The 68,553-nt window shown below is 50.9% G+C and overlaps 5 protein-coding genes and 1 long non-coding RNA gene across 9 annotated transcripts in view; 2 read left to right on the forward strand and 4 right to left on the reverse strand.

Moving 5' to 3' along the window:
• The window catches only part of LOC131926716 (class II histocompatibility antigen, M alpha chain), a 5,770-nt gene extending 4,475 nt beyond the window's left edge, over positions 1-1,295 (reverse strand). Inside the window, exon 1 of the mRNA XM_059282276.1 lies at positions 1-1,295. This exon is cut by the window's left edge and continues 468 nt beyond it. The gene's annotated coding sequence lies outside the window, so the exon portion shown is untranslated.
• Positions 1,296-4,111: 2,816 nt separating this feature from the next.
• LOC131926411 (uncharacterized) lies at positions 4,112-7,792 on the reverse strand. The gene is made up of 2 exons (XR_009383488.1): positions 7,688-7,792; positions 4,112-7,524 (listed from the first exon to the last, which is right to left on the reverse strand). It is a non-coding gene; the product is annotated as an uncharacterized LOC131926411 (long non-coding RNA).
• Positions 7,793-21,758: 13,966 nt separating this feature from the next.
• Positions 21,759-28,370, forward strand: Brd2 (bromodomain containing 2). 3 transcript variants are annotated; one of them, XM_059282388.1, is made up of 12 exons: positions 21,759-21,896; positions 23,116-23,419; positions 24,009-24,146; positions 24,608-24,746; positions 24,851-25,068; positions 25,158-25,532; positions 25,935-26,063; positions 26,231-26,476; positions 26,580-26,839; positions 26,924-27,228; positions 27,409-27,531; positions 27,677-28,370. In XM_059282388.1, the coding sequence occupies exons 1-12, from the start codon at positions 21,871-21,873 to the stop codon at positions 27,808-27,810; spliced, it is 2,397 nt and encodes a 798-aa protein (XP_059138371.1). In that variant the 5' UTR covers positions 21,759-21,870; the 3' UTR covers positions 27,811-28,370. The 3 variants fall into 3 exon arrangements, with proteins under 3 accessions (XP_059138371.1, XP_059138372.1, XP_059138373.1); XM_059282389.1 differs by lacking the exon at positions 21,759-21,896 and adding an exon at positions 21,921-22,040; XM_059282390.1 differs by lacking the exon at positions 21,759-21,896 and adding an exon at positions 23,657-23,748 and having other exon boundaries at positions 23,305-23,419.
• Positions 28,371-45,838: 17,468 nt separating this feature from the next.
• On the reverse strand, positions 45,839-49,068 carry LOC131926801 (HLA class II histocompatibility antigen, DO alpha chain). 2 transcript variants are annotated; one of them, XM_059282429.1, is made up of 5 exons: positions 47,689-47,853; positions 47,202-47,450; positions 46,707-46,988; positions 46,506-46,616; positions 45,839-46,098 (listed from the first exon to the last, which is right to left on the reverse strand). In XM_059282429.1, exons 2-5 carry the CDS (start codon positions 47,440-47,442, stop codon positions 46,070-46,072), a joined length of 663 nt encoding a protein of 220 aa, XP_059138412.1. In that variant the 5' UTR covers positions 47,443-47,450; positions 47,689-47,853; the 3' UTR covers positions 45,839-46,069. The 2 variants fall into 2 exon arrangements, with proteins under 2 accessions (XP_059138412.1, XP_059138411.1); XM_059282428.1 differs by lacking the exon at positions 47,689-47,853 and adding an exon at positions 48,954-49,068 and having other exon boundaries at positions 45,840-46,098.
• Positions 49,069-57,903: 8,835 nt separating this feature from the next.
• On the reverse strand, positions 57,904-65,378 carry LOC131926802 (HLA class II histocompatibility antigen, DP alpha 1 chain). Its single transcript, XM_059282430.1, has 4 exons — positions 65,242-65,378; positions 58,758-59,003; positions 58,150-58,431; positions 57,904-58,058 (listed from the first exon to the last, which is right to left on the reverse strand). The coding sequence occupies exons 1-4, from the start codon at positions 65,321-65,323 to the stop codon at positions 57,904-57,906; spliced, it is 765 nt and encodes a 254-aa protein (XP_059138413.1). The 5' UTR covers positions 65,324-65,378.
• Positions 65,379-68,265: 2,887 nt separating this feature from the next.
• LOC131893781 (HLA class II histocompatibility antigen, DP beta 1 chain-like) overlaps positions 68,266-68,553 on the forward strand; it is an 8,984-nt gene continuing 8,696 nt past the window's right edge. Inside the window, exon 1 of the mRNA XM_059243874.1 lies at positions 68,266-68,410. Within this exon, the coding sequence (XP_059099857.1) occupies positions 68,323-68,410 (88 nt within the window). The 5' untranslated portion in view covers positions 68,266-68,322. The remainder of the gene's footprint in view (positions 68,411-68,553) is intronic.

Below are 68,553 nucleotides of genomic sequence, written 5' to 3' on the forward strand. Positions count from 1 at the left end.
CCCTTAGGTTTCATCTTCCAGAGGTCAGTACTAGGAATCAACTTCAGCCCGCAAATACCCAGTAGAAAATTACAGAAATAAACAATATTGGGGGGGACATATTTTGTCGTGTTGTTTGGGATGGGGCAGAGACAGAGTCTCATGCACCCCAGGCTGGCCTAGAACTCACTATGCATCTGAAGATGACCTTGAACTTCTGATCAGTGCTGGGATTACAGGCAAGCACCATCATACCTGGTTTACCCCGTGCTGGGGACTGAACCCAAGACTTTGCAAGAGGGGTTGAAACAGGGTCTCACTCTGTAGCGCAGGCTGGCCTGGAAATCACCTCAAGCCTCCACAAAGAGTACTGAGATTACAGTGCTGAGGCTCCATTGTGCCTGATTCATTTGGTGCGGGGAATTGAACCCAAGGCTTAGGGAGGGCAGACCTGGTCTCACTATGTAGCCCAGGCTGGCCTCGAATTCTGTGGTCCTCCTGCCTCACTCCTGAGTGCTGGGGCTACAGGTGTGGGCCACCACACCAGCATAACAAGCCTCCTGTGAGGCTTACCTCACTCCATCCTGCCGGAGATGTAAAACGAATTGGTAAACCGTCTTATTAATAGAAAACCTGGAGCCAGATACTGGGGTGAAAGCTGAAAGATCAGAGAAACAGAACAAGCCAGCCACAAAGTTCTTACCTCTACAAAATCCTCAGCTTTAAGAGAGAGACTTCCTGTTTACTCGACTTCCTGTTTACTCACGCTTGTATACCTTTCTGTGCCCTGCCATCCTCCTTCCTTCCTAGTGCTGGGATTAAAGGTGTGTTACTCCATGCCTGGCTATGTTCCCAGTGTGGCCTTGAACTCACAGAGATCCGCCTGCCTCTGCCTCCCGAATGCTAGGATTAAAGGCGTGCGCCACCACTGCCTGACTTCCACGTTTAATGCAGTGGCTGGCTTTGTCCTCTGATCCCCAGGCAAGCTTTATTGGGGTGCACAATGTATCACCACACCGAGGTGTGAATTATGTTTGCCCAGTGTCTCACGCCATACTGGCCAGCTGCCCATGTGGTCACTGAGGTATTTGGGTTAGACTGTCGCTGCAGTGAGTGCCTGTGTTCTAATGACCCTTGTTTTAACTACGAATGGCCCCAAAGGGCAAGAGGAGGGGAGGAGACTTGGAAACAACAAAAGGTCAAGCTTTAAAAGGCTTCCCGTAAGTGAAAAGGTGAGACCTGTAGCTTAGGAAAGAAAGGGAAAGCGGTCGACTCTCACATAAGATACCGTGTGTGCATGTGTGTGCACCCGTGTGTGTGTGTGTGTGTGTGTGTGTGTGTGTGTGTGTGTGCACCCGTGTGTGCGTGTGTGTGCACCTGTGTGTGTGAGAGAACACGCATGCACCCGTGTGTGTGGCTGAACACACGCTAGGACATATATGTGGAGATCAAAGAACCACTTTCAAGAGTTTGTTCCCGGGGGCTGGAGAGATGGCTCAGAGGTTAAGAGCACTGGCTGCTCTTCCAGAGGTCCTGAGTTCAATTCCCAGCAACCACATGATGGCTCACAACCATCTGTAATGAGATCTAGCGCCCTCTTCTGTATACATAATAAATAAATCTTTAAAAAAAAAGAGAGTTTGTTCCCTCCTTTCTGTGGGCTCCAGGAATCAAACAGGCTGCAAGCTTTACCCAGCACACACTTCGACCTGCTGAGCCATCTTGCTGCCCCCCCCCACTTTTTTTTTTTTTGTTTTTTGAGACAGGGTTTCTCTGTGTAGCTTTGCGCCTTTCCTGGGACTCACTTGGTAGCCCAGGCTGGCCTCAAACTCACAGAGATCCGCCTGGCTCTGCCTCCCGAGTGCTGGGATTAAAGGCGTGTGCCACCACGCCGGGCGGCTGGCTCCTCTCTTAACTTTTACAATAACGTGCTGTCGCTGGTGGTCTGTCTTATTACTATAACTGAATACGCTTTACTACGTATGTGAAAATGCACTGCTTATGTGCACATATACACGTGTGTATTAGTTCCTTGCACTGTGCATGTGCACACAGAGTGTGTGTTCGTTCCTTTTCTTGTTGCTGTGGTCACACAGCGGGTGTGCAGCGGCTTAAGGAGGAAGGGTGTGTGTTGGTTTAGGGTTTGTGGGCAGACAGTCCGTCATGGTGGGGAAGGCATGGTGACAGGGCACAAGGCCACTGGCCACATCGCATCGGGTCAGGAAACAGAGCTGCCTGCTGGCAGAACACCGTGATGGGCTGAATTTCCTATTGGCTCTCAGACCCCACTTCTTCCTCCGAGACCCCAGGAAGGTCTTTCTCCCTTTTAGTCAATCTGGGACCCCAGCCCACAGGCCAACACAGCTCATCTTTAGAGAAGGTTGTCTCTCTTGCCTTAAACCTTTCTGGAAACATGGTCATAGATACACCCAGCAGTGTTTCCATGGTGGCCTTTCCAGAACACCCTCATAGATACACCCAGCAGTGTTCCCATGGTGATTCTAGACCCAGTTGTGCTGACAACTAAGATTAAACTACCAACAGCAGCAGCATGTGCCGATGCGCTCAGGTCTGCTCCAGTCCACACAGGTCTTCAGACATATGAAGACAGCACACCCATGGCACAATGCAAACGAGGAAACAGTTTCATCAAGATGACCAGGCGTCCCCTCATGGTGATGGAGCCACATGCTGAAATACAAGCTACTGGAGCCAGTGTGTTCCTGGACAAAGAACAGTTTGCTGTGTGGACATCCAGGTCATGTGAAGGGTGGTGGTCATGTGGTCCAGTTCTATGCTATAGAACAGTCTGTCTCCAAGGTGGCCTAGTACCAGGAATATATGGATGAGGCTTCCAAGGAGATCAAGGACATCCTTGGGGTAGAGAGTAGGCTCAGGCAGTAATAGCACTGGCCGTTCTTCTAAAAGACCTGAGTTCAATTCCCAGAACCCACATAGTGGCTCACAATCATCTGTAACTCCAGTTCCAGGGGATCTGACACCCTCTTCTGGCCTCCATAGGCACCAAGCACACGCATGGTGCACACACATGGTGTACAGACATACGTGCAGGAAAAACACCCACACATAAAGGAAAAAAAATTTTAAAAAGACATCCTCCTCACCAGGATGGCAGGACCCTGTTAGTAGCCAAACTGTCACTACCAAGAGTCTGGAGGTCCTGGTGCCCACACTTGCTACCAGAAATCCTACTGATGGGCCCATCCTGCACACCAGGATTTACCTGTGTGATAGACACTGTAGGATTTTAAAGTTCCTAGGGTGATTAACCACCACAATAAACATATATAAATATGTGTGTGTGTGTGTGTGTGTGTGTGTGTGTGTGTGTGTGTGTGTACTGTCTGTTGCTTTTGCAGAGGTCTTGAAATGGGTCCCTCATGAATAAGGGGTACCACCATCTTGAAATGTCCCCGGAAGGCTCACGTGTGGAAGGCTTGGCCTAGCTGACGGCGCTCTTGGGAGGCAGCAGGGACATTAGAAGGTAAGGGCTAGCTGGAAGACTTGATGACATGACAGACTCACTGCCACCCTCCCTCCCTCTCCCTCTCGGCCACTCTGCGGCTCCACTCACCCCCTGCCGTGCTCTGCCTTGCCACAGACTCAGATGATGACGCCGAGTGACCATGAACTGAAACCAGGGGCCGAAGTAAATCTTCCTTTTAAGTGATCTCATTTTGTCATGACGATGGCAACACAAGAATGTGTTGAGACTTTAAGAGGTTGTATGGGGTTGGGAGGATAAAGGGGACACAGGACAACTTTTAGCGCTGTGAGAGTTTGTCTGTCAACTTGAAATTTAGAATCACCATGGAAACAGCCTCTAGATGGGTCTGTGAGGAAATGTCCAGGTTGAAATGAGAAGGCACCCTAAGTAAGGCTGGCATCACACATGATGCTGGGGTCCTGCCCTGATGTGGCGCACGCCTTTAATCCCAGCACTCGGGAGGCAGAGCCAGGCGGATCTCTGTGAGTTCGAGGCCAGCCTGGACTACCAAGTGAGTGCCAGGAAAGGCGCAAAGCTACACAGAGAAACCCTGTCTCGAAAAAAAAAAAAAAAAAAAAAAAAAAAAAAAAAAAAAAAAAAAAAAAAGAAAGAAAAAGCTGAACCTCAGTGTTCCTGTCTGCTTCTTGACTCCATGTACACCACAGCCAGCCACCCTCACTCGAGGCTATAACTTTCCCACCATCATGGGCTGTCCCCTCAGGCGGAGCCACAGCCAGCCCTTCCTCCTTACGTTGCTTTGTTAAGTATTTTTCACAGCAATAGCAAGAGGACCTGACATAAGAGACGTGAAGGAAAATCAATTTGACCAGATTGTGAGAGAAGAGAAAAGCATTCCAGGGAGGGGTGAGGCAGGTACATGAGGGTCAAAGGCATCGCAACTCCTCTGCAGCCTCGGTGACGTTGACAGGAAAGGCTGTACAGGGTGCCCACAAGTTCCCATGGTGATGAGGCACATTGTGATACACTAGAAATCCAGGCAAGAGCTGCCACACAGGCTTTGACACAGCACAAAGGGGCCTGCCTGACACAGTCGGTAACACTGACGTCAACACTAGGGAACATGCTGGGGATGGATGTAACTCAGTGGAAAGTCCTTGCTTAGTACGTGCAGGCACTGAGCTCAATGCCCAGTGTGGCAAGACAGATAGATGGATGGATGGATGGATGGATGATTGGATGGGCAAAAAACCAGGGCATGATACAAAATAACATCATCATCATCATCATCATCATCATCATTATTATTATTATTATTTTGAGAGAAAGTCTCACTGTGTAGCCTTAGCTGGCCTGGAATTCACTCTGTAGACCAGGCTGGCTTTGAACCCATAGAAACCCAGAGTGCTGGGACTAAAGGAGTGTGCCACCACAACCAGCCAACTCTATCATTTCTGAGTGACTATTCTGATATCTCAAACAACTGGAGCTTGAGGAAAACTAAAACCACGGCCAAGGGTCTAGAGCACAGATGTCAGTGCAGCCTTGTACCCCAGCAGCTGGGGACAAGGAGGTCCCAGAACCAAGGGAAATGTGCTAGGACACTGAGATGGGGAGGCGGTAGGAGCCGAAGGGTCGGGCTACTGAGCACTCAGGGCCTGGTGGGGCACACCTGCAACCCCAGCTCCTCGGGAGCCTGCAGTACGAGACCGCAAGTTCAAGGTGAGGCTACAGAGTGAGTTCAAGGCCAGCTTGAGTAACTCATTGAGAACCTGCCTCAGAAAAATGTACGTGTGCTGGGAAGGCTGTAGTTCAGTGGCAAAGCACTTGTCTAGGATGTGTGAGGCCCTGGGTTGGAGGAGGCAAGGGGGAAGGGAGGGGGAGGAAGACAGAGAGGAAGAGGAGGGGGACAAAGAGAATAAATATGGTCTTAAATGTGTTAAATTTAGGGTGCTGTGGAACAGCCCACAGAGGCGGTGAGGTGGATGGAGGTGGATCCCCGGTGTGGATGGTGAGTCTGATTTGGGGAGCTGTGAGCACACAGGATGAAGCAGAGGGTTAAATCACCAAGTAGACTATGCCAAAGGTGAAAGAGGTCAGACAAAAAAAGACACAGGCCTGCAGGGGTCCAACCTCATCAGCCAACACCCAGGGCCCAGGCAGGAAACTGAGCCACGCCTGGAGTTCAGGCTGGCCTCAAACTCCCAGCAGAGCAGCCTTAGCCTCCCAGAGCTGGGATTCAAGCATGCTAGGCTGAGAGTACCCGTCTATAAAGTCAGTTTCAAAGATGTTAAGGTGTCACAAGGGGGAGGCTGCCGGCAGGTGCAGCTAGAGGAGATGGGTGTGTGGGATCGGACACTGCCCCAGCCTGAGCCAGAGCTCTGTCCACACCTGCAGTCGCCCTGTGGAGACATGTGCTGAGAAGCTGCCACCAGGCACAGGATCCTGAAGAAGGAGCTTCTCCCAGGAGGCTGTTGTCCAGATTCCTGGCGTGGCTACCACCACCACCAAGGGCCACAACGGTCAATCACCAGGTTGGAGACTGAAGCAGGAAGTTTCTAGGTTTTCCTTCCATCTTTTGCCAGTGCCTCCTGCTGGCAGAATCTGCAGGGAAGACAGCCAGGAAAGCCAGGGGGGACCTAGTCCTGGAGGGTGGGTGCAGCAGAGAGAGAGAGAGAGAGAACTCCCACTGCCAATCCCCGAGAATCTGGCAGTGCCGGGAGCACCTGGGGAGAGGAACAGGGCAGCAGCAGGTGAGAGAAGCTTGTGGGGGTGAAGCCGGCATTACCCAGCGCCACCCTGAATGCAGGAGGGCTGAGGAGGGTCAGATCTGGCAATTACAAGTTGGAGGATACATGACTGAGAACACCCTCTGGATTGTAGTAGGAGTCAACTCCAGATTGTGGTGGGCTGAGGAGTGGGAGGTGAGGATGAAACTGTTGCTGTGTATGCTTCAAGTTTGATAGAGAAAAGAAAGGGGGGAGGGGGGAGGCAGTGAGGAAGATCTAATGCAGCAATTAAGTAACCCAAGCAATTCGTCTTTGTTCACATGGTCCGGTCAGTGTTTCTGAGACATGCCAAACTGCGCCCTATTTCAATGCCTCCCAGTAGTGACTGAAGCCAAATGCAGAACAAAACAACACTAAGAGCTTCTGAGTGTGGAACAGCAATGTGTGGTGTGCCTGTTTATAGGCCTCTGTCTGAGGAGACAGTTTCAGGGCAGGGGTACAGTCTGGAGATGGCTTGCCCTCTACAGGAGGGACCCACAGCACACAGCTCATCTGCTGCTCTACACAGCCTCCTCCTACTTACAGTTCTGGAGGTGGAACCCAGCGCTCACACACCCTAGACAAGCATTCTATCTGGGAGCCACAACCCCAGCCACCCACCTGGAATTCTAAACCAGAGTCTGCAAACTTTCTGTGAAGAACAGATAGAAAGCCTCTCTGGCTGCCAGGAAAACATCGTGAACAAGGCTCGGCTCTGCCCTGCCTCCGCCCCCCACGCTTCTCAGGCCTCTCCTGCTGCTCTCCCTCAAGGACTGGACCCCTTTCAGCTGATCTCTACTGATGTTCCCTGAAGTTCTGTCCTTAATTCTTTATATTTATGGGTACTAAAATGTGAATTTCACATCATTTCCATGTGTCATGAAACATTCTTGCTTTTTTAAAATAATCATTTTTTAAAAATGTGAAACCATTCTTAGCACCCAGGCTATATGAAAACAGGCAGTGGGCTGGCTTTTGCTCACAGGCCCATACTTTGGTGAAGGCTGTTCTGTGTGTGGTCAGAATTAGGATGGAAACTCCAAATAAAGTCACCTTTTGGCACAGCCTTCTCCCCCTGCACCTAGGAACTGTGGTCAGGTCATACGCAGTGTGTCCGGGACAGCAGAGAATTCCGAGATCTTCTGGACAGCAGAAGAGAGTGAGCTCTTCGGGAGGGCTCAGGAGCAGCTGGGTCCGACTGCGGAGTTCCTCAGGCGGGAGGAACCAGACGGAGGGGGCCGAGTTCTCCACAACCAGCCTCGTCAGGAGCGGGCAGGGCTGGGTCACCTTCTTCCATAGGCTACAGTCCTACTATAAATAGAAACAAGCGCAGCCACTGTGACCACTCTACACTGTCACCAACAATCTCCACGGAGGCATTCCCTGAGAGCCAGCTCCCAAGCCCCAGCCTCCCCACCCGCGACAAGCCAATGCGCCTGAAAAGCCGTGGGCCACTGGGTCCCCACTTGTATACCTGTTAAAACCCTCACTCTCAACATGAGACGGTTCCCCAGTATTTCTGTTCTGCTCATCAGGTGGGCTGTGAGCAGACCGCACAGTTGACACAGTTGGCCCTGCCCTCTCTCCTACTCGGTCTGACGTCCCTAGAGGCCGCCCGCCCAAGCCCCTCCCCCTTCTCTGGCAATCCCTTTTCTGTCTGCCTCATGTATTCCGTGGCTTTTCTTCCAGCTGCTGCTTTGGTTTTTATTTTACTTTGTTTTGTTTCCTGAAGTAGAGTCTCACTGTAGCTCAGGCCGGCAGGAAACTCACTATGTAGCACATGCTTTGAACTCACATCAATTCTCCTGCCTCAGGCTCTCAAGTGCTGGGATTACTGGCGTGAGACACCACACCTGGCTTTAGGAACTCAGGTCCTCTGGTGCTTTCTCTTCAACCTTTGCCCTTCTTGCTGGATGCAATCACCCTGAACGGAATTTATGGCCTCACTTACTCACTCTCAGTTGCCACCCATTTGCTGGCGTCTTCCAAACTCACCTCTTCCGCTCTGGTTCTGCTCTGGAATTCACCCGGCCGTCCCACTGCTTGTAGACGCCGCCACTTGAAAGTTGAGCAGCTCCAGCTCACGGATGTTTTGTCCAGAGGGAACCGTGTTGCTTGTGGAGTAAAAATGCTGCCTGTTAAGTCAACCAGCAAAGCCGGGCGGTGGTGGCGCACGTCTTTAATCCCAGCACTCGGGGGGCAGAGGCAGGTGCATCTCTGTGAGTTCGAGGCCAGCCTGGTCTACAGAGAGAGTTCCAGGACAGCCAGGGCTGTTACACAGAGAAGCCCTGTCTCAAAAAACAAAAACAAAAGTTGACTTTAGCAGACACAATAAAACAAAAGACATTTCCAGCATGGAGCTGCCTGTTAAGGCTGTTACCTGCAAACAACAGAAACCAATTCTGGAGGCCAGGTATGGTGGTATATGCCAAAAATCCCAGTACTGGGGAAGCCAAGACAGGAAGATCATGAGTTTAAGGGCAGCCTGGGCTAACAGTGAGACACACCTCCTCAAAATTGGAACAGAATAGGATAGAGAGGAGCGGGAAAGAGGAGAGGAAGGGAGAGAGGGAGGGAGGGAGGGAGGGAGAGAGGGAGGGGGGCAACCCTGGCTGATGTTATTTAGAAGCGGTTACAGGATAGACACGGGCTCAGCTGTGGGATCTGAACAGTTGAGGAAGCTGCTACTGGAGAATGACCACATGGGCCTCGGCAGCCCTCCTGGAGCCGTCACTCCTGTTCCACAAAGGCCTGCAGCCTCTTAACTTTCTCACTCCTTCCGAGAGAAGATCCAGCGGGTTCGGCTTGAACTAGGTGTGTCCACCAGGCCATCTCTGCGGCCAAGTGCAAGGTCACCTCTCAGGACCCTAGGGTTGTCATCCGCCGGCCTCCTCAACGCTGCCTTCCACACAGCTGACAGCAGGAGCTCACTCCAGGCTCTCAGGGGAGGCTGACTCTGTGTCAGCCAGGCGTGGTGGGCCACACCGCTAGTCCCAGCACTTGGGAAGCAGAGGCAAAAGGACCACCATAATTAGGGGCAGCATAGTGTATGTACGAGGTACAGGGAGAGCCTGACCTGCAGGGTGAGACTCTGCTTCAAGAAATTAGGTGTAGCTGGGTGTGTTGGGTTTAAGCCAACAGAAAGTCATTGTTAGCCAGCTACCCTGGGTGTTCGGGATCCCAGTGTATCCCTGAACTTTTCTCAGGATGAACTCTTAAGCACAAAAAACAAAACAAAACAAAACAAAACAACCATGTTCTGGGTTGACATACTTCAGTTAACAAGAACAATTAGCCAGAAGCAGAACTACAGAAGCCAAAATGCAAGGCCAGTGCATTTACAGACTTTCCTAGAACTATGGGCTGTGATGGATTAGGTCTTTGTTTTCATTTTTTTTCCGCAGGTGGTGCTAAGTGCCGAGTTTTACGGCCTGAATGGCACTTCCATCATGGAGTCAGTTGTGCTAAGGTCTGGGGCTCTGTGACACACTAATCACCTCCCTTTTGATGAAATTACATCAGTTATTACCCCAAACAGCAAAATAAAGAGCAACTGCTTGACTTCATTAAGACCTCTGTGTTCCTATCCAACAGTTACCACAAAGGGGCCAGAGAAGGAAGTTTCAAATGCCTTAAAGTTTTTTAAATGCCCTCTGGGGAGGAGTGAAGCAGGTATTCTGTTTTACATTATATGTAACCCCAGCCGACGCTTCACTAACAAACACCAGGCCGACAGTTTAGAAGTTGAGCCTCTGTGTGCTCCCTTCCAGCATATTCCAATTCCTACAGTCCAGAGCTCAGGCAATGACACAGTAGGCCACACAGTCACCCATGTCACCAGTGTGGGAGACCCCAACAGATTCAACTTCCTCAACCAAGTCCTAGCAACCAACTTGTAACAGCTCTTGCATTTTCTTCCCACACGCCTAAGCGAGGGTGCTGGGACCAGACCCAGCCTTGTGAATGCTACCAAGCACCTTACCGATGAGGTGCATGCCCGCCCTCATTCTTTGCTGTTGTTCAAGATTTATAATTTTAAATTATGCATGTGGGTTGTGTGCGTGCATGTAAAGATGGGTACCTGTGGCCGTGACATCCAGTCCCCTGGAGCTGGAGTTACGGGCACTGTGAGTCACCCATATGGGTGCTGGGAGCCGAACTCAGGTCTTCTGCAAGAGCAGCAAGCAACTCCCAATGCTGAGCAGTCTCTCCAGCCCCTCCGCTTCTCATAAAGTCACCAGGATTCAGTGAGGGGCTCCACCTTAAAGACCAAAGCCAAGTCCAATCACTTCCTTCCCTTTTTTTTTTTTTTTTTTTTTTGGAGCTGAGGATCGAACCCAGGGCCTTTCACTTGCTAGGCAAGTGCTCTACGACTGAGCTAAATCCCCAACCCCCAATCACTTCCTAAATGGGGTGCTTCACAGTTAGATTAAGTTCCCATTCTGTTATGGCTTCAGAGAGTGAACTCTTGCATAAACCAAGAGAAGCACATTCGAAGTACAGTGTCCACCAGGCGACCAGCGACAGAAAAGGAACATATCTAATAAAGGTGACATGAGGCTGGGAGTGCTCAGGCACAGGATGGGGGTGGATCGACTTGATGGACATGGGTATTTCAGTAGTGTTCTGAGGCATGTCTCTGGCCCACCTTACAGACGTCTTCACCTACTGCATCCACTGACTGTTGCTATTCTTCCCATCCCATCCTAAGTCCTTCCCAAGATTGTCAACTACCATTTTCTTTTTCGTTTTGTTTTGTTTGTTTGGGACAGGGCCCCTGACTGGAACTCTCTATGTAGACCAGGCTGGCCTTGAACTCACGTAGATCTGCCTGCTTCTCCTGCCTAAGTGCTGGGATTCAAGGTGTGCCACATGCTAGGCCCTTTGCTAACTCTATTTCACAGGGCAAACACAGCCACAGTTCCCATATCGATACTCATCCATCTTCATCTACGTTATGATAATGTGGGGACCCACTATCTTACTGGGTGAATTCATTATCCTATATAAACAAGAGAATGGACTCAAAGTGCCTATTTTAAAGTCAGAGTCTCTAGTAGCTGCAGCTAGCCTCAAACTCAATAAGTAGCCCAGGCTGGCCTTGAACTCCTGATCTCCTGCCTCCACCTCCCAAGTACTGTGATTAAAGGCAAGTGCCACCATGCCTAGATTTGTTTACTCAGCAAATACTATGTACTTGGCTATATATCATCAGACAATTGTTATTATCAAATTAATCATCTAATGAAAATAGATGTTTAGCCGGGCGGTGGTGGCGCATGCCTTTAATCCCAGCACTTGGGAGGCAGAGCCAGGCGGATCTCTGTGAGTTCGAGGCCAGCCTGGTCTACAGAGCGAGATCCAGGACAGGCACCAAAACTACACAGAGAAACCCTGTCTCGAAAAAAAACAAAAAAACAAAATAAATAAATAAAAAGGAAAATAGATATTTAAGCCAGTGGTGGCAGCGCACACCTTTAATCCCAGCACTCGGGAGGCAGAGGCAGGCTGATCTCTGTGAGTTCAAGGCCAGCCTGGTCTACAGAGTGAGTTCCAGGAAAGGAGCAAAGGTATACAGAGAAACCCTGTCTCAAAAAACAAACAAAAAATAAAACATAAACATATAAATTTACTTAACTGTGAAAGGTGCTATAAAGAGGAGGAGCTGGGAGGAGGTATGGCAGTGCACGCCTGTTATCCCAGCACGCAGGTGGAAGCACAAGCATGCGGTCCAGGCCAGCGCTGGGGTCGACGGGCTCTTCTGTGGTCCAGGCCGGCACTGGGGACAATGGGCTCTTTTCTAAGTGTAGATAGCTTGACTTATGTTATTCTTCTGTCTTGTGTATCGAGAATTCTAATTGGCCTTAATAATAAAATCCCGGAGTCAGATATCGGGGTAAATGCTGAAAGATCAGAGACAAAGGAGCAGCCACAGCCACTGCCTACCGCGCCAACCCCTCAGCCTGAAAGGGGTGAGTGAGCTCCTGTCTCCTCCCGCCTTGTATTCCTCTCTACACCTCCCAAGTACTGGGACCAAAGGCATGAGATCCCAAGTGCTGGGATCCCACCTCCTGGCTCTATTTCTCTTTTAGATTGGATCAATCTCATGTAGCCCAGGGTGGTCTTGAACTCCTGATCTTCCTGCTTCCTCCTCCCAAGTGCTGGGATTAAAGGTGTGTGCCACCACTAACTGGCCTCTATGGTTAACTAGTGGCTAGCTCTGCACTCTGATCTCCAGACAAGCTTTGTTAGAGCACAAACAAAATATCACCACAGCCTTGTTTGTGCTAGGTTTCTTACTGACCTCCTGTCTCTAAATAAAATCCATGGTCACCAAGAAGTAAATGTTCCTGGAGACCTATCCACAACATAGCTCTCACTCCCTCCTCTGACAGCCGGTGTCTCCCTGTGCCTTCTCCTCCGTGTCCGAACTACCTACTTGCTCTGGGATCCCAGAGCCCCATCCTGATTCTTAGCCCGACCCTGGGAGCACTCAGTACCAGGAAGACTCCAATTTCTCAACTGTCTCAGTATTTCTTTTCTGTTGCTATAGCTAAATATCCAGGACTGGGTAGTTTATAAAGGCTAGTAGTTCTAGACACAGCATGGCATGGTGGAGGGCCCCACATGGAAAACAGGAGAGCGCTCACCTCTGTGACAATGTCATCCCATGTGTCGCCAAAATTCCTTCCCAGGGAGAGATGTAAGCAATGTCCACCTCTTCTCCTAAGGCCTCAACAACAAACTGAGGCACATTCCCACTGACGTGCCCTCTGGGGAGCAAATGAGTGTGTTGGGCTTTCTTATAGAGCCCAGGAGGTCACAGAGGGGTTCCTTACAGGGAAGCCTTTTCCCAGCAGGGACGAGGGCTGTAGCTGCACAGAGGAGCCCCTCCTGTTTCCCCTGGCTGGCTATATAACCAGATGCTCTCCCAAGACCACAAGCGCTTTCCGGCTGAGTTGTACGCAACAGGAGGTAGAGAGCCGCCGGCTGGTGTTCTCACGGCCCTCTTCACCCGTCCACAGTGGGCCACTCTAACAGGTCTTTTGTTGTTGTTTGTTTGTTTTGGTTTTTAAGTTTATTTGAGACAGGGTTTCTCTGTGTAGTTTCTCTGGCTGTCCTGGGACTCAATCTGTAGCCCAGGCTGGCCTCAAACTCACAGAGATCCGCCTGCCTCTGCCTCCCGAGTGCTGGGATTAAAGGTGTGCACACACCACCACCCAGGATCCTTCTTTGGACTGCCAGCTCCCGAAAAACGACATGGAGACTTGTTATTAATAACGAAAGCTTGGCCTTAGCTTAAGTTTGTTCCCAACTAACTCTTCAACTTAACCTGTTTGTACTAATCTATGTTCTGTCACGTGGCTTGTTACTTCTCCTCAGGATCACACATCCAACTTCTGTAGTATCTGGTTGGTGACCCCCTACCCCCAAGTCTCCCCCTTCCCACCCCAGATTCTTTCCCAGAGTTCCTATCTCTGCCTGGAAGGCCCACCAATCCTCTCCTGCCTAGCTACTGGCTGTTCAATCAGAAGGTGCCTTAGGCAGGTGAGGAAGGACAGAGACACGTCTCTACAGTGTACAAAAAGATCATCCCAATAGGTCACAGACAGTCTACAAGCCCAGCTGGGATAATCCTTTTGAGATGGGGTACAAGTGATCTCCTCAAGATGGTAGTTGCTTGGCTTGAAGAATAGTCACTCACAACACCATGATAAACCATGACCCATTAATGAATGAGTTAACCCATCCTGAGGGTAGCAGAGCCTTCCTGACATACCTCTAACACCTCACCATCCTTTAATCCCATTGAGATTAAACTCCAGTGCAGGAGGGGTTTTGCAGGGGCGGGGTGTCTTCAAACTAGCACTAGCCGGGTAAGTTCCACACACATCTGCAGGGTTTCATTTTGCATTTCATCACAACGGGGGGTTCTGTCTGTTTGTTTTGGAGGGTTTTTGACTCTTCCTGAGCACCCATGTCAAGTGGCTCACAATTCCCTATAACTCCAGCTCCAGACACCGACATCCTCTTCTGGTCTCTGAAGGCACCTGCACTCATGGGGATACACCTACACACAGACACATACATAAACACATGATTAAAATTAAGATGATAAATCTTAAAAAAAAAAATTCCATCTAGGCTGGTGGTACACACCTGTAATTCCAGCATGTGGAGTCAGAGGCAGAAGAATAAGCTGCACAGTAAGATTGAGGGCAGCCTGGGATACACTGTTTAAAATAAATAAATAATAATAATAATAATAATAGTAATAGGGGCTGGAGAGATGACAGATGGTCTTACAGTGGACAGGTGTTCGATTCCTAGCTTCCACATGGTGGTTCAACTACCCATAACTCCAGTTTCGGGGCATCTGACTTCCTCTTCTGACCTCTGAGAGCACCAAGCATGCATGTAATACACATAAAATGAATAAATATAATTTAAAAAATTTAAATAATAAAATTCAGCTGGGTAGCGGTGGCACACATGTTTAATTCCAGCACTCTGGATGCAGAGGCAAGTGGATCTCTGTGAGTTCAAGGCCAGCGTGGTCTACAGAGTGAGTTCCAGGGCAGCCAGGGCTACACAGAGAAACCCTGTCTTGAAAACCAAAAAATAAAGAGTAAAACTCTATTTACATTCCTGAACCTCTGAATTCCACAGCATGTAGCAGACTAAAGGTCAAAAACTGTTGTGGCTGGGTTTGGCGATGCACACACCTTTAATCCCGGCACTTGGAAGTCAGAGGCAGGAGGATCTCTCTGCATTCAAGGCCAGCCTAGTCTACATATCTCTAAGCTCCAAGACAACCAGGGCAAGATAGTGAGATTCTGTCTTAAAATAAAAAGTAAAAAGGGGGCTGGGGTATGACTCAGTGGCGAGTGTTTCCTTAGGATGCGGAAGGTGTTAGGTTTACTAACAATACTGCAAATAGTTATCAGAAACGGAAATCTGAGTTATGAGTCTGTAAATCTGTAGTGTTAGTGGCGCCTGTAGAAGTCAGTATTAGAACTCACTTTCACGTTACATCACGGTGAACAGGCATCACACATTCCTAGAAATTTGACCATTATATTTTATACTTTATTTGCTTACAAATACTGCCTTGTATAGTCAAGGGCTTCCCCAAACTGGCCCCCAAAAGTCCATGTTGCAAAGAGGCTTCAGGATGTCTGATTCAGGCAGGAATTGTAGTTACCCACCTGTATTCCCCACACCTGGGAGGTAGAAGCATGCTCAGTAATCCTGCTGCTCAGCCCCCCACTGGGCTTCTCCTTATTCTGATGTTCCATCACGGCTTCCAGCCCTGTCCCCTGTATGAAGCTCTCATCCGAAGCTTAATCCCTGAAGTACAGCTACTTTTCTCCTTCTTAGAAAGCTTATCTCCCTTCCTAGCTAATTCAAACATTACCTTAAAGATAACTCTCAAAAAAAAAAAAAAAAAAAAAAAAAAAAAAAAAAGATAACTCTCAACCATTCCTCTCTCAATCTTAGACCCAAAACTCTATGGATCTGGGTACACTGAATAACACACTATTCAGAAGTAGAATTTAGGGTTCAAATCCCAGCTCTGCAACTTAGCAACAGTTTCTCTGATCCTAGATAACTGATTTAACATCTTTTTTCAGTTGTTTCATCTGAAAAATGGAGGTAATGCCAGGTGTGGTGTCCCTCATCTTTGATCCCAGGACTCGGAGGCAGAGGCAGGTGGATCTCTGTGATTTCAAGGCCAGCCTGGTCTACAGAGTTCCAAGCCAGCCAGGGCTACATAGTGAGACCCTGTCTGAGAAACACACACACACACACACACACACACACACACACACACACATCACCACCACCACAACAGTCTCAACCTCAGGATGAAGGTGTGAGAAGCAAGGGATCACATGATTCACCATAAAAAGTGAATCCAAAGAAATCAGCTTAATTTAGCAGTCAAGAATAGGCACTATTCGGAGATGTTGACCTTTTGGGTTAAATTAAGGGAAAGCCAATCCCATGTAGAAGGAACATGGTAAAACACTGAGGCACAAAACAACATCCCCGAGTGCACACATCTAGGAGGCTGCTCCATGAGTGGAGTAGAGGGTTAGAGAGGAGGTGGCTGAGTGAGGCTGGCAGCAGGAAGCAGACCTTTTCCACAAACAGCACTTCAACTGTTACTGTGTAATGAGAAGCCCTGGGGACTACCAAGTAAGACCGGAGCAGAGCTCTGGTGAAGGAGGCTCACCCTTAGCACAGGCCAGGAGGGAGAGCCCAGAGCAGCACTCTCCAAAACACAATTCCAGGCTGGGACGAAGCCCAGTGCAGGACACTCGCCTGACACAGCAAGGCCTTCTACGAGAGAATCATTCTATAATCTGTAAATCGTGCTGCCTCGTGTGACATCCACTAACCGTATGTGGCTACTGAGAACTCAAATGTGGCTAGTGCCACTGTGAGAGTAAATTGTATTCAATACTGATCTAAATTCAAGTTGCTCCATGGCTACAGGCTACTTCACCGGAAAGAGACTTAGACCTTTAACAAGTCCAGGTGATGGAGTAGGACAGAGGCATGATTCCCTGGTTATGTAGGACACAGTAGTGTGCCTCAGTGGATAGTGAAGGGAGAAAACGCTAAGATTCTGGTGGATTTAAAGCTGTGAGAAGGGTGAGGACAGCGCTCCCCATTCCAGGCCTGTGACTTGGAAGCTGCTGTGTTTAACCCAGGAGCAGGTCTAGTGCACTGTGCGCCCACGTCATTCTGAGCATGCTGGGGTTATCCAAGCAGCAATTCTTAATGAGTTCTGCTCAAGAGAACTGTCTGAACTAACGGTGGAGTTGAAAGGCTTGTCATTAAAGATGACGGTATGGGTGGGAACGTGTCAAACACCGCAGGCACCAGCTACCCAAACGGCCTAAAGGCAGACTGGAGATGAACAGGGCACAGGCAATGGGGGGGTGGGGACGTGGTCAGAGGTCCAATGAGAACACTCAACTGGGTCCTGAGGTCGCCAGGCCCTGAGGTCGCCAGGCGGGAGGTCCTGGTAAGGTAGGTGGCCAGAATCCCACACACAGCAGCTGAAAGAACCAGGAAATGAGGAGAGAACTGGGAGGAGACAAGTCCAGATCCTGGCTGTTGAGAAAGACATTGTGTGAATGCTTACTGACAGGGTACAGTATTGAATGGGTGTTCTTTTTGGCTAAGAAACCAAAATAGACAGGCAAAATAACTTTAGGTTAACAGAGAAAGCTGACCAGGTCAAAAGCAATTTCCTTAAACTGAGAACCCCCTGGTAAAATGAGACACATGCTCCAGTATACACATGGAGAATGCAGGTGGTCTGTCGGTGGGGAGTGGAAATCCAGACCATACTTTAAAAGGCAAAAAACCCCCAAAATCCAAAAAGAAAACGACAGCACGCTAGAGATAAAGGCGAGCTTTACTTTTTAAGTCAACCACATTACATATTTAGTTACCATCCTAAATTTTAATAGGATAAACCTAAGAATGAGAAAAATTAAAGAAACTGGTAAGACTGGTCACAGAAATTGAGAGGGCAGCCAGTGTCGGGAAAGAATGATTACAACAGGCGGAACCTTCGCAGTGGGGGTCTTGTTAAATGGTCTACCTGTACGAGATCAGAGAAGTAAACCGGTGGTAAACTTCGTAGAAGGCAGAGCTCAGGTACTTGCAAGTCTCTCAGAGAGAAGCAGTTTAAGGACTCAAAACGTCCAACAGAGCTCATCCCAGCGGACCCCACCGCTGCAGGGCGGCGCGCCCCGCAGACCCGCAGCCGCGGCCAGGCCCCGCGTGCCCCCGGGACCACGGCGCGGACTCCGGCCAGAAGGCGCCGGGCACCGCCTCAGGCCGGAAGAACCGACTCCGGCGGCCGCGGCGGCGGGGGAAAGGCCGCGGAGGCGCAGGCCCGCGCGCTCCCGCCCCACCCAGCGCGCGCTCCCTGCGCGCCCCGGAGGCCCCGCGGCGGCCCGCGCCTGCGCACCACGGCCCTCCGCGCGGCCCGCGCCTCCCCTCCCCCAGGCCAGTCACACCCTTGCGCCTGCGCACTGTTGTGTTTCGGGGGCCGCGGAGGCCATGCTGAACCCGTACCGAGAGGCGAGTTGGGGGGGACGGGGTCGGCCACAGCCGCGCAGGAGGCCGAGAGCTGGGCGAGGCCGCGGCCTCGGCGAGGGCTGGGGTCTCGGGACACAGGCCTGGGCCGCGCCGCCCTGGTGACCCCCGCACACGGCCCTCGGGAACCTTCGCAAGCCTCGCCCTCGTGGCGGGGGGCGGGGGCGGGGGGCACGTGACCCGGCCCAGCCAATCGGAGCGCCGCTGACGTGGTGCGCGGCCCCGACGCTCCCCCCACCCCCGGCGGCCAGGGAAGGGAGGGGCCGGGGGCGACGCCCCCTCCCCCACGCCGCCGCGGCTTCCGGGGGGGTTGACACCCCGGATTCCGTGCTCCCCCCGGCCGGGCCGAGGGCGACTTTGGAGCCCCCCCTCCCCCCGTGGCTCCTGGACCCAGGTGAGCGGGGGCCCCTGGGGCGGGGACGCCGTCCGCCGTTTAAATGCCTAAGTAAAGGTGGGGAGTGGGGGGACTTGTTGGGGTGCCGGGGAGAATCCCGAGGGGGGAAGACTTGTCTTTCAAACACCTGACAGCCAATGGGAGTGTGGACCGGGGCCAGCCCGAGAGGGCCAGCGGGGGGAGGGGAATGGCCAACCTCGTGCCCGCGTACCCTTCGGAGGGCCAAGGGGCGAGGCTGGCGGTCCCCCCTCCCGGCCGCCCCCGGGGGTGCAGGGCCCGGGAGCCAGGTGAGAGGGGCCTCGGCGCCGGGCCGGGCTGGGAGCGCCGGGCCGGGGTGGGGTGGGGTGGGGTGCGAGCGCTGGCGGGCGGGCCGGCCGCCCGGCCGGGAACCGGTGGCGTTCCCTGGCGCCGACCCGCTCCCCGGGGGCCCCAAGGCGCGCCTCGCAGCGCCCTTTGTGTCCGGGCGAGCGGGCGAGCCCGTCACATGGCGCGCTGCAGGCTCCGCGGCCACCCTCCGCGCCTCGGCGTGCTTTCCACGAGGACGCGGCCCGTGGGGCCTGCGGGGCCCGTGCCCGGGGTGGGGGGAGGGCCGCGGCGTGCTGCCGCCGGGACCGGGCGCTGGGCCCGGCCGGTCTCACGGGCGAGCCTCGGGGTTTCCCGGGGCGGCGAGCCGTGGCCGCCCTGCCCTCCCCCCCGACGGCTGCCTCCCTGCGCGCCGCGGGGGAGGGGGCGGAAGGAGGAAAGAGTTACTTTTCCAAATCACCCTCCCCTGTGACTCATGTGGGGGCAGGGAGGCCGGGCCGTGACTTTCCGGGACGCAGGGCCCGGGGCCCGGTCCGCCCCGCCGCCGCTCCCCACCCCCCGGCCCCGCCCCCACCCCGGCGGGCCTGGGTCCCGACCCGCGACGCCCCGGGGCAGATGCTCGGGGTGGAGGCGGGCCGGCCCGGGGGAGGGGAGGGGAGGGGAGGGGAGGGGAGCGGCCGCAGAGTTGCTGTGTCATCGCCCCGCTGCAGCCGCCCGGGCGGGCGGGGCGCGCGCTCGGCGACCCGGGGTCTGCGCTCGGCGTGCGGCCCAGAGGACGGGAGCCCGGCCGCCATGTTCAGTGCAGCCGTGGAGGTGCGAGGTCGAGGGCTGCCGTGGAGGGCGGGGAGCCTGCCCCACGGCCCCTCGCCCACTCCTCCCCCAGGCGCGCACACGGGCCTTCCGGGGACGGCGGGGAGCGGGCCCGGGTGCCCCGCCGGGGCCACCCGAGTCGCTGCCGCCGTCTGACCTTGGGCTCGGCTTGTTTACCCTACACGGGGCCCTGGTTCCCGGTCCCAGGACGGGGAGGGGAGGGGAGGGGGCAGCGGCTCCCAAAATGGCTCCTGCCCCTCCTCGGAGGCGGCCGGCGGGGGGAGGGGAGGGGGAGGGCTGCGGAGCGCCGCCGCCGCCGCCTCCTCGGCTCGCCCTCCTCCCTGGCGCTGACCGGTGGGAGAGCCGCTCCGTGGGGAGGATGCCCGGCCGGTGGGGGCGGGGGGCGTCCGTGCGCCCACGCTGGGGCGAGGGGGCGGCTGCGGGGCTGCGAGAGGGGGCGAGGAGCCGCCCGCCCCCGCAGGGTCGCTGGTCTGCATGCTCGCGCAGCGCGACGCCGGGAGCTGGCGGAGGTAGGTTTTTGGGGCGGGCGGACGCCTGAGCGCGTGGGGCAGGAGGTGCGTGGGGAGTGGAGTGGGCAGAGACCGGGCTGCGAGCCGTGGGACCCGGGGCGGCCCGGTACTGCACGGTCGGTGAGGGCTGCGGTGCGGGTCACGGAGCCTAGCGACCTTAGATCGCGCGGGGAGACGGGGCGCGCCGAGGCTTCAACCCGAAAAGCAGGCCGCGGCCTCTAAGATGGCGTCTGTCTTCCTCCTTCCAGAGCCTCCCTGCGGCGGCCTCAGCCCAGAACGCCCTCCCGCCGGCCCCGCCCGCGACCCCCCTCCCTGCGCCCCGCCGGCGCCGCCGATGGAGGAGGAGGAGGTACGAATGGCGCGGCCAGCCCGCCGCGGGCGATCGGCGGCCGCCCGGTGCCTGCAAGCCCGGGAGGACTCCGTGGGACCCGGAGAAGGGGAGAGTGTCGCAGGCCCCGGGGAGATGGCGCCCGCACGCCTTTCGGCCGCCGCCTCCCGGGACTCGCCGAGCCACAGCGCGGCCAATTGGCTAGGAGACATGGCGGCCCCTTCGCCTGGGCTCTGCGGCACTCTGCCGGGCCATCGACGCCTTGGAAATGGAGCCTGTGACGTCACCCTCTGCGCGGACCAATAGGAAAAGCTCCCGCGAAGAGGCGGTCCTGCCTCCTAGGCTTTGCTTCTTCACGCGCGTGAGCGAGCGAGCACGCGCAGAGGGGGCGGGGGAAAGCGCGAGCAGGGTGGCGCGCATGAGCAGCAAAGCTCCGCCCCCCCGGCTATATATAAAGCGCTGGCGCGGGGCTCGGCGGCGCCATTTCGTGCTGGAGTGGAGCAGCCTCTAGGACGAGCTGGAGGAGCCTGCCTACCGATCGGAGCCTCCGGGGGCCGCCAGTCCAATCCACGTCCATCCGCTCGGAAATGGCCTCCGTCTCCGCCTACGGCCGGCCCCGGCGGACAGTGCAGACCCCATAGAAGCCCCTGCAGCTCCCCTTTTCCGGGCCCCGCCCAGTTGTCGGCGTCCGTCCACCCCTCTACTCCGCCCTCAAGAGGATTTCAAAGATGGAGGCGGCGGCCCTCTGAAACCCCTCCTGGTGTCCATCCGCCTCCATCGGAGATCTAGCGCGGGTTTCGTTGCCCCCGGCGGCCGGGGCAGGAAGCGGGGACCCCTGTAGACCGGCGGCGGGCGGAATTGTCGGCGGAGTCCAGGATCGGGCACGGCCGGGGTTTGCAGACGGCGTTCTCCGCGGCTCGCCGGCCGGCAGCGGCCGCCGCCATTTTCCTGCTGTCGCCGCCTGCGGAGCGCGCCAAGCTGCCGGAGGTGTGCGGAGGGCGGCGCAGGAGACCGCGTTCGCGCCGGCCCGCAGCGAGGCCGCCGTCTGGAGGGCCAAGGGCAGCGGCCTCACCCCCCCGCTTCCCGGGTTATGCTGGGCCCGGCGGAGAGGGGAGCCGAGGCCACCCGGACTTCACGCGGCTGAGCGGCGGCGGTTCCCCGAGGTCAAGATGCTGCAGAACGTGACTCCCCACAAGTACGTCTCCGCCGGGCGGGTGTGGGAGGGGGCCGCGGGGCGGCGTTCGGGGCAGCGGCGGGCGAGGCGCGCTTCCGCGCCGCAGCTGTTGACGCGAGCTCGCGGAGGGGCTGCGACGGTTTTGGAGCGGTGGCGGCGGCCCAGGTACTGCGTCTGAGCAGCCTGTCACTGTCCGCGCCGCCACGACGCGGAGGCCCGTTCGGCCGGGCGAGCCTGGACCGCAGGGTGGTGGGGTTTGCGCAGTAGTCCAGCCTGGATTTGTCATCGTGTTGGTGGGGGGTCTCGGCCACCTCAGTGTCGGTGGAGTTGCCATGGTGACAGGTTGAGGGTTTGATGGCGGAGATTCCCACGGAGTAGAGATCGTCCCTCCCAAGGCTGGGTTCTGTAGGGTTCGCCTTTGAACGTCTGTCTGCTCGCTTTCGGGGACGGTGGGTGTGTTTGGATAGCGTTGAGCTCGTTGAAGACCCGGGCTCCGTTCGCCTCTGCAGATGTAAACAATGAGGTCTGGAGTACCACCACAGGGAGCCTGGGTTGGAGCCACCGCTGGCCTTTGCTCTCTCCTACCGTGGCAGTTAGTTGCTAGCGACACTGTTTTGTAGCGGGACATAGTATCAAAATTTGGACTTGCTGACCTTGACTGGAGGGTGTGATTTGTGTGTTTTGAAGGGGACTTTTAGGGGATACTTTGGTAGGTCTGGGAGCTACTGTTGAAAGGAGTCTGACAGGTGTTTCCTTGTCTTACTTGGGGTTAGGGCTTTTTGTCCGATTCCTACTGTGGCTTTAACTCAAGATTTTGAAAGATGCCAAGATGAATTCTTAGGTTTTGTGAAGTTTATTCCCACCCCCTTTTTTTCTCTTCACTGGCTTCTCTGTCTCAACCACCATGGCAACCATTAAGTCCCTAGCGAGGGTGAAGCTTCGCTTTCTTAGCTCCACCCATTTTTGCTTTAGATTCCTCCCCATAAGACTGGAGTTGTCATGTGACATCTTGGGGTTTTTGTATTTATTTAACCAAGCAGCAGCTCATTGAACTCGAGGATGTAAGAGCTAGATGAAGATGGGCAACAAACAGCTAGTTGATTTCTGGTTGCGATTCATTTTCATATGTACCTTCATGACAGCCAAAGCCTGAGTTTATAGGGTTGCTTAGTGCAAGTTAGCAACTTTCTTTGATCTTTCACGTTATTACCACATCTAATTCGGCTTCCCCTTTTTGCAGGCTCCCTGGGGAAGGGAATGCAGGGTTACTGGGGCTGGGCCCAGAGGCAGCAGCACCAGGGAAAAGGATTCGAAAGCCTTCTCTGTTGTATGAGGGATTCGAGAGCCCCACAATGGCTTCTGTACCAGCTTTACAACTGACCCCGGCCAACCCACCACCCCCTGAGGTGTCCAATCCTAAAAAGCCGGGACGGGTGACGAACCAGCTGCAGTACCTGCACAAGGTGGTGATGAAGGCGCTCTGGAAGCACCAGTTTGCTTGGCCGTTCCGGCAGCCTGTGGATGCTGTGAAACTGGGTCTGCCGGTGAGTGAGAGCCTGGATTGGGGGCAGGTATGGGGGTGAGCAGGAACGTGTGAGTGGGGGTGTGGGCTCTAGTGTAGGTGCTGCGGCCCCTAGGGAGTTCCCATTCTCGTGAGGGCAAATAGCCACCAGAGTTATGGATTCTTGGTCCTTTGTGCTTGTTATCTCTATCTTGGCATCTCTCATTTTGCCCTCCATGTGTCCCCACCTTAACTTTTGTGCCCTGGCTCCATTTTACAGATTCCCACCCCTGGTTGGGAGAGGACCACGGTGGCCAAAATTCTTAGCTTCTTCCTTTCCCTCATGCAGCCCATGGATAGCCATCCCCAGAGGTAATGTCACAGGATGGGAAGCTTCCAGAGTGGGTGGGAGGTGGGTGGGAGCTAGAGAAAGGCTAGGGACCTCCTAGTGGGAGTTAAAATAACCTACTCTAATTTTTCTAACCCGTAGTTTAATTGGGGCCGCAGTGTGGGGAGTGCTCCCTTAGTGGCTAGGGTGTGCGTGCGGGTGTGTGTATATCTGTCTTTCCTATCAGTAGTTGGCCTAGAATAGGCATTTTCTTGTGGCTCTGACCTAGCATATCTCTCTGTAGGATTATCACAAAATTATAAAACAGCCTATGGACATGGGTACTATCAAGAGGAGACTTGAAAACAACTACTACTGGGCTGCCTCGGAATGTATGCAAGACTTTAATACAATGTTTACCAACTGTTATATTTATAACAAGGTAAGTTTTTTTGGCTGTTTAAAGTTTTTTTTAAAACTCACAGCAGCTAGTGAGAAGCAATGCTGTTTCTGGTAGTTCTTAGTTTTAGCACTACTGGAAATGCTATCCAGCTCGTCATGGTCTAAAGAGCCTGACCTCCAAATGTTGCTGTTAGACAGATGGGTGCTCCTCTGATGAAAGGTTATTTAAGTAGAACACGGTTCATACTTGGGGATGGTGGCCCTGTTTCTCAGAAAGCTCCAGAGGCCTGAGAAGAGCAGGATCTGTAACTCATCTGCTGTTGTGTTTTCTGGTGGTGGCGGCGGGTGGGTTAGTTAGTTAGTGACAGGAATTGAAGAGGAGGGATGCCCTGGGGCTGAGAATTGTTCAGAGAGAGGGCAATAACGTACCATGGAAACTGACCCTGTGTGTGTGTGTGTGTGTGTGTGTGTGTGTGTGTGTGTGTGTGTTCGTTCCTGCAGCCCACCGATGACATTGTCCTAATGGCACAGACACTGGAAAAGATCTTCTTGCAGAAAGTGGCGTCCATGCCACAAGAGGAACAAGAGCTTGTGGTGACCATCCCTAAAAACAGCCATAAGAAGGGGGCCAAGTTAGCAGGTAGGAAGAGGTGGAGCTGTACAGGTGGCTGAAGATGAGAAAGCTGCCCCGGGGACCTGCAGACAAGAAGGAATAAAACTTAGACAGCTGTTTTTTCTTCCCAGCACTCCAGGGCAGCATCACCAGTGCCCATCAGGTGCCTGCTGTTTCTTCTGTGTCTCATACAGCCCTGTATACACCACCGCCTGAAATACCCACCACTGTCCTCAACATTCCCCACCCATCCGTCATCTCTTCTCCGCTTCTTAAGTCCCTGCATTCTGCTGGACCCCCGCTCCTCGCTGTGTCGGCAGCTCCTCCAACAGCTCAGCCCCTTGCCAAGGTAGTAGTAGAGATGGTTTGGGGTGCCTGGGAGGAAAAGGTGTTGATTGAAATGGACCCAGAGTGACCCTTTCCCCTACCTTTCTGCAGAAAAAAGGCGTTAAACGGAAAGCAGACACCACCACCCCCACACCTACAGCCATCCTGGCTCCTGGCTCCCCAGCCAGTCCTCCTGGGAGTCTTGAGCCGAAGGCAGCACGGCTTCCTCCAATGCGCAGAGAGAGCGGCCGCCCAATCAAACCCCCACGGAAGGACTTGCCTGACTCGCAGCAGCAACACCAGAGCTCTAAGAAAGGGAAGCTGTCGGAGCAGCTGAAGCACTGCAACGGCATTCTGAAGGAGCTGCTCTCCAAGAAGCACGCTGCCTACGCCTGGCCCTTCTATAAACCAGTGGACGCCTCTGCTCTTGGCCTGCACGATTACCACGACATCATTAAGCACCCCATGGACCTCAGCACTGTCAAGGTACCCACTGCATGGGGCAGATGGGGTGCTCAGGCACTGATGGCACGTAGCAGGTTTTCATTCTGGGTATCTTGTTTTATAAAATTGTACAAGGTAGAAAAGGTCACACACTTTGAAGTCCTTGTTTTTTACGGTAAGGATAAGATTTCAGCAGTACCAAGAGTTGGGCTAGGGAGAGGTGATGTGGGAGAGGTGGCCTTGGTCACTTAGAAATGTTTTTTTCTAGACATAGATATCTCTTCAAACCTACCCCAAATACTTGGACTTCAAACTTGAACCCCAGGGCACACAGATCCTTAAGGTCATCCCCACTTGTTCCAAGAGAGGGCTGCTCTTGAGTCGGGTTGGCAGGGAAAGATGAGTCTCTGCCTGTGCAGCTTCTCATGCTGCCTCCTTCTGCAGCGGAAGATGGAGAACCGCGACTACCGGGACGCACAGGAGTTCGCTGCTGACGTGCGGCTTATGTTCTCCAACTGCTATAAGTACAATCCTCCTGACCACGATGTTGTGGCCATGGCACGAAAGTTACAGGTGAGCGTACAACTTGAAGTTTACGCAGTATCCGGTTGTAGGGAGAGGTTTAATTTGTGCTGTGCGTTCAGAACATGGAAGCCTTTCCCATTCGTTATCCTGAGTTGGAGCTAGTGTGCTGGGTGGCTGGGCGTCAAGCACGGTTCTGAGTCTACCTGTCTTCCTAGGATGTGTTTGAGTTCCGCTATGCCAAGATGCCAGATGAGCCGCTGGAACCAGGGCCTTTGCCGGTCTCTACCGCCTTGCCTCCTGGGTTGGCCAAATCATCTTCAGAGTCCTCGAGTGAGGGAAGTAGCAGTGAGAGTTCCTCTGAGGAGGAGGAGGATGAGGATGAGGAAGATGAAGAGGAGGAGAGTGAAAGCTCAGACTCTGAGGAGGAAAGGGCTCATCGCCTGGCAGAGCTGCAGGAACAGGTATCTCACTAGGCTTCGGCTTTGATTGGGTAAGAACCCTGTTGCTCCCAATTGTGTGGCTCTTGCTCTTCATTTCCTGTTTCGTCTTTTTCTTGGCGTGTAGCTTCGGGCAGTACACGAACAGCTGGCTGCCCTATCCCAGGGCCCAATATCTAAGCCCAAGCGGAAGAGAGAGAAAAAGGAAAAGAAGAAGAAACGGAAGGCAGAGAAACACCGGGGTCGAGTAGGGATCGACGAAGATGATAAGGGGCCTCGGGCACCTCGCACGCTTCAGCCCAAGAAATCTAAGAAAGCGGGTGGGGGTGCCAGTGCTGCTATGCTAGGCCACCCTGGCTTTGGAACTTCGGGAGGAAGTAGCAACAAGTAAGTTTGGACAGTCTGAGGGTATTGTCTAGTCAGCCACTGCGGCTAGTGAACTCACTGGCGATCGATTTCTATTGCCCATAGGCTGCCTAAAAAGGCCCAGAAGACAGCCCCACCTGTCCTGCCCGTTGGTTACGACTCCGAGGAGGAGGAAGAAAGCAGGCCCATGAGTTATGATGAAAAGAGGCAGTTAAGCCTGGATATCAATAAGTTACCTGGGGAGAAGCTGGGTCGAGTTGTACATATCATCCAGGCCAGGGAGCCCTCTTTACGTGATTCAAATCCAGAGGAAATTGAGATTGATTTTGAAACACTCAAGCCATCCACACTTAGAGAGCTTGAGCGATACGTTTTATCTTGCCTTCGAAAGAAACCACGGAAGCCCTATAGTGAGTATCATGAGGACCATCGTTAGCACGGCTCCACAGTAGTAGTTCTGAGGACAGCAGAGAAAGGGGGGGGGGCGGTGTTGATAATGGGCTCCTTCATATTTAGGAATGGAACTTGGCGGGTCTTGGATGGGTGAAGGCAGTATGGTATAGTGAATCCTCTGACATTTCCCTCTCTAGCTATTAAGAAACCTGTGGGAAAGACAAAGGAAGAGCTAGCTCTGGAGAAGAAGCGGGAACTAGAGAAGCGGTTGCAAGACGTCAGTGGACAGCTTAACTCCACCAAAAAACCTCCCAAGAAAGGTGAGTATTTCAGACTGCTGAAATTGTCCAGCCTTCTCCCTCCTTTACGTGGAACACTAGCTAGCCACCTCGTGACTGCTCATCCAGTGTTCTACTGACCAGTGAAAATAAACGTACCTTGTTAACCTTCAACTTCGTTGTATAGCGAGCGAGAAAACAGAGTCATCTGCACAGCAAGTCGCAGTGTCCCGGCTCAGCGCTTCCAGCTCCAGCTCCGATTCCAGCTCCTCATCCTCGTCTTCATCATCTTCAGACACCAGCGATTCAGACTCGGGCTAAGGGGCCAGGCCAGATGGGGCAGGAAGGCTCCGCAGGACCGGACCCCTGTACCACCCTTCCCCCACCTCTTTCCCCTTGCTGTGACACTTCTTCATCTCACCCTCCATAGGAGAGCTGGCTCTGCAGTGGGGAGGGATGCAGGGACATGGACAAATACGACTGACTTCCTAGCCCCGTTGGGAACGACTCTCGGGTGTAGTGTCCCTGTTCAGGATGATGGGGGTGGGGCAAGGGTATGGGTGGGAGTGGGCATAGGCCTGGCACAAGGCCACCTGAGGCCGTAGCTGTCCTGTTCACTTCTAAGGGCCCTGTTTTGAGGTTTTAATTTATTTAAGCTAGGTAAGGCTGTGAGGGGGTAGCACTGCGGTCCTCCCTCCAGCCTCCATGGGGAGGGAAGAAGAGGGAGCTCCTTTTTTTACGTTGACTTTTTTTTTCTACTCTTCCCTTTTCCTTCCACTCCATTTGGGGCCTGGGGATTTTAGTCACCTCTCCATTTGGCCTCCCGGACTGTCTTTTCTTTCTCTTGATTCTAACTTGTAAATAAAGAAAATATTATTGAAGTTTTGAGTTAGTTATCTTAGATTTGTTTCTGAATTCAAAGTGATTCAAAAGGAATAAGACTGTCTTGTACTACGTCTAATACTTGGTGCTGAGAGGATTGTTATGTTTGATACAGTGCTTAGAATCAGAGTTTGAGGTGTGCTGGGCATTACCATTAGCTGTAACTCCCCAATTGGCCCCTGTGTCTATGTTTGGAATGCTAGGAATTGAACCCAGTCTTGGACATGCTGGATAAGGACTAGCACTGAGCAGTCCCTGGCTGCAGTAAATGTCATTGAGCTAATCGGTTGGTGAGTTGCATTCTTACTTGGCATAGATGAGCAACAGCAAGCCTATGACTCATTCATACCTTGACAGTTTAAGACTAGATAGGGTAGGCCATGAAAGGCTTTGATACTTTGTCTTCTAAACACAACCAGCAGTGGGGGTAGTGTAGTTGAGCAGGCCAAGTTTTGACTAGGTTATAAGACAAATTATGTCTGCCTCATTGTATTTTGCTGAGCTGGCCTCAATTTATAATTTTGATGTGTTTCAAGTCTATAGTCCCAAGCTGAGGAACTGTTGTGTGACTTCTGGAAATGGGCTCTAGCAACAGTTTACAGATGCTCAGGGTGGAGGTGGTGGAGAAAAAAGCAGTGGTTGGTTAGAGCCTGTAGGAGGAAAACCAACTAGTAAAGTCAGCCAGTGAGAAAGCTCTTGGTGGCTTTTTTACTCCTGTTGAATCCTGGGAATGATGCTCAATTCGTAAGTCAGGAGTTCCCGTGTAGCGATGGGAATTTCAGTTGAATTTGTGAAGAGAGGGTAGAATTTAAGGCTTAAAAACAGTTTTGGGGAAGGCTAGAAATGGTCTGGTAGCTTCGTTCCCTACTCTGCTCATAGACTGGTAAGTTAAACTGAACCCCGGGCTGAAGAGATGGCTCAGCAGTTAAGAGCATTGACTACTCTCCAGAGGTCCTGAGCTCAATTCCCAACAACCACGTGGTGGCTCACAACCATCTGTAATGGGATCTGGTGCCATTCTGGCCTGCAGGGACGCATGCAGGCAGAATACTGTGCACATTTTTTTTTTTTTTTTTTTTTTTTTTTTAGACAGGGTTTCTCTTTGTAGCTTTGGATGGAGCCTTTCCTGGATCTTACTCTGTAGCCCAGGCTGGCCTCGAACTCAGAGATCCGCCTGCCTCTGCCTCCCGAGCACTGGGATTAAAGGCGTGCACCATCACTGCCCAGCAATAACTCTTATAAAAATGAGAAAAAAAAAAAAAAAAGGAACCCCAACCACCTTGAAGTGCTTAGAACAGAACTAGTAAAGGGCTCCAAACCTGTGCTGTAGTGTTGGAGTTTTGGGTCGGTTTATCTCCTGATAAACATTACCTTCCTGACTGGTCAAAGGTCCTGCTCTGCCTCAGATGTTTCGTGTGTCAGGACTTCATCTTGTTTCTAAAGCATCTTGGTTTCTAAAGCACTTGCCCTAGGTTGGGGGGGGGGTGGGTGCATATTTACTCCCTTCTGCTGCTGCTGCTCTGGGTTCAGTCTGGCACTGGGAGGGAGGGGTGGGTGCTTGCTGTCCCCTAGATCCCAGTCCTGCCTTCCTGGTCTGCATTGGAAAACCCCGTGACAAGGGCCAGAGATAGTTGGAATTGCTAGTACAGACTAAAGGGCAGGTTGGCCTGAAGGGGGAGGTGGGTGTGAGGGTGGCTGGGGTGGGGGAGGAGGAGCTGATGTCCAGAGCCTCACAAAGGCCCAGCATACTCACCTGCAGCACTATGAGCCTGTTCTCAGTGTGTACACAGGAAAGGGTAACATTAGACGGCTTTAAACAAGAGGTAAGGGGTGACGACTTTTCGTGACTGGAGGCAGAAGAGCAGCCATAGTCTAGCTAAAGCGGCGGTAGTAGAAAGTGATTGCCCACATTGCCAGAACGGAAGCTCAGTAAAGACAGCTCAGTAAAGACGGGCAGTAGCTAAGGCCAGTGCTTAGGGTTTGCTTCTTGCTCCTAAATACTGATAGTTCACAGGGAGCACTTAACGTGTGCCAAGTGCTGTGCCCAAAACAGAGTTCACAGGGAGCACTTAACGTGTGCCAAGTGCTGTGCCCAAAACAGTTTGGTCATGGTAACCTTACGTGAGTCTGTAATCTGTTTTAATATATGGGTGTGAGGCACAGAAGCTAGGCAGCTTTCCCCAGTCAGCTCATGGAGGTAGGGCTTGACAAGGCAGCCTAGCTTCAGAATCCACACTGATGGTCGCTGTATTGGGCTTACTGCTGTGCGCTGAAAGTGAGTTAGGAGATGGTAAATCCCAGCTACTAAGGTAGAGGCCGCAGGTCAAAGCCAATTGCACAACATTAGAATGGCATGTGTAGGTAGAAAAGCTTTTCCAGCAGTTTGAGGGGACACCAGACTGGCAGGTTGCATGGCGTACAGAAGAGGCAGGCCTGAGGCACGTAACCTGAGACTACAGGGTTTTGGGAGCCATCTGTTGGCCATGCCTGTGACTTCCACTTGGATTTTTTTTTTTTCATCAGTAGATTCTCGCTCCCTTTAGCTTCATACCCTTTAGCTTTTAGCAGGAGCCTTGGCGCTCATGCTGTGGCCGTAGACCTTGTCTGCCTCACCTGTCTGTGCTCATGCCTTTCAGACGGCCCTTGCTGGAGGACTCAGTCCCAACCTTTGGTAAGAAGTCCCTTGTGAAACCTTGCATTAATGCTCAGGATTTCTGAACAACTACCCAGTCTGTCTCTAGACCTTGCAGTGGAGTTCCAACTGTCTGATGGTAGTGTCCATAGGGCTGCTAACACTCAACATGTCCAGAAAGACCTGCTTTCCAAAAATGTCCTCTTGATACATTGAGCCCTCACCCCTGTTCCTCATGTGGCTAGGCTGGGTCTGTAATAAACAGATTCCACATGTTTGCACACAGGAGCACCTCTGTCAGTTAATCCTAGGGGTAGGTACTCATCCTGTGAGCTAGAGCCTGGTGGTCCCGCCTGTTTCCTCATTTCCTGATAGATAGGCTGGGCCTTGCTGGTCCAAGGTATCCAGCTGTAAACCGAGTCTCCTTCATTCCTGCCATGTCATTTTGTCTTCTCTTCCTGGGGTACCAAGCCTGTACCACTTCAACATGGTCAAGATAATTCCCCACCTTCCCTAGTTAGACATAAACCAGACTATAGACTTCAACACTCTATAGACTTTTGTGTCCGTGTGGCATGTAAATACAGTAAGTTTTCCTCCTATTTGCCAAGTGAGAACGTCTAGTCCGCTAACAGTGTGATGCTTTGGGAAGTAAATGGGGGAGAGGTGTAGTATTAAACCCAGTTCTTTATAACAGGGTGTCTCTCTACTGTGGACACAGGCTGGCCCTGAGTTTGTGCTGATCTTACTTTCTCATGAGCTGGAACAAAATGCTGCTGTTAGCTGCAGCTGTCACACCTGGGAATGAACTGCTAGACTCAACATGAGTCAGTGCTGTTCATTTATGAAATACTTCGTTCCTGTGATATTAGTCCTAGAGCTGGCTGGCTTTTCCTGAAAAGGTGGATTGTGGAGAGGATTCCTGCAAGAATGGCCATCTCCTTGTCCTATCTAGTTTCTAATGCACGATTAATACTGACAGAAGACATCCTCTCCTGTGAGGACCTGCCCCACCGGGAACTTACGTCACCTGTGAAGAGGTGGCCTGGAACCCAGGAAAGGCCCGTTCCCCAGCCTCCCTCTTACCCCCCAGCCTCCCTCTTACCCGGAGACAATCAGACGCAGCAGGGAGTCAAATCAAGCAAGAACTCGGTTATTGATAGGCAATAAGCTTCTTTTATACCAGAAAACCTCAGAACCCTAGGAGGGGGTGAAGGAACAAACCAATCATTTTAAAGATCGCCCTATTTACAAGTTGTTTATGTCCTGACATCATCTCCTGTTTTTAGCATAAATAACTTGAGCTAACGTTCTTTTTCACTATTCCTCTTTAATCTCCATACAAACAACCCAAGCTAACTTCCTCTTAGCCATCCTTTGTATCTATTCTCTGCACAAACAGCGTAAACTAACTTCCCTCTGGTACCATTTGTATCCACTCGGCACAGACAGCATAAAGCTTAAGCTCTGTTTGTCTGAATTTCTCCCGGCACCCTCTTTGCAGCCCATGTATGCCCCACACTCTCGCTGGTTTGAAAGGAAGAATTTTAATTCAGTGTGTTTTCAAGGTTTTTGAGGTTGCTTGTTTGCTCTCAGCTGAGATACAGCCACACAGGACTGAGGTCTGAAACAGCATGTCTGGCATCTTTACCAGTGATAAAATGATGGCTAATCCTTCCAGATCCATAGCTACCTAAAATATAAGTCTTTCCTGTAGTGGGGTGGGGGGTTCCTTTGAGATTTCTGTAGCTTAGGATGGCCTCAGACTCCTGGGTCCTCCTCCCACTTCCCAAGTGCAAGTGTAGGGTCACACATGTGCCACTCAGTCCTATATTCCTGATTTGAGAAAGCATAATGCTTAGTATCTGTGGTTCTAGCGTCCAGTTGTGCCTGTGACTTTCCGAATAAGCCCTCCTTGTCCAAGTCCCTGATGTCAGATCCCTACGCTAGTCCTGAGATTGTCCCTAAACATCTGCTTACGTACACTGCCCTTTGCTCTGGACCTGTTCTCACCAAGTGACCTTAGTCACAGATCTGTTGCGGACTCCATCACCTGCCCCTCAGGCTAACCTCAGCACAGCAGAGCCCAACTGTGATTTCCCCAATGTCTTCCCAGGGCCAGGGATAAGACACTGGTTCAGAGAGCAGTGAGGGTAGCTAATGCAGCAGCAGGCAGGATGAAGACTCCTGTCCTGATCATTAGAGTGCAGTGGGATCTCAACAAAGAGTGGTGTGTCCAGGAAGCTGGGCGGCCAAGAAAGCCGAGAAAGCTCTAACAGTGCTGTTGCTAGGCGTTTCGTCGGGTAGGGGATACCGGGGTTGATCTATAGCCTCGTGTTCTAGAAAAGAGCTACCACTGACCTCCAGCCCCAGTTTATTTTGGGACAGGGTCTCAGTAAATTTCCCAGGCTGTCCTTGAACTTGTGATTGTACCACCCTAGCCTCCCCAGTAGCTGGGATTACAGACCTGGCTGCTAGGCCTGTGATGATCACTTTCTATAGCTAACCTCATTGTGCATGCAGGGCAGGCCCACTTTAGAGATGAAGGGATGCCTACTTCAGTAGGTAAGACAGGATGAGACGGATTTCAAAGTTATATTCTGTATTAGAACTTTCTGGTGATGCCCTAGATATGAGCAAACACTTAAGGCAATTAGAAAAAACACCAGGATTCAGGGTAGGGGAGGTTGTAGGGTGGTGTGGGGGCTAGAGAGACACACAGTCCATCCTTTTATGTATGTGTATATAATTTAAAATTACATTCATATGGAGGGGGGTGGTTGTGGAGGTTGGAAGACTTACAGGAATCAGTTTTTCCACGTGTGGGTCCCACAGATAAAGGTAGTAGACTTGGCAGCATTATCTGCTTGCACCATCCCGCTGGCCCTCTGTCCCCTTGCAAATACACGGTTTACCAACAAGCATTGTGTGTGGTCAGGATTTTTCACCAAGCCCAATGAACTGGATTTAGCTAACAAGCTGTTAAGAAGCGGGAAGGCACAAACAGAAGGAGCCCCTTGATGCTTCCACCCAGCTGTAGGCCAAGCTAGAGTTAGGAGTCCTAGTAAGATTTGGGGAACATTGTGTCTTTGCTATTATTTTTTAATCCTGTTGGTTTTCTAGTTGGAATTGACAATATAAATCTCAAACATAGAAAAGGAATTAGGCCAGGCAGTGGTGGCACACATATTTAATCCCAGCACTTGGGAGTCAGATCTTTCTCTGTGAGTTTGAGGCCAGCCTGGTCTACAGAGCTAATTCCAGGACAGCCAAGGATATACAAAGAAACCCTGTCTTGAAAAACAAAACCAAACAAACCAAAAGAGAAAAAAAAAAAAAAAAAGAAAAGAAAGGAATTGGGAGTTAGTTGCAGAAAAGAAATGATTTGATGTGTATATCTAATACCTAGTGGAATTAAAGGCGTTTCCTCCTGTTTAAGGCAAAAGAATAAAATTATTACAAAAACAGCTAAAATCAGCATCGTATGTCTTCCTCCCCAATTTACCAATCTCTAATGAGAGCTACATAGATAAAAGTCTAGACAGAGTTCAAAATGGTTATAAATCTATCATGGATTTAAAGGTCAGGACTGAACTGGTGAATGAATTCCCCGGGAACATATTGTTGCTTCATACTGATCAAGGGAACAATCCGGCAAGCTGGCGTTAGGATTCTACCTGGGAAAAACAGGAGCATGCTCAGTTTCATAAAACCAATACTCTAGATACAAAGTTATGGATTAACCCCAAGACGTAATAGTGGGTGACTTCAAGTCCTTACTGACACCAAGGGTCAGGTCATCCAGGCAAAAATTAAACACTGGAATTAAAGGACATCTACAGAACATTTCACCCAGATGCTACTGAACTCACAGTCTTCTCAGCAGGCCGCGGGGTTTACCCTAAAATAAGAAGTCTAAACACATACAGGAAAACAGATTATTCCCTGTATTCTGTCTGGCCATAGGGGAGTGAAGCTGGAAATCAACTGCAGGAAATACAACTCAGAGATTGGATGAGCAGGTCCTTGAAGAAATCAAGAGAAAATTTACTACAGTATTAGAATAGAAAATACACCAAAACTTAGGGAACTCAGTAAAGGCTGTCCTAATGGGAAGGTTTCCACTCCGCCTACATTACAAAATCGGAGCGGTCTCAAACAACGTGATGAACTTAAGACACTGGAAAAATAAGAATGAACCAAATTCAAAAGCAGTAGAAGGAAAATGGGCAGAACAGAAATTAATGAAAAAATGAAACAAAGAGTTGGTTCTTTGAAAAGAAACAAAACTGACAAACTATTAGCCAAATTAAACAAAAGGAAGAGATGTCCCGATTTAAGATGTTTAGAGGCTAAACAGAAACCTTACAACAGATGCCAACAACATTCGGAATATCACAAGGACATACTATACTTTAAAAACCTGTATTTGGGCTGGGAGTGGCAGTGTACGCCTTTACACTCAGCTCATGGGAGGCAGAAGCAGGTGGATCTCTCTGAGTTAGAGTTCAGCATGGTCTACAGAGTTACAGGCCAGCCAGAGGGACATAGAGACCCTGTCTCAGTAAGACACACACATCTTTATCTGGGACTCATAAATGATATGGCTCAGCAGTAGAATCTTGCAATGGACCTCAGTCTCATTCCCAGCACCCATACTGGGCAGCCCACAGCCCCCTATAACTCTAACTCCATAGGGAACTGGTGCCTCTGGCCTCTTCTGGCACCTGTATTTATATGCACGTACAATTAAAATAAATCTTTATGGGACTAGAGAGATGCCCCAGCAGTTAAGAGCACTGGATGTTTTTTCACAATTCTAGGGTTCAATTCTCAGCACCCATATGGCTGCTCATAACCATCTGTAACTCCAGTCCCAGGGGATCTGACACTCGGGGTCTTCTGGCCTCTGTGGGCACCAGGTGGTGCCGCCAGGTGGGTTCCTGGGGAGAGGGATAGTAAAACTTTTACATATAATGTGATAAGGGGTGATAATAGAGTTATTATTAGAAGGTTTAAAATAGGAATGGCAGTTGGGGATGAGGGAAATGTGAAGGTTGGGGAAAAGAACCAAAACTGAGTACACAGAAAAAGCTGGAGAGGTGGCTCAGAGGTTAAGAGCACAGGCTACTCTTCCAAAGGTCTTTTTTTGTTTGTTTGTTTGTTTGTTTTGTTTTTTTTTTGTTTGTTTGTGTTTTTCGAGACAGGGTTTCTCTGTGTAGCTTTGCGCCTTTCCTGGAACTCACTTGGTAGCCCAGGCTGGCCTCGAACTCACAGAGATCCGCCTGCCTCTGCCTCCCAAGTTCTGGGATTAAAGGCGTGCGCCACCACCACCCGGCATTAAAGATTTTATTTATTTATTTATTTATTTATTTATTTTTTATTATGTATACAGCATATATGACAGCATGCCAGAAGAGGGCACCAGATCCCATTATAGATGGTTGTGAGCCACCATGTGGTTGCTGGGAATTGAACTTAGGACCTCTGGAAGAGCAGTCAGTGCTCTTAACCTCTGAGCCATCTCTCCAGCCCCCCAAAGGTCTTGAGTTCAATTCCCAGCAACCACATGGTGGCTCACAACCATCTATAATGGGATCTGGTGCCCTCTTCTGGCATGCAGGCATACATGCAGACAGAACTCTGTATAAATAATAAATAAATCTTTTCTTTTCTTTTCTTTTCTTTTCTTTTTTTAAGATTTATTTACTTACTATGTATACAGCATGTATGACTGCAGGCCAGAAGAGGGCACCAGTTGTCATTACAGATGGTTGTGAGCCACCATGTGGTTGCTGGGAATTGAACTCAGGACCTCTGGAAGATCAGTCAGTGCTCTTGACCTCTGAGCCATCTCTCCAGCCCAATAAATAAATCTTAAAAAAAAAGAAAGAAAGAAAAAAGAAAAAGTCGTATAGAAAACCACTTTATGGGTGGGGTGTGGTGGCTCATGCCTTTAATCCCACCACTTAGGAGGCAGAGGTAGGATCTCTGTTCAAGGCCAGCCTGTTCTACAGAGTGAGTTCCAGGACAGCCAGGGCTACACAGGGAAACCCTGTCTTGAAAAACAAAACAAACGAACAAAAATCCCAACCACTTTATGAGCTAGCTAAAAGATATAATTAATTTTTGAAAGTTTGGGTATACCAGGAAGGGCTGAATAATGGTGCTCTCAGAAACCATAGTTAAGCCAAAATCATTGCCAAGTGTGGGTTATCTCCCTGTGTGTTGATGGCAAGAAGCCCCGAGAGGCTCTCGAGACAGGGTGTCTCTCGTCATTGCTCTTGGTCCCTGCTCTGCTGTGGGACGTCTTTCTGTATGCTGCAAATATGTGTTGCTACAAACAGAAATACAGGGAGGAGAAAGCGGGGCCAGAGGAGATGCTGCGAGCCACCGCCCAGAAAGCGAGATGTAAGGGGACACGGGTAAAGCCACAGAATGCGTGCCGATACATAGATTAATAGAAATTAATATAAGCCTCTGTGTGTTTACTTGGGACCCAGAGGCTGCGGGACACAGGAAAACTTACGGCTACACTACTCTGTTTGCTTTCTGTTGCTGTGATGAATCACTGGTCAAGAGCCGCACAGGCTTTGTTTCAGCCTGTACTTCAGGTCACTGTCCATCATCGAGGGAAGCCATGGAGGAACGCTGCTTGCTGGCTTACAGGCTCATGTTAGGCTAGCTTTCATATACGTCCAGGACCACTGTCTGCAGTGGGCATCCTCCATCAATTAACGGCCAAGACCGTCCCCCAAGACACGCCTACAAGCCACTTGATGAAGGCAATTGTCACGGGAGGCTTTCCTCATGGGTTAACTAGACTGTGTCACATCCACAATTAAAGCTAACTGGGACAGTCACCCACCAGAACTAGACCCAAGACCCCATTGCTGAAGACACTGCGTGCACTTTGAATGCAGCATGCAAGATCAAGCGAGCTGAGCTGAACACAGACTCCCTGCTGGCTAGCATTCATAATGCCAAAAGGTGCTGTTCGAGCTGCTGGGCAAGAGAGAGCACCTTGCCTAGCTTGGGCCCTCTGCGGCACAGTACATACTTTCTGGACAAGATGCACCCTCTGGTCCAATAATAGCATAGCTGTTTAAGGGAAAACCAACAGCTTTCTGACCGAGTCTGAGGCCTGGTCAATGGGAAGGTATACACACCTGGTACAGTATGTCTGGGTGAAATCTGATGTCCAAGCCCTGGGGGAAGAGGAGGAGGGGACTTATTGCTGATGTCAGCTAAATGGTCATATAGCAAAGCTGCCGTCTAACTGCATTTATGTCCCCCGACTAGCACTGCCCTGCCTGCAGCCAGAGATGCTGTTCATAGTAGACAGTGGTCAGGACAGACTCATAACTGGTCAAAGTTCTGGAACGAGTGACTAATGGCTCAGCCCTGAGTGAGACATAGACATTAGCCTGTACAAGGCCTGTGGGACATCACGGAACAGGGGCAGCAAGTCTGTAAAAGCCTGAGGCTGGGGAGGGAGTGCTAAGAAACACCGCCCCCTGGGTATGACATAGTGGATGCAATCTTGAACACGCAGCAACTGTGACGACCATTTCCCAGGTGTTATGTAAGAGGGGGACCTGGAGCAGATCCATATGCTAAAGGCCTAAGGGGAAGGATGTGGTGATATTTTGTTTGTGCTCTAACAAATAAAGCTTGCCTGAAGATCAGAGGGCGGAGTTAGCCACTAGTTAACCATAGAGGTCTGGAGGTCTGTACAGACAGGAGGTGATAAGGCAGGGTGGAGGCAGGAGCTCGGGTCCCTTTCCTTCTGAGGTAAGAGGTGACTTTGGCTGCTCCTTTGCCTCTCTGATCTTTCAGTATTGACCCCGATATCTGACTCCAGGTTTCTATTATTAAGACCAATTAAAATTCGCGCTACAGAGGAATAAATGGCAACTGGGAAGTCAGTAGGGCTGAGTGGTGTAGTACCCTGGGGGGTGGGGGGAGGCAGCAGGTAGTTTTCAAAGAACAGAAGTACCAAGAGGTCCCTCCCAGCCAGGCTTCTGCCTACTTGGAGACAGTCAGTGTATGATGAGGTGATCTTGAACCACAAGATGGAGCCAAATCCCAAACTGTCCGAGGAAGTGTCCCGAGCTGGGGCGAGGTGACAGGCAGTGGTCAGGCCTGTTTGAGATACAGTTTCACTAAATTGTTCGGGCTCCCTTCCAACTTGTGATCCCCCTGCCTCCACCTCCTATGTACTCAAATTCCTTGTGTCACCAGGAAGCTAGAGGAAAAACCTGAGGAGAGAGACCTGCCTGTCTCTAAAGACCCACAGGACATCAGGAGAGTGAGAGTCCAGGGACTTGAAGCAGCCAGCGTTGGCCAGCAAAGCCACTAAGAATCAGAACCACGGACGTGTAAGTGGATGGCGAGTTGCGGACGTTGGTGTTAAGATCTTGGTGGGAAGTGTGAGTGAAGGGAGGTGAGGGGCAGAGCCGTGCAGCGCCAGGTCACAGCCTTGTTGTCCACTGTGGGATTCAGGTGACACTGGAACCGCATGGATGAGGCATTCAGATCTCTTCAGTAAACCCAGAACCCAGCCATTCCCAGTATCACTCCCCTTCTTCTTGTCCATTTGTGCTGAGTCCGCCAACAGAAGTCATTTATGGAAAGGGGTAAGCATCCTGGGCCTTCGCCAGCACTTCATCCCACGGTGATGGCAAGTCCTTGTTTGCTTTGGGCAGTGGAGGTGCGGGAAGGAATTACAGAGCATCACACAGAGCTTCCCAGCCACCTCAGGCAAGCTACGTGATTTGAATGGTGCTTTCCTCCTACGTGAAGTGGGGTGGTTGTAAGGACAGGGAGTGGGGCCTGTAAGGCAGAATAACACTTGTCCCTGATCTCTCCTTGTATTTCGGTCTGTGACACAAGGCAACAGCAATGTCACCTCAGAAACCCTCCTTCCTCTTCTGGCTTTGAATTTTCCAAAGCCTGCTTACTACTAACTACATCAGTTGTCCTAAACGTGGTGTTTAGGACATGGTGAGGAATATGTGGCCGGTTAGCTCAGTTGGTTAGGACATGGTGAGGGCACCTTGGAATGCAAGGTAGAGAGGGAGACCCTCCCAACCCAGAGTGTACTGCTGTCTGTAGCTGGAGTTTTTTGTTTTTTTTTTTGGGGGGGGGGTTTCGAGACAGGGTTTCTCTGTAGCTTTGCGCCTTTCCGGGAACTCGCTTTGGAGACCAGGCTGGCCTCGAACTCACAGAGATCTGCCTGCCTCTGCCTCCTGAGTGCTGGGATTAAAGGCGTGCGCCACCACCGCCCGGCTGTAGCTGGAGTTTTCTCCAGTCCCACCCGGCCCGCAGCTGCTCAGACCCAAGTAAACACACAGAGACTTATATTGCTTATAAACTGTATGGCCGTGGCAGGCTTCTTGCTATCTAGTTCTTATATCTTAAATTAACACATTTCTATTAATCTATAAGTTGCCATGTGGCTCGTGGCTTACCGGTACTTTACATCTTACTTCTCATGGTGGCGGTGGCTGGCGACTCCTGACTCAGCCTTCTACGTCCCAGAATTCTCTTTTCTCTTGTCCTGCCTATACCATACTTCCTGCCTGGCTACTGGCCAATCAGCCTTTTATTTATCAATCAATCAGAGTAACACATTCACAACATACAGAAAAACATCACCCATCATGGGTCCTAACAGCCTGCTCCCCCTCAGCACCCACGCCAGATGGGGAGGCCCCAGGGGAGAGGGAGGCAGAGGCTGGTGCATCTTTTTGCAGGCACTAGGAACCACTGCTCACCAAAGGCTTTGCCTGCCTCAAGTCCAGGAAATAGTGGCCAAGAATCCTGCAGGTTTGGACACAGCACGCCCCTGCTTGGAATAAGTATCAGCATCCTGGAATAAGCTCTGAGAGGCAGGAAGAGAGACTTCTCTGGGGCCTCAGGACTTTGTGGAAATTGGGGAACAGACCCTTTAAATAACCATGAGCAAGAGACAACCCGATAATGAAGACCTCACAGCTCTAAGACTTAAAGATGTTTCCAAACTCTTGACTTTATGAATAAGATGTAATATCACTACATATGAAGAGCACTCACCATGCTGAGCCTGGAACCCCAGCTACTGGAGGCTGAAGCCAGATTTCAAGTTCAAGGCCAGCCTGGGCTACAGTGAGCAAAAGCCAGCCTGAGCAACTTAGGGAGACCTTGTCTTAAAATAGAAATGAAGACAGAGCTGAGTGGAAGAGTATTGCCTAGTGTGGCTCCATCCCCAGTGAGAGACTCATCACATGGCCTAGACTGTGCCGGTCAGCATGATGAACCAGTGCAGGCCAGTGGAAACAGGCTGAGGGGAATGAGTAAAGCAGAGTTAAGCAGACTGTGCCAAGTGCTGGGAGTGCTAGGCACAGACCTTCCTTGTTCTAGAGGAGCAAAAAGTGTTGAAAGGCAGACACACAATGTGTTAACGTTCCACAGAGAGTCAGAATGGGGGGCTGGGCGGGGAGAAGGTTTCACAGTACTGACATTTAATCTGGGTCTGGGGACCGCCAGACAGGATTTGGCAGAAGAAGGTAAATCTGCCATACAGAGTAGCTTATGCAAAGTCAAACAGACAAGAGAAAGTTCTGGCTTAAAGCAGTGACTATTTAGGGGGAGTTTCTAGAACTAAGGCTAAAGCTATGGCAGTTTGAGAAGGATCTTCACTCCGTCAGGGAGGGGGCACCCGTGTGAATGTGAGACTGGAGGAAAGTGCTGCTCACACTCACAACCGAGTTCCAGAACTCTGAATGTCCTTTGGCTTTTCAGCTGGAAGCGGAGTGACGTTCTCATGGGAATTATTTCCCACCTTGACCTTTATACCGCTCCTGGTGCTGTCCAAGGGTGAGAATGGAAGGAGACCGTGTTCCTCCACCCACATCACACAGAGCTGTGTGGCCTCCTTTGCACGCACTCTCTGAAGCCGAGGAGCATGTGACCCGACAGAATGAGGCACCAGCCCGTAGAAGGGCGGTGACTGGAGACAGGAACGAGAGACCCTGAGGAGATGTCAGGGTGACGGCTGTCTGGCCGGAGGACTAATTAGTAAGAGCAGACACACTTCTGGGAGTTGTTTTTACATGATCAAAAGTTGGGGGTGTGTTTGAATTTTGATTGGTTAATGGCAGGCACACCCAAAACCGAACAAAAAGGAAATGAACTAAGTCCCCAGGGAAATGGGAAATCATCCAGAGGAGAGCTGGCGGTTGGCTCTACGGCTTACTCCTTGTGGGCAGTGATATAACGGTGAGCCCTGAGCCAGCCGGAGTCACAAGAATCTGCTGAAAGTCGAGGTGACGTTGGAAGGGGGAGTGTGGGAACCTGGAGGATGGTGAAAGCCAGGCATGACTGTCTCCTCCCATGCCGTAGTAGGTAGATGTAGCAGGCTTTCTCTTTGGGCTACTACCCAGCCCCCAAATACAGACATGGGGGACTTGATCTTAGTTATGAGTGCTGGGCCTTAGCTCAAGCCTGTCCCTAGCCAGCTTCTCTGCTTTAAATTAGTCTGTTTCTCTTCATCTATGTTTTACCTCAGGGCTTTTTACCTTTCTTTCCTTCTGTATGTATTAATTTCCTGCTTCCTTCAGGCCCGGCTGACTGATCCCTGGCATCTCCCTCTCTTTCTCCTTCTCTCCAGCCTAGATTCCTCCTCCTATTTATTCTCTCTGCCCTTCAGCCCCGCCTATCCCTTCTCTGCCTAGCTATTGGCCGTTCAGCTCTTTATTAGACCAATCAGGTGCCTCAGGCTGTCAACACATCTTTACATCATTAAACAAATGCAACATAACAAATGTAACACATCTTTACATGCTTAAGTAATATTCCATGGGCTGGAGAGATGGCTCAGAGGTTAAGAGCACTGGCTGTTCTTCCAGAGGTCCTGAGTTCAATTCCCAGCAACCACATGGTGGCTCACAACCATCCGTAATGAGATCTGCTGCCCTCTCCTGGCCTGCAGGCCAAACACTCACTGTATACATAATAAATAAATAATGTTAAAAAAAAAAAGTAATATTCCACAACAGAAACAAATGTAACACCTTTTCATAGTTAAAGTACTATTTCACAACATAAACAAATGTAACACCTTTAAATAGTTAAAGTAATATTCCACAACAGAAACAAGTGTAACACCTTTACATAGTTAGAGTAATATTCCACAACAGAAAGAGAACACACAAAACCTAAAGCTAAAGAATTGAGATATGTGCTGATGTACCTCTGATCCCAATGGAGGCTGACAGGTCACTGTGAGTTCAAGGCCAGCCTGGTCTACACAGCCAGTTCCAGGACATCCAGGCTATGTAATGGGACCCTGTTTCAAAACAAAAAGAAAATCCATCAAGATGTAGTAATCCATCCCATATGGTGTGGACAGGAGATCATTTCCAACTGCTGTATTCTGCTTCCCATTAACAAAATGCTATCATCCTTTCAAAGATTTATTTAGTTCATAGTTCTGGAGCATCAAGGACACAATGCCTGGGTCTGGTGAGGACCCGAAGACGGGGAAGAAGGGAGTGTGTGGGAGGGGAAGAGAGCACATTGCCCAGAGGAGTCGGGATGAGGCTGCCCACTACAACTCACTGGCCAGAGCGCCTTCAATCTCTCCCAATGTCCCCAGTGACCTAAGAACCTCCCCTTGACCTCATGTCTTAAAGGCCCCTCTACCTCACCATCACCAACCCTGAGGACCAAGTTCCACACCATGGGGTGGGGTGGGGGGCAAACCACATCCGAATCACAGCAGAGTCTGTTAGGACAGTTGAAGTTATTGTCTCTAAGGATGAAGCCACAGTAAGAAAGGGAGCGTGGAGGGGTTTGGTCACAAATCCTGTAGAGCTTTTAGACCTTTAAGCTGTGCCCAGAGGGTCTCTGAGGAAGCCATCGCAGAAATCTCAGTGAAACTGGTGAGGGGCAGGGAGTGGCAGGGTTGGCTGGAGGACAGGACAGAAAGGGGGGTTGGTGCTGTCATTATGTGGGAGAGGCGATGTTTGTTACCTGGAGGAAAACACCCTGTGATGGGGGAGCTGGAACCACAGGAAGAGGCGGTCCCTGCTGACTGCTTAACTCTAAATGAGCCCAAAGGGAGTCAGTGAGTGAATATGGAGGCCAATGGTAAAGACCAACTGTGCCGTCTTCCAAGAGCTAGGCTATCCGCTCTTGCTGCAACCCAACCCTCATCTCAGCCCAATGGGTACGTTTGGGCTGTGGGATCTTATCCCTGCTCTAAGTAGATTGGACCGGGATGGATGCCCACCCCAGGTTTGGCTAGTTGTTCATTTTCCAAGTATTTGACAGTGTGACTGGGAGTTAGTCCTGTGGGTGGTAATGACAGGTGAGGGCTGTGGCTACCATGTGGGCTGAGCACAGGGGACAGTGGCTACAAACAAAAACTTTGACTTAAGACAACTTTGCCCATGTCCTTGGCGCTTTCTGGTAGACTTGCTCTCTCCTGGGACACCTACAAAGTCTTTTTTCATCAACCCTTTCCTTCCCAGGACCAAGCTCACAGTTTAAACCAGAGTTTTGGTTCTATTTCTATCTTGATCAACTTGGATGCTTTAGCAAACCACAAACCCAGTTTCTCCAGAAGGATTGGTCCAACTCAGACCTCAGGGTGCCCTGCCAATGGCCCCTGGTAGCACCTATGTCAGCCTAGGATCGGGACAGTGACATTAGAGTCATCTGGAGTGTGTTAAGTACAGAGTTCCTGTCACTACCTTCCTACTCCTGAGACCCTAATCCAGAAGATCCCGAGAGACCCCTAAGGCATTTGCTTGGAAACCCCAAATCTGTGCCACTCATTTGGTGATTGACATGAGTGATCTGTACGTTCTTTGTGTTTCAGGTTTGTTCATGGTTAAAATCTTCTGTATCACGGGGATAGAGAGAGCTGGTCTTCTTCTTCTTCTTCTTCTTTTTTTTTTTTTTTTTTTTTTTTCCCCCCCCCGAGACGGGTTTCTCTGTGTAGTTATGGTGCCTGTCCTGGAACTCACTCTGTAGACCAGGCTGGTCTCAACCTCACAGAGATCTGCCTGCCTCTGCCTCTGCCTCTGCCTCCCGAGTGCTGGGATTAAAGGCATGTGCCACCACTGCCCGGCTTGGTCTTTTTTTCTTTTAAGATTCAATTATTATTTCAATTTGATATGCATTAGTAAAGTTTTGCCTGCATGTATGTCTGTGCACCCCATATGTGCCTGATGCCTGGGGTGGTGGTGGCAGAAGAGGACACAGGATCCCCTGGAACTGGAGTTACAGATGGTTGTGAGCCACCATCTGGGAAGTGCTGGTAGTTGTTGGGCATTGAACCCAGGTCTTCTGCAAGAGCAGCCAGTGTTCTAACCATTGAACCATCTCTCCATCCTGGGACCTCCTGCCTCCAAGTATCTTGCAGACCTACTCTGCTGTCCTCCTGCCTAATGTGATGGACACCACTGAAGGACGCAGCCATCCTAAGTCTTGGGCAGCTGTTTGTTATTCACAAAATGCATCCAAAAGGGAAGTGGTGTTCCTGGAGGAGCGGAATCCCTGTGAGCACTCCTCGCCCAGTGCCTTACAAAGCTGTCGTTGTTGGTGGGAGTTGCCATAGTCGGATACTCTGTATCCCTTTCCTTGAGGTTTGAACCAGGGAGATGAATTTCCTGAAGCCCTGGAGAAACCGCCCACTGACAAGGTGTGGGCCGCACAAGGCACAGACCGGCTGGCAATCATGAACGTGGCCATGCTGTGTGATCACCACCCGGAACTCCTCATGGTGCTCAGTATCCCTCAGCTGTAACTTTTGCCCCAGACCCCAAACAAAGGACAAACAGCAAACACCATAAGAGAATTTAGTGTGGCTGCCAGAGGTTTGGATGAATCAGAGCTGTGGGTGCACTGGGTAGGAGGGCCCCAGACTGTGCCCCACAAGTTCTACCCGGAGTTTGGGGCCAGAAAATGAGGGACCTGTAGAACAGAGGTCGATGCCACCGGAGGTCAGCAATGTAGTAGGCTAGAGCTGAGCATGCAGAGCTCCCAGAAGCTTGTGGGGAATCCACAGGGCATCTCTCATGGGTTTCTCTTAGAGGAGTAGTTACCTAAAGTGGCAAGACCCAGATGGCCAAGGCTGTTCACACTCACTTGCCCACTTTGTCCAAACCCCTGCTTTTCTTTTTCCTCTTCCCTTCCCTCCCCTCCCCTCTCCTCCTCTTCCCTCCCCTCTCCTCCTCTTCCCTCCCCTCTCCTCCTCTTCCCTCCCCTCCCCTCCTCTCCCCTCCCCTCCCCTCCTCTCCCCTCCCCTCCCCTCCTCTTCCCTCCCCTCCCCTCCTCTTCTCTCCCCTCCCCTCCTCTTCCCCCCCTTCCCTCTCCTCCCTTTTCCTCCCTTCCTCTCCCCTCACCACTGCTTTTCACAGTCTCCGATCTCCCCTCTCCGACACATGCCCTCCTCCCTTCACCCCCAGACTCCCCCGGCTTCTGCGCCTGCGGACACTGGGCAGACACGTACCTGTGATGATGAGAACGGCGCCCAGAAGGAAGCCCACAAAGCCGACGGCCAGGCCCAGGCCACAGACCAGCGTCTCTGTGGTGTCTGGTGGTGGGGTAAGCACCTGGGGCTCTGGGAGAGGAAGCAAGGGTCAGAGGGCACAGGAAGGGATCTGGAGTAGAGGAGACATGGACGGGAACAGGCTAGGACGGAGCTCCATACCCCAGTGCCGGAGGAGCGGTGCGTCCAGGCCCCAGTGCTCCACCCTGCAGTCATACACGTCCTCGGGTGAGGGCACGAAGGTCAGGTAGTGGAACTTCCGGAACCTGTGGTTAGGCTGGGAGTAGAAGCTGGTCTGGGTCACTCCCTTAGTGACGGGCTGGTTGTTGCGCAGCCAAGTGACGCTGATCACAGGGGGAAAGATATCTTCCACGATGCAGATGAGGACATTGGGCTTTCCCAGCTCCACGCGAGACTTGGGGAGTACGGTCACCCTGGGAGGCACTAGGAGGAATGAGACCCTGAATCCCAAAGTCCCATCCCTTACAGCTGGGCCTCATTAGAGTCAAGATTAAGGGACACTCCCTCCCATGTGGCCACCTGCAGAGGCGCTCTGGGGTGGTACCTACTGGGGCAGGAGGACACTGGAGAGGGATGGGGGATCCTGTCCAGTCCCCTCCCCTGCCTAGTTAGGGGGGCAGAGGGAGGGCCAGGTACCACTGATGGCTCTGGTTCGGTTGGAGCGTTCCACCAAGACGTCCAGATGAGCTCCGATCATGGCAATGCTGGTCAGTCCACTCTGGAAGTCCGAGTATAGGAAGTCCCCAAACTCAGGCAGACGCCACACGACCTCCCTGTTCTTCAGGTCCACAGAGAAAATTTGTTCCCCATCAAATTCGTGTGTGAACTGTCCAGAAGCATCGTAAGACTGGTAGAAGGCCGGTCCATAGGAGCCCATGTGGTCAGCTGTATTGGGTGAGGGCAGGATGGGAGGGAAGAGAATCGTGTGTCATCCAGGTATGTGACCTGCTGAGTCTCCGCCTGGCCTCGTCCTGGGCTGTGTGTGGGGACAGTCCTGTTATGCCATAGCAGACCCTTGAAGAGTTGCAGAGAGACGGAAGACAGAAGAGAGGGGACCGAGGGGGCGTGGCCAGTATACACATGGGTGGAGCTAGCAAAGCAGGCTGGGAAAGGGGGTACCCACTCAAGATGTCTCAGGTTTCCGTTCCTCCATCATCTACTGTAACTGTAGCCACAGCCATGTGGTCAGGTCTTGTGTGTCAGATGGTAAAGTTGGGGTTAGAAGGAAATGGTTAAGGGGAGGTACTGAAGGGGAGCTGTTGGCAGAGAGGCAGTGTAGGAGTGGGTAAGGGACAGGGACAGACAGGGGCATGAACACTCCACCCATGCGTACTGGCCACGCCCCCTCCATCTCTCGGCAACTCTTCAAGGGTCTGCTATGGCATAACAGGACAGTCCTCACACACAGCCCAGAGACTAGGTTGAGGGAAAGGACAGCTTCCCACAAGCCAGGCATGGTGACATAGTCCTGCAACCACAGCACTCAGAGGTGGAGGCAGGAGGATCATAAGTTCAAGGCCAGCCTGGGCTACATAGTTCAATGAAATTCTGTCTTGTAAACACATGGAGGTAGAGAGAGAGAGAAAAGAGCCCAAGGCACTGTAGGATACACTGGACATTAAGTCAGGAGTTCAAGCAGTGGTGGCGCACACCTCTACTCCCAGCACTTGGGAGGCAGAGGCAGGTGGATCTCTGAGTTCGAGGCCAGCCTGGTCTGCAGAGTGAGCCCCAGGACAGGTAGGGCTACACAGAGAAATCCTGACTCTAAAAAATAAATAAGTAAATAAATAAATCAGGAGTTCAAAGTTCACGTCCCAGTTTCCATCTCAGAGAGTGGCGATCAAATGGATCTCACCCCATGGCAGAGTACTCAGTGTCCTGGACATCTGGGGCTACATCTCCACCCTTTTAGAGCTCTGCAGTTATGAGCTAAATGTGAGGGACTGTCATGTGCCCGGCATGGTGTCAAAAATGGAGGAAGTCAGTCTTTGGTGTGTGGGTCAGGAGCTCATGTACAGACACAGTGGAGAATGTGTGCAGGTCAGGAGCTCACGTACAGACACAGTGGAGAATGCTTCAGTGAAGCTGGACAAGAATTGAATGTTGCAAGCCAGGAAGTGGTCGCGGAGCCAGGGTGCCATGAGGTGAGGCGGGTGAGGGCATGGGTCTCAGAAAAGAGGAAGGGATGAGGAGGACTCTGAATGTAAAAGGAGCCCAGAGGAGACCCTGGCGCAGCCCGTAGCTGGTTCCAGAATGTATGTGACAGAGTGGCAGGGATTTGTCTGCAGGTGGAGGGAGTTGCCCACATACCAGAGACAGAGGGAGGCACTCTCCCCCTGTGCTGTCTCCCCACATCTCCTCCCACCCCCAGGTGTCCCCACCACTTACCCTTGATGGCCCATACTGCCTGGGGACTCAGGAAGGTTATCAGGGTGTGGAGAACCAGGACCAGCTCCACATGGAGTACCATTGCTCTGAGGAGGGGGGTGCTGCTCTAACAACGTCTATTTGGGGAGCGAGTGAGCAAGATGGAGGTAAAGAGAAACAGATTCTAGGTTAGGGGAAGACCCTTGCTGTAAGCAACCAATCAGAGCAGTTGTCTGAGTTAACGGGTCTGTTGCTAGGTGAAGGAGCCAAGAGTCTGGGTGAGAAGGTAGAGGATGAAGGTCATGGGTCACCTGTCACTTCATCCTTTAAGAAGGGGCTTCAGGAAGGAGCAGGGAGGTCTCAGAGCACCCAACAGCTGTGCTGGGACAAAGCCTCCATTTGGTCCATCATAGAAGGAACCTGATTTTTCCTGTAGGTACCTCGGGATAAATTTGGGGTAAAAATATGCAATAAAATGCACTAAGAAAGTTAGGCAAATCATTGGATAAAATAAACCATAAAACAAAAACCCTTTAAATATGGAAATTGTTTTCAAAAACATTACTTTATTTTATCCAGTAAGAAAAAATGTGAAATGGCTGGAGATGCTACAGGCAATTCCTACAACTGATGTGAGGCAGGCACAGGACGCTGGTAGTCTCCATTTGTCCCTTCTGGTCCCCAGGTACCCTCTTTCATGCTGGTCAGTGTAGTAGGCTGTTTTGGATCACCAGCCCCCAAATCAAGATAAAGAGACTATAATTATGAATGCTTGGCCTTAGCTTAGGCTTGTTTCTGGCTAGCTTTTTTTTTTAACTTTAAATAACCCATTTCTGTTCATCTATGTGCAGCCCCAAGGCCCGTTTACCTCATCTATGTACTGTCCATGCTGCTTTCCTGCCTCCTTCCTGTCTGTCTGTCTGGCCCCTGTCTGTCTGGCCCCTAGCTGGCTGACCGACTCACTTTTTCTCTCTGCCAGCCAGCCCTGCCTATTCCTCCTCTGCCTAGCTATTGGCCATTCAGCTTTTTATTAGACCTGTCAGGTGCCTTAGGTGGGCAAGGTTAAACAGCAACACATCTTTATACAGTTAAACAAATATTCTATTCCACAACAGGCCAGAGGCTGACTGGTGTGCCCATGCCCCTGGCTTTTGTCTCTTGGTGGGCTCTTCCAATGGCTGGCACTAGAAGAACTCAATACAGACATTAGAGAGATGTTGGGCATGGTGGCACACGCCTTTAATCCCAGCACTCTGTAGACAGAGGCAGGTGGATCTCTTATGCGTTTGAAGCTAGCCTAGTCTACATAGGGTGTTCCAGGACAGCCAGGGCTGCCCAGAGAGACCTTGTCTCAAAAAATAAAAATGGATAACTGTCTATTTATCCATAAGAACTCTCATCAAACTTCTGAAGGCCATTTGCCAAAGATGCTGAAGTAAACTATTTTCAAGCTTGGCTACATCTGAGAAATCTCCTGGGTCTTTGATTCCAAAGACTTGCCTGTGGGGTTTGTAACAAATACAAATTTCTGGGGCTGGGGAGGTGGCTCTGTGGGTAGAGAGCTTGCCTGAGCATGGATTCCCAGGACACAGGAAAAGCCAGTTGTGGTGGAGCATGTTTGTAACCCCAGCCCTGGGAGGGCAGAGACCGGCAGATCCATGAAACTTGTTGGCCAGCTAGTCCAGCCAAATAGGTGAGCTTCAGGTTCAGTGAGAGACCCCACCTCAAAAATAAGGTGGAGTGTCTTAGGATTTTTGCTGTGACGAAACGCCATGACCAAAAAGCAAGTTGAGGAGGAAAGGGTTTATTCGGCTTACACTTCCATATTGCTGTTCATCACTGAAGGAAGTCTGGACAGGAACTCAAACAGGGCATGATCCTGGAGGCAGGAGCTGATGCAGAGGCCATGGAGAGGGAGCTGCTTACTGGCTTGCTCCTCATGACTTGCTCAGTCTGCTTTCTTATAGAACCCAGGACCAGCAGCCCAGGGATGGCACCACCCACCATGGGCCGGGCCCTCCCCCATTGGTCACTAATTGAGAAAATGCCTTACAGCTGGATCTCATGGAGGCATTTAATCAACTGAGGCTCCTTCCTCTCTGATGACTTTAGTGTGTGTCAAGTTGACACACAAAACCAGCCAGTACATGGAGGTAGGCTGGGAAATGGTTCATCGGGTAAAAGAATACCCTGCTCTGCTAAAGGACCAGAGTTTGGATACCAGCACTCACATGAGGTAGCTCACAATAGCCCATAACTATGGCTCCAGGAGGACCCGATGCCTCTAGTCGCAGTGGGCATTTGTACTCTCATGCACACTCAGAAACACACACATATGCATAATTAAAAATTAAATAAGCCGGGCAGTGGTGGCGCACGCCTTTAATCCCAGCACTCGGGAGGCAGAGCCAGGCGGATCTCTGTGAGTTCGAGGCCAGCCTGGGCTACCAAGTGAGTTCCAGGAGAGGCACAAAGCTACACAGAGAAACCCTGTCTCGAAAAACCAAAAAAAAAAAAAAAAAATTAAATGAATCGGAGGCTGGAGAGATGGCTCAGTGGTTAAGAACACCTACTGCTCTTGCAGAGGATCTGGGTCAGGTTCTCAACACCCACAAGGCAGCTCTCAACCATCTGTAATTCCAGTTTCCAGGGATCTGATGCCTCTTCTGGCCGCTATGGGCACTGTATACATGTGGTGCATATATACTCAGGCAAACACTCATACATATCAAAATAAAAACACATCTTTAAAAAATTTCATATCAATTCAATTTATTGGTTACTTAACAAATACAGTTTCCTGGATTTCATCCAGAACTGGATGGGATTAGCCCAGGGTGGTTCTTGAGCAACCTGTGTGGCCCCTACCTTCTGGTAAAACAAAACAAAACACTTTAATGCCCTTTCCTTAGGAAATGAGGGGTTCCTGCTCTGAGGGAGCTGACCACAGCTTCTGGCTGTGAATTATAGCCCTCAGAGGGCTGAGTGCCCTAGCTGATGGGATCCTAACCCGTGTCCTTTGTTTCTGTCCCCCAGTGTCCACAACAAGGCCTGATGCACAGAGTTCTCTCAGTAGATATCTGACAAATGAGGGAACCTCCTCTCAGCCTTGGCCCAGCCTGCATAGGTCCTCCCAGAATAGGTCCTCCCTGCATAGGTCTTCCCTGCATAGGTCCTCCCCACAAAGGTCCTCCCTGCAAAGGTCCTCCCCGCATAGGTCCTCCCCGCATAGGTCCTCCCCGCATAGATCCTCCCCGCATAGGTCCTCCCCGCATAGGTCCTCCCTGCATAGGTCCTCCCCGCATAGGTCCTCCCCGCATAGATCCTCCCCGCATAGATCCTCCCCGCATAGGTCCTCCCCGCATAGGTCCTCCCCGCATAGGTCCTCCCTGCATAGGTCCTCCCTGCATAGGTACTCCCTGCATAGGTCTTCCCTGCATAGGTACTCCCTGCATAGGTCCTCCCTGCATAGATCCTCCCTGCATAGGTCTTCCTTGCATAGGTCCTCCCCGCATAGGTCCTCCCGGCATAGGTCCTACCCGCATAGGTCCTCCCCGCATAGATCCTCCCCGCATAGGTCTTCCTTGCATAGATCCTCCCCGCATAGGTCCTCCCGGCATAGGTCCTCCCTGCATAGGTCCTCCCTGCATAGGTCCTCCCCGCATAGGTCCTCCCGGCATAGGTCCTCCCCGCATAGGTCCTCCCCGCATAGATCCTCCCCGCATAGGTCCTCCCCGCATAGGTCCTCCCTGCATAGGTCCTCCCCGCATAGGTCCTCCCTGCATAGGTCCTACCCGCATAGGTCCTCCCCGCATAGATCCTCCCCGCATAGGTCTTCCTTGCATAGATCCTCCCCGCATAGGTCCTCCCGGCATAGGTCCTCCCTGCATAGGTCCTCCCGGCATAGGTCCTCCCTGCATAGGTCCTCCCCGCATAGATCCTCCCCGCATAGGTCCTCCCTGCATAGGTCCTCCCTGCATAGGTCTTCCCTGCATAGGTACTCCCTGCATAGGTCCTCCCTGCATAGATCCTCCCTGCATAGGTCCTCCCTGCATAGGTCCTACCCGCATAGGTCCTCCCCGCATAGATCCTCCCCGCATAGGTCTTCCTTGCATAGATCCTCCCCGCATAGGTCCTCCCGGCATAGGTCCTCCCTGCATAGGTCCTCCCTGCATAGGTCCTCCCTGCATAGGTCCTCCCTGCATAGATCCTCCCTATAAAGGTCCTCCCTGCATAGGTCCTCCCTGCATAAGTCCTCCCCCTCTTAGTCTCTCCTCCAGTGAGGCTGCAGCCCTGGGATGGCAGGACAAGAGATGGTAAGTCTCAGGGAAAGCATGGTAACCATGGTGGCTTCTCTGTTTAGTAATGGCTGAGTGAAGCTGAGTGGTTTTGAGATGGGAATCTCCTAGCAACTCATCAAGAGAGGCCGCCCAAGTGCAGCTGTGGGTTTTTGTTTGTTTGTTTTCTTTTTCTTTTTCTTTTTCTTTTTTATCACATTAAATTTATTTGTTTGTTTGGGAGGGGGAATGTGTATACCAGGGCTCAGCTATGGTCAGAAGACAACTTGTACTTCTACCATGTGAGTCCAGAGGATCACATGGTTGTCAGGCTTAGCAGCAAGCAGCTGCTGAGCCATTCCACAGGCCCATACAACAGTTTTAAAAGTTAAAAAAACAAATAAATACACATTCTCGCCAGGCATGGTGTTTAACCCCAACACTGGGAAGGCAGAAGCAGGCAGATTTCTGAGTCTGAGGCCAGCCTTAACAACTTAGAGAGTTCAAGGTCAGCAAGGGATACATAGTAACACCCTATGTGTGTGGGGGAGGGGAGAGTGTAAACATTGTAACAGACTTACTGATTTGGAACTTCTATGCTGAGAAAAGATAGTAGGAAAATATTAAAAGTCTTTGTTTTCAGCAATTAAACCATTATTGTTTTTTGAGACAGGGTTTCTCTCTATAGCTTTGGCGCCTGTCCTGGAACTCGATCTGTAGCCCAGGCTGGCCTCGGACTCACAGAGATCTGCCTGCCTCTGCCTCCCGAGTACTGGGATTAAGGTGTGTGCCGCGGCAGCCGCCGCTGCCGCCCAGCTCAACTGCATGTTTTTTTTCTGAACATATGAAGACTGGCGGCGGCAGCTTAGTGGCATCATAGCTCACACCTGTAATCCCAGCACTGAGGAGGCCGAGGAAGATTGCATAAATGTGAGACTAGATTCTGTCTCAAAAATATCAAGATGGGCTGGAGAGATGGCCCCAAGGTTAAGAGCACCGGCTGCTCTTGTGGAGGACCCAGGTTTGGTTCCCAGCATCCACAAGGTGAGTGTGGATTTTTCTTTTCTTTTCTTTTCTTTTTTTCTTTTTTTGGTTTTTCGAGACAGAGTTTCTCTGTGTAGCTTTGCGCCTTTCCTGGAACTTGCTTTGTAGACCACGCTGGCCTCGAACTCACAGAGATCCGCCTGCCTCTGCCTCCCGAGTGCTGGGATTAAAGGCGTGCGCCACCACCGCCTGGCCATGGATTTTTCTTATTTCCATTTGTATTTGTAAATAAAAATGGTCGAATTTGAAAATATCCATGAGATGCCATCTTAATTTTAACTCATATATTAGAAGAAGCCAAAGTTCACCAAAAGATGTTTTATTACAATCTGTGGCTGATATGTAGAACTGAATTGTATTGCAAAATAAAATTTTTTTTTTAAAAAAAAGATGTTTTATTACAGGCAGACTAGAGGAAGGACCCAATCTCTTCCCTTAGAGAGTCGGACTGCTGCAGCCCTCAAACTACATCCAAATGAATCTCCTTCATCCGAGTATATTGCTGTCCCCTCTCCGGGGCCAACCCGAATGCTCAAACCCTCCCTGAAAGTGAGGCCAAAACCCTTGGTAACTGCTGCCATGGTGTCCCTTGAAGCCACATCGTCAAGAGAGACTTGTCATAAATGACCTGGTCCATCCAGCAAGACTCAGTTTCCCAGCTCAGAAACAGGAAAAGTTGTTCTTAGGAATTCTCTGGAAGGAGGCAGCAAAATGTTCATGTAGGAACCTGGAGCTGTGCAGCCCAGGGAGGGGCATCCAGGCCAGTGAGAAATACAGCAGCACCTGCTTGCTGCCTTTGTTTTTGCTGGCAGCCGAACTAAGGGCTGAGGACTTTAAGGTCAGCAAGTCATTGGGATGGCGGAGCCCTATGTGAGTTCAAAGCCAGCCAGGGGACATAGGGAGCTCCAGGACAGCCAGGGCTACATAGTAGCAGTATGTAGCAGTTGAGGCAGAGACAAGTTCAGGGCATCTTCCCGAGGCCATGTTCTTTTCGGGAAGATCATCACCTGCAGCGAGACACACAGTCACCATCGACCTCAGGCTCAGGATGGAGTCTGGGATCCGACCTGCCTCCCCCTTCTCTTTAACTCCCTGGCCCCGTTTCTCAGCCCTGTGTTCCACAAGGCTTCACTGTGGCCTTGCTCATGCTTTAAACGATTCACTTTCTACCATGGTGACAGTTATAAAATTGTCATGCTGTGCTCTAATGATGGTGCCACAGGACATCTTACCACCCTACAGTCTGTAGCCAGCTCCCAGCCTTTGACAAGCGAGGTACTAAACAAGTAAGTGTTGGAGTAAATAATATTTCCAGCGAATCGACAGATATTTATGGAGGAATTTCTAAATACCAAGGTATGTGCTAACCTCTACAGATAAAAATCATTAAGAAGGGGCTTCTAGCCAGGCTTGGAGGTACATGGCTTTGATTCCAGTGTTTGAGAGGCAGAGGCAGGCTTCTCGTCATAAGGCTATAAGCTAGGAGAGGTCCCAGCCTCCTCCCTTCACACTCCATGGAAAATTATAAAAGTCCAAAGAAAACCTGAGTCTGAGGGACTATATAGAGACTCAGGAAGTATCCAGATGCCCATAGGAAGTTCTGTGCAGGAGGCAGCAGGGTATGTGTGTGTGTGTGTACGTGTGTGTGTGTGTGTGTGTGTGTGTGTGTGTGTGTATGTGGGTGTGTATTTTTGTTCTTGTCACCCCCCATGTTGTCCTGTGACAAACCTATCTTTCCCAGCGCCTCTGTGGCAGAGTCAGCAGCACATAAAATATCTCGGCTTGCAGGGAACCATCAAGAGAGAAATGAAGCCCTGCTGGGCAATGACGTAGCAAGATGGCAGAAGAAACCCCAGCCCTCAGCTTCCCACAGAAGCACTCATTCCAAAAAATGGGCAAAGGATGCAAGCCAGAAACGACCAGAAAAGAACAATGGAGCCCAAAGAGGCTACAAGGGAAGATGGTCACAACTAGAAGTGACTAAAGGAACGTGAACAGCAGCAGCGTGTTCCTTTCCACACATGAAAGCGTAAGAGCAAGGAGACATGATGGAGACATAGCTGTGGACACTGCAGGAGACTTGACGGGACTGGGGTGGACGTGGCTGTGGACACTGAAGGAGACTGGACAGGGCTGGGGTGGACGTGGCTGTGGACACTGAAGGAGACTGGACAGGGCTGGGGTGGACATGGCTGTGGACACAGCAGGAGACTGGACAGGGCTGGGGTGGACGTGGCTGTGGACACTGAAGGAGACTGGACAGGGCTGGGGTGGACATGGCTGTGGACACAGCAGGAGACTGGACAGAACCGGGGTGGACGTGGCTGTGGACACTGAAGGAGACTGGACAGGCCTGGGGTGGACGTGGCTGTGGACACTGAAGGAGACTTGACGGGACTGGGGTGGACGTGGCTGTGGACACTGAAGGAGACTGGACAGGGCTGGGGTGGACGTGGCTGTGGACACTGAAGGAGACTGGACAGGGCGGGGTGGACGTGGCTGTGGACACTGAAGGAGACTGGACAGGGCGGGGTGGACGTGGCTGTGGACACTGAAGGAGACTGGGAACTGAGATCAACACAGCTGTGGCGATGGACGGGCAGCACACAGTCAAGGGAAGGGCTGCATGCCCAGCTCCCTGCACCTGCTTCCTAGGGTCCATGCATCCCAGAGCTGCATGTCCATGTGAGAATAGTGAAAGGTAATGGGACACAACCCAGGTATCCCAGAGGGTGTAGAGATGGATGGTTAGAGCAGAACCACATTGAACAGTTGAAAGCAATGGACTAGAGGTTCAAATTAGACGTGGAGTGGGAACCATCTGAGCTCACCAAAGCCGCAGGTACAGTGAATACTTATGCACATTGTACACTGTAACCGTATGTAATGGAAACTCACTGAATACATGAGTGTGTTTACATGTGGTGTCGGGGAAGAGGTTAGTCCTGGAGTAAGGGAACAGAGGAGCAAACAGAGGGGTCAGAACAGGGGTGCCCTGACAGTGGAGTGGTGACTTAACCTTGGCCCTGAGGCTCAAGGTGAGTAACAGTAACAATGAAGGTGACTGAGAGGCGCCATCATCATGGAGAGATCACCATCCAGTGGGAGAATTTAAAAACATAAGTATTTGAAATATAAGGGTTTCGATAAATACAAGGCCATAAGGGAATTTTTATGTGAGCTTTGCCATCAATGGGTCCAAGGAGAGATGAGAAGCTGTGTATCAGCCCCGCATCCCAGCATCCCGTAAGTGTGTGCATGCGCAGGACAGACTGCATCCAAGACTAGACTGTGGTTGAACTTGGTCTCTTTCTTCATAAAAGGGAGCCTAGGACAATGGTGAAGCTGTGTGGCCTTGGTGAAGGTGCTTAATGCTCTCGTGCACATACATGCTGTAAGCATCTCTCAATCGTCAAACCACAGTGAGGTTAATACCGTCGCGTAGAGGAGGGATAACACTGGGCTGAACGTCAGATGCTCAGGGTAGTGCCCGAGCCTTGGGTTCTCTGGGTTGTCTCACACAGCTCTGCCCGCTAACCCCGGAGAGATCTGTGTCCACTTCATCAGTGTTCCCTCCTGTCTGGACAGCAGGCGTGGACTCCCTCCTCTGTCCTCTGGCTGCACCCTAACATCCCCACCTCCACAGTTACTCACAGGGGTCCCTGGGTCCGGCGGTCATGGCTGGAGTACAGAGCCCTTATGATGAGCACACTGCCAACGATGATGCCCACCAGCCCCACCACCAGGCCCAGGGCGCAGATCGCAGTCTCCATTGTCTCCGTCACCTGGACAGACTCCTGCACTTCTGAGGGAAATGAGGAGGTGCAGTTAGGACAGTGGGGTGCTGGGCATGAGGTCCCGGGAGCAGAGGCATGGGGGCAGGGGGCACTGCTTACCCCAGTGGCTGAGGGTTGGCTCGCCCAGGCCCCAGTGTTCCACCTTGCAGTCATACACGTCCTCGGCGGTGGGAACGAAGGTCAGGTAGTGGAACTTGTGGAATCTGAGTTCTGTGCTGGGCAGAAAGACCGTCTCAGAAGTCCCTTCAGTGACCAGCTGCCCGTTACGAAGCCATGTGACGTTGAGCACTGGGGGGAAGAACCTGTCGATGTGGCAGATGAGGACGTTGGGCTGGCCCAGCTCCACTGGGTTCTTGGGGAACACGGCCACCTCGGGAGGCTCTGGGAAGAGACAGAACCTGGTGAGTTCTGGGTGAGTCACCGAGCTCCCACCTAGCATCTTCTGTCTCAGGCTTAGAATTCAAGTCACCTCTGGGGTCCAGAGTGAGAGCTGGAAGACTACGTCCACTGAGCTACCTCCCTCAGCTCAACCTCTCATGAGTGGGAAGAGAGGACGGGCTGCCAGCCCCCCACTTACGGCAGGGAGCCCAGCCATTCCAAGGAGGGTCCCTCAGCAGAGGACGTCAGCGACTCCCATTCTGAGTGTGGGCCAGGGCCCTCCCACCCCTCCCACTGGATGGCAGAGGAAGAGACTAGAGAACCCGCACCACTGGGGACCTGGGTGACGTTCTGTCTCTGGATCAAGGCTCTGAGATTATTCTTCAGGCTGATGATGTAGGGCAGAGCCTCCTGGGCGTCAAAGGCATAGACCGTGCTGAACTCCTGCAGGCCCCAGACCGTCTCCTCCCTGTCAAGATCCACATAGAACTGCTCATCACCGTCAAACTCGTACACGCAGTCGCCCGACGGCTTCTGCGTCTGTGCAAAGATGTCATACATGGCTACGTGGTCCGCTGTATAAACAAGAGAAAGAAAAGTGAGACAAATGTAAGAACTATTGTGTAAGTGGTGAGGCAGGGGAATGGCTGGATTTATTAATAAAGTCAGAAGAGGCCAACAGGGGAAATGGGGGGAGAAGGAGCAAGAGCGAACAGTTACGAGGGAGAGGGGGAAAGATAGAGAGACTGCCCCTGCTCACTCCCGGGTGGAACCCCGTGACTCCGCAGGGGTCCTGAACCTCTCCGGAGAACTCGTGGAGTGCCAGGCATCTGCTAGCAGCCTCATGTGGATGTCACAACACCCACCCCACCCCCAGAAGCAAGCAAGGAAACTGAGAGGCTAGGTGACCTGTCGCTTCCGGTCACACAGGGTCACACAGCGATGCACAGCTAGGAGGGAGCCCGGCTTCTCCCCACAGCTCTCGGTTCCAGAGCTGCAGATGTGAGATTGGGTTTACGCTGAGGAGGTGGAGGCACAGGCGTGCTGGTTCCTTATTACAGCAGAGGCGGGAAATAGAAAGTTGAGGGGAAAGCTCACTGCGTTGTAGGGCTCTTTACGGTCTCCGTGTTTCTGTTTCAGTTCATGAGTTCACATCTGCAGTGTGTGCTAATATCATGACTTCATGTTGTATGTTTTTGTTTTTTGTTTTACCTTGGGTGCATTAAATCCGGCAGGATGGATTTTGACAATGGTTTCAAACTATTTTTTAATATATATTTTTCTAATTTTTTACTTTTGTTTTAAATAGAATTATAGAAGTTGTTGAATTTGAAATCCTTGTGTGGTTTGATTTTTTGTTTCTTAGTCTTCATTAGTTGGTAATAAATAGCACACACAAGACAAGCACAAGACAAGCTGCCATCATTAGCAATAACCTGATGAACACATGAGTGTCTGGACTTGGAATGGTGGGGAAAGAGAGTGCGGAGGACGGGGGTTCCCCGCCTCTTCCCTGTGGATCCCCGGCCGCAGCAGGTCTATTCATGGACCGCACAGCAGCAGTGAGAACGTTCTCTCAGAAGGATTTCAGGTTCCTCGTAAGCCAGAGGAATCTTCTTCATAAAACATGGTGAAAAAGGAGATAAAAACCATCAAAGTACCATTTAAAAGTAGCTTATGCCTTGGCGTGGTGGTGAATGCCTTTGATCCCAGCACTTGGATGGCAGAGGCAGGCAGATCTCTGAGTTCAAGGCCAGCCTGGTCTACAGAGTAAGTTCCTGGACAGCTGGGGCTACATAGAGAAACTTTGTCTTGATCGATAAATAAATAAATAAATAAATAAATAAATAAATAAATAAATAAATAAATAAACAATAAGAGCTGGAGCAATGGCTCAGTGGTTAAGAACACTGGCTGCTCTTCCAGAGGGCCCAGGTTCAGTTCCCAGCACCCACATGGTGGCTCACAACTGTAGCTGGAGAATTTTTCTCCAGCTCCCGTCACCAAGTCCCGCCAGTCCCAGAGCCCACTTATAAAATAAACACACAAACTCTTATATTATTTAAACTGCTTGGCCATTAGCTCAGGCCTGTCATTGTCTAGCTCTTACTCTTATATTTAGCCCATTTCTATTAATCTTTACTTTGCCACATGGCTCATGGCTTACTGGTACCTTACATCTTCCTTGTCCTGGCGGGGGCTCCAGGCAGTCTCTCTCTCAGCCTTCCACTTCCCAGAATTCTTCTCCTTGTCCCGCCTATACTTCCTGCCTAGCCAATGGCCAATCAGTGATTTATTTACTGACCAATCAGCAACACACTTGACATACAGACCATCCCACAGCACTTCCCCTTTTCTTTTCTTAAAAAGGAAGGTTTTAATCTTTACATATCTCCAAAGTCAGCTTGGTATATTTGAGAATTTGGGCGTAGTTTCTCTTACTACTTCCTGCTGAAGGGGGGCGCTGTATCTTATGGGGATACAAAGAAAATTTTAGAATTATGGAATAGTCCATGAGGGTATGTCGTCTGAGCCAGTTGCCTTGAAACCATTCTGGATGTTGGATCATCAGGGCCATGGTGTCATCGGAGACCTTTCAGGGGGTCTTGGCTGGTCAAACCTGATGTATCTTAATCTGGAACAAATCCATAGTCTCTGGCTTTCTGTGGAAACAAAAGCAGAGACTCTTTTCCAAAGCAACATATCCTTATATCCAAATTTTGAAGTCAAGGTACCTTTAAAATATACATTTTGGCATAACTCAACAGCTTTTACAATCAAATGTTTTTCTGCAGTTACGAATATCAAAGAGAACATAATCCAGATTCTCTGTGTGGTAGCCATCTTTACGTGGCTTATTTTTTTATATTAGCTTGAGCCTATTCCTTTTAAACTGCAGCCTTCTAAGCCTGAAATGGCGCAGTGGCTGCTGGCTCCGCCCACTTCAGCTTCCCAACATGGCGGTGGTCCGCTTTCCGCCAGCTCTGGGAGCCCGTAACTCTCAGAAATAGTGGGTCTACACTTTTACCAAAGTAGCGTGTAGCCCAGAAACCTCTTTTTTTGTTTTGTACTAGCAAAGGCTAAATCCACCACACAGCTTAATGTGCTACTTGCAGAGGCCTGATTCCCGCCATACTGCAGGTTGAGCACGCACGCCAGGAACCCACCAGTAGCTGAAACCGGCAACTGCCGCTCATTTGAGAGAGACAATTAGGAAGCTGTTTTTAGCTCCGTTTTAGAATCTTTTTTCTCAGTTTTTAGGTGGAAACTCTTGCCACCACATTGGACGCCATTTGTAGCTGGAGAATTTCTCTCCAGCTCCTGCCACCAAGTCCCGCCAGTCCCAGAGCCCATTTATAAAATAAACATACAGACCTTACATTATTTAAACTGCTTGGCCATTAGCTCAGGCCTGTCACTGTCTAGCTCTTACTCTTATATTTAGCCCATTTCTATTAATCTTTACTTTGCCACATGGCTCGTGGCTTACCGGGACCTTCCCACGCGGCTTGTCATGGTGGCGGCTGGCTGTGTCTCCCCCACTCAGCCTTCCACTTCCCAGAATTCTTCTCCTTGTCCCGCCTATACTTCCTGCCTAGCCAATGGCCAATCAGTGATTTATTTACTGACCAATCAGCAACACACTTGACATACAGACCATCCCACAGCACACAACTGTCTGTAAGTCCTGTTCCAGGGGATCTGACACCCTCACACAGACATCCATGTGGACAAAACACCAATGTATATAAAATACAAATAAATAAATTATTTTTAAAAACTAGCTTACACTTTTTAAACATTTTCACAGATTCTGAGGTCCAAAGATCTGTCAGATATGACACAACTTATTTTCCTCCAAAAGTTGCTTTCATACTCACCTGGTATCACAAGCCTGTAATCCCAGCCACAGCTGAGGCAGGAGGATTTCAAAGTCAAGGCCAGTCTGGACAATTTAGTACCAGACTGTCTCAAAATAAAAAGTACAAAAAGCTGGAGGGGCCTCAGATGGCCCAGAGGTGGGATACTTGATCAAGATGCATGGGGTTCAGTCCTCAGTACTTCTCACACTAAGACATCATTATCATCCAGAAAAAAATATGCTAAAAACCTACTTACTATAAGCCAAGGCATGGTAGCTCAGGCTTGCAAGTCCAGCATTTGGGAGGCTAAGACAGGAGGATAGCCCACAAGTTCAAAGCCATCCTGAGCCAGAGTGAGACCCTATATCAACACACACACACACACACACACACACACACACACACACACACACACAATATCGTGATGAGTTAATTTTCATATTTACATGAAAATGTGTTTGTTAAGATATTTATTACAATGCAAGACTTAAAATAACCCAAGTGACCATCGTGGGGAACTGGGTACCACGTTTCTCCCCAGTCTCATCCCCTTTTGCTTCTATCTACCCCTAAATTCCTGTCTTAAATTAAACTCTGTGGGGCTGTGCTGGTTAATCTAATCATCAACTTGACGTAACCCAGAACCACCTGGGAAGAGAATCTCAATGAAGAATTACCTAGATTCCAGTATGTGGGAGGCAGAGGCAGGTGGATCTCTATGAGTTTAAGGCTAGTCTGACTTTCATTGAGAGTTTCAGGCCAGCCTGAGCTACAAAGGGAGACCCTCTTTCAAAAAAGAAAAGAGTTATCCAGAGTAGCAGAGGCAAGGCTCTGTGTGGCGGGTCAGGGTCCTAAGGGGTCATTACTGAAGATGAAGTCCCAGTTACACTGGACCCTAGGATGTTGGAGATGTTACAAGGGCCATGTGACCTCTCCTGTGAGAGCTCCAGGTGTAGAGTGGAGCTGGCCTAAGAGACAAGTCAAGTGTGCTGTGGCTGGTGGAGATGGAGAAACTGGGACTACTCAAGGCCTTTGGGGCCCAGAGATTATGAATAAGTCCAAGATTCCAGATACAAAGCTATTGGATTTGGAATCATACTGCTGGATTTGGGTTTGCTTTGGGGTGATTGTTTTTATGCCCCAGTTCTTCCTTTTGGGAATAAGAATGGTTAGTGCATAACTTTATTTTTATTATATACATATATATTTTACTTATAAAATATGCTATATATACGTAAACATACTTGGTTTTTCAAGATGGTTTCTCCATGTAGCCCTGGCTATCCTGGAACTTGCCCTGTAGACCAGGCTGGCCTCGAATTCACAGAGATCTGCCTGCCTCTGCCTCCCAAGTGCTGGGATTAAAGACGTGCACCACCACCGCCCGGCCCTTATTTTATATTTTATAGAGCCTACAAGTTAAGAGAGTTTAAACTTTTGAAACTTTGAAAAATTTAAAGATATTTGGCCTTATTTTATATTAACATGAGACTTTTAGGACATGGGTGGAAGGTTTATGTATTCAAGGGAGGTGTCTGTGTGTTGAGTTGACAAGACACAGGTTGCACTGGTTAATCTCACCCAACAATTTGACACAACCTAGGATCACGCAGGACAAGAGTCTTGATGAGGGTTGTCTAGATTAGGTTGACCTCTGGGCATGTCTATGGGAGATTGGCTTGACTGATAACCGATACAGGAAGACCCAGCCCACTGTGGGTGGCACCATTCCCTAGGCAAGGGTGCTGAACAGTTTAAGGAGAAAGTGGCCAGGCATGATAACACACACTTTAATCCCAGCACTCAGGAGGCAGAGGCAGGGGGATCTCTGTAAGTCCAAGGCCAGCAAGGACTCTCTGGTCTTCAAAGAGAGATCTAGGCCAGCAAGGACTACACACAATAAGACCTTATGTTAAACAAAACAAAACAACAAACAAAACAACAAACAAACAAACAAACAAACACCACTCATCCAAAAATAGAGAAAAGAAAACTAGCTGAGAGCATCAAGCAAGGGTGTGTTTATTCTTTGGATTTTGTCTGTTGGTTCTGAGACAGGTTCTTACCATATAACCCTGGCTGTCTTCAACTCTGTAGACCAGGCTGGCCTTGAACCCACAGAGATCCACCTGCCTCTGCCTCCCAGGGTCTTATTCTTTGTTTTTGACTGAGGGTGTGACGTGACTAGCTCATTGCGTTCCCACCTTGACTTATTTGAAATGAAGGACTATAACTTGTAACTCCACACCCAATGCTCTGCTGGGTTCCACACTCCTCGTCCACATCTGTGAGTTCTTAAAGGCAGCCACACAAATTGGGGCTTGAGGACCTGGGCTGTGGGGTCCTGGCCGGGTTCAGCTGTAAAGTCCTCATGCACAGAGTCAGTCTGCTGTCAGAGTTGTGTGTGGATTTTAACCTTGACCCCTGACTGAGGGAACAACTTTGGAACATGTTTTAATCTTTTTAGCTTAGTGTTTTCGTCTCTCAGAGAAAGGCTAAAATATTTTCACAGATGGTTCCTGTGAGGTGTGAATGGTGATTGGGGCTGCTGTGTTTTATAAGACTCATTTATTTTTACTTTATGTATGTGGAGTGTTTGCCTGCGTAAATAGAAGTGCACACGTGTGGGCAGTGCCTACAGAGGCCAGAAGAGGACATCAGGTCCCGCGGAACTGGAGCTACAGATGGTTAGGAACGGCTGTGTGGGTGCCGGGAATTGAACCCAGACCCTCTGCAAGAGCAGCCAGTGCTGTTAACCACTGAGCCATCTCTCCAGCCCTGCTGTGTCTGTTCTTATGATTATTAGAGCAGGATGAAACCAAGTGAACTTCACAGAAGGGAATGAGGAGAGGCGAGGCGTGAGGGAGATGAATGAGTCCTGCAAAATCTCTCATTCTAAGGAGGGTGAATAGCTGTGTATCCCCACCTGTGCCCCACCCAGCCTCCTGACCTTTGATGGCCCCAGATCCTGGGAGACTCAGCAGGAAAGCCAGGAAGGAGGCTCTCAGGACCTCGGCTTTAGTCTGGAACATTCTCTCCTCAGAGCTCAGGTTGGGGATCTACAGCTCAAGACTGTGATCACAGGACAGTGATGAACCAAGGCAGAATGTGGACAGGTGAAACCCTGAAACTGGGCTTCCTATCCTGACTACACAGATTAAAAAAAAATAAGGGCTGGGTCAGCCAATCAGAGAAGTCGGAGAGCTGACCCAGCTGTTGCTGGGTAAAGGGGGCTAAAGAGGAGGGAGGGTTTTCAGAAGCTGATGGGGCCATGAAGCTTCAGTCACTGTCGCTGCCAGGGGTAGAGACTTGAGAGGATAAGGCACACACCCTCCTGGTGCCCGATGTTTGTGCTGGGTTCTACTATTTGACAGAATAATCTTCCCAAGTTTCCCACATCACTGCCACCCTCGACATCAGATTATCTCTGATGTTTTGTCCACCGTTTTTAATATTTTTCACGTTATTTTACGTGTCTGAGTGTCTGGCCTGTGTGTATGTCTGGGCACCACACGCATGCCTGGTGCCCACAGAGGCCAGAAGAGGGTGCTGGGTCCACTGGAACTGGAGTCACTGACAGTTGTGAGTTGACGTGGGGGTGCTGGGAACTGAACCCAGGGTTCTCTAGGAGAACAGCAAGTGTTCTTCACCGCTGAGCCCTGTCTTTAGTCTCCACCTTTGAGCAGGGTTCCTCACTGAACCTGGAGCTCGTTACCGCCTAGACTGATGTCCAGTGAGATCTGCCTGTCTCGGCCTCCCTGGCGCCGGGATTACGTGTGAGCCAGGGATCCAGGCTCAGGACGCTATGCTCTCGTGGCAGGCTCTTTACTGACTGAGCCGTCTCCCTAGCCCCTCTGACTCGTGAACTCGATGTGGCTGTGTTTCCTCAGCTACAGGAGCTGTGCCTTCCTCAGTTCCGCTGTGTGTCTGGCTGCTGCTGTCTACAGCAGTGCTTCCTCCCGTCCGTCTGTCAGGGGCTGGGGTGGGCTGACCGCATGATTGCAGTCAGGTCAGGGCGCTCCCCGCCTCAGCACTCTGCCTTTGCTTCACTTCCAACAGACACCTGGCGTTAGGAGGTCGTCGGGGTCATGTGGCTGCCCTCGACTGGGTGACAAAGAAGCTCATGTGTGAGATCAACGTCGTGGAAGCTGTGCGGGACATCCAGTCAGTGTTTGCGCTGCTGGCAGTCGGTGGGAGTGGGTCAGCCCGGTCCCAGTGGATGATGCCCTGGGGTCCCATGAAACTCCTCCTCCTTCTACCCAGCTTCCTCCATTCAGAGCCCCTGGGTGGTAAGTGTCTCTGTCCATAGCAGATGAGTGACAAGGAAACTCCAGCCCGCAACCCCGGTGCCTCTAGAGAACTGAAGTTTTCTTTCCCAGACTCTATATACCTAAAAGATGCTTTATGTTATGTGATTATTTTCTTCTCTATATGGCGATGTTTTGTTCACATTTTAATATCAATATAAGGAAATTATGGCAACATAATGTTTTCTTTATCAGAATCTGTGGCCTCACGGGATTCAGCTATAAATTATAAAGTAGGGAATGACCCCCTTTGGAAGTTGGTGAAAATATTCATGATAACTGCGACGTAATCAGGTATTTTGCGGGAGGTTGGGCTTTGGTAGTTATTTAAGTCTCTCTCCCTTTTTGCCAGTCTGTTCTTATTCCCTGTGGGTTGACTGTCTTGAAGCAGTTTGAGCTCTATTTCTGTCACGTGACTGTAACAATGTTGCTATAAGGTGGTCTATACCAGCTCCATTCTGCAGACAGTCCAAGTCCCCAAAAGCAAAATCCTTAAAATCACATATTTACATAGTTGTAGGTGTGGCAAACTCCTAGGTCAGAGGACCCTGTAAGGTGTCCTGCTGACACCCCCCACCCTGTCAAAGTCCTGGGGAGGTACCCTGGGACTCCTGTACCCTCCAGAACCAACAGACCTCTAAGAGAAATACAAGGTGGGTAGGTGATCTCCTGAATATGCCCTTGGGCAGAGGCAAAGTGTTGTGGAGTATTATTTTAAGATGTGTTACATTTGTTTATGCTGTGGAACCTTTATTTTAATGATGCAAAGATGTGTTACATTCTTTTATGTTGCATTTGTTTAACTCTGTGAAGCTGTGTTACTGTGCCTGTCTAACACACCTGATGGTCTAATAAAGAACTAAACAGTCGATAGCTGAGCAGAGAAAGGATAGGCAGGGCTGGCAGGCAGAGAGAATTAAATAGGAGGAGAAATCTGGGAAGAAGGGATCAAGGAGTAAGAAAAGGAAGAAGAGGAGGACCAGCCACACAACCACACAGCCACACAGCCACACAGCCAGCCATGGAGTAAGAGTGAAAGTAAGATACACAGAAGTAAGCGAAAGGAAAAAACCCAGAGGTAAAAGGTAAACAGGATAACTTAAGAAAAGCTGACTAGAAACAAGCCAAGGTAGGGCTGGGCTTTCATAAGAAATAATAAGCCTCCATGTGTTTTATTTGGGAGCTGGGTGGTGGGTCCCCCAAAGAGCAAAGAGTGAAAAAACAACCAACAACAGCAAAGCAGACAGATCCAGGACTCATCCTGAATTCTGGGATGCTCACAGTAAACTCTATACAGGTCATGCCAATGAGTGACCGTTCACACCCTAAGACGCCACTTGCTCCATCCCCTGTCCTGAGGGTGTGTGAGAGGTGGTGAGATTGGAGGAATGATAGACCCAGAGATGAGTCAGCAGGATGTCTGATGTTCTCAGAGCAGAGAACACATTCTCCCCCAGGTTGTTAAAGCGAGCATCACTGCCCTCTATCCTCAATGCCATCTCCCTGCATCACCTACTAGGTGGTCAGGCCTCTCACACCTTCTGCCCAGTGACGGATGACTCATAAGAAGCTCAGGCCTGATTGGTTCTTTCCTCAGACTCTGTCCAATTCTAGGGTCACAATCAACGTTAGTCACAGTCTCTGCTGTTCATCCAGGAGCCCAGCTTAGGGAGTCCTCCATCCCCTGGCGACTACTTTCCTCACTCACCCACCCTGCCAACTCCATGATGGTCCCATGGGTCCCTGTGGCCCCCTGGTTAGCAGCTCTGACGGTGTTGCTGAGCAGAGGGATCCAGGGTGGGACCCCTCCAGGTAAGACTGAACGCAGCGGCGACTCTGGAGGGCCTGGGCTTCAGGATCATCCCCTTATAGGACCACACTTTGAGAACTACAGGGGGGGCTTCCCCCACAGCCCATGTCCACCCTTCCGAGCTGGAAAAGCAGGCTCACCTCCC

This window comes from Peromyscus eremicus, chromosome 16_21 (assembly GCF_949786415.1).
Source record: "Peromyscus eremicus chromosome 16_21, PerEre_H2_v1, whole genome shotgun sequence".
NCBI classification, from domain to species: Eukaryota; Metazoa; Chordata; class Mammalia; order Rodentia; family Cricetidae; genus Peromyscus; species Peromyscus eremicus.

What these genes read in the sequence shown, in the direction of transcription:
- LOC131926801 (XM_059282428.1), bottom strand. Translation starts at nt 49,035, where the DNA reads ATGGTACTCCATGTGGAGCTGGTCCTGGTTCTCCACACCCTGATAACC. An exon ending in CCGAACCAGAGCCATCAGTG is followed by an intron (nt 46,989 to 47,201) that starts GTACCTGGCCCT and finishes CATTCCTCCTAG; the next exon opens with TGCCTCCCAGGGTGACCGTA. An exon ending in CGCCGTTCTCATCATCACAG is followed by an intron (nt 46,099 to 46,505) that starts GTACGTGTCTGC and finishes TTGCCACTTTAG; the next exon opens with GTAACTACTCCTCTAAGAGA.
- LOC131926802 (XM_059282430.1), bottom strand. Translation starts at nt 65,323, where the DNA reads ATGTTCCAGACTAAAGCCGAGGTCCTGAGAGCCTCCTTCCTGGCTTTC. An exon ending in AGGATCTGGGGCCATCAAAG is followed by an intron (nt 59,004 to 65,241) that starts GTCAGGAGGCTG and finishes TTGTTTATACAG; the next exon opens with CGGACCACGTAGCCATGTAT. An exon ending in CGTCACCCAGGTCCCCAGTG is followed by an intron (nt 58,432 to 58,757) that starts GTGCGGGTTCTC and finishes GTCTCTTCCCAG; the next exon opens with AGCCTCCCGAGGTGGCCGTG.
- Brd2 (XM_059282388.1), top strand. Translation starts at nt 21,871, where the DNA reads ATGCTGCAGAACGTGACTCCCCACAA. An exon ending in ACTGTTATATTTATAACAAG is followed by an intron (nt 24,147 to 24,607) that starts GTAAGTTTTTTT and finishes TCGTTCCTGCAG; the next exon opens with CCCACCGATGACATTGTCCT. An exon ending in CCATGGCACGAAAGTTACAG is followed by an intron (nt 26,064 to 26,230) that starts GTGAGCGTACAA and finishes CTGTCTTCCTAG; the next exon opens with GATGTGTTTGAGTTCCGCTA.